At 41.8% G+C, this 72089-nt stretch overlaps 1 protein-coding gene across 1 annotated transcript; it reads right to left on the reverse strand.

Annotated features, from left to right (window-relative positions):
* Positions 1 to 22981: 22981 nt before the first annotated feature.
* Positions 22982 to 50855, reverse strand: LOC124789610. Its single transcript, XM_047257025.1, has 3 exons — positions 50449 to 50855; positions 47474 to 47728; positions 22982 to 23154 (listed from the first exon to the last, which is right to left on the reverse strand). Exons 1-3 carry the CDS (start codon positions 50794 to 50796, stop codon positions 23140 to 23142), a joined length of 618 nt encoding a protein of 205 aa, XP_047112981.1. The 5' UTR covers positions 50797 to 50855; the 3' UTR covers positions 22982 to 23139.
* Between the last annotated feature and the right edge of the window lie 21234 nt (positions 50856 to 72089).

Raw genomic sequence — 72089 nt, forward strand, 5'->3', positions numbered from 1 at the left:
ACATTTCGATTCGATTTTAAGTAACTGAGCAGTTAAACCTTCATGTATTTGTTCAAGCGTTTGTTCCATTGAACAACTTTTGAAGCTGTTGCTGTGTTTGTCTCTGACTTTGTTCCATCGTGTCTAACTTTTGCTGTGTTTGTCTCTGATTTTGTTCCATTGTGTCTAACTTTTGAAGATTTTGTTCCATTCGTTTCTGATTTTGTTCAAGCGTTGTGTCTAGCTTTTGTAGCCTTTGTCCCATTTGTTGCATTAACGGATTCCTGAGGCGAGCTGTTGCCGACCGATCTATCGATAATGCTTCCCTGTTCACTGATTTTTTCACTGTCTACACCATTACTTGCAGCCCGCTCCATTTCCCTATGCACAATTACCAAATTACTATGTTGAACATTAGTTAATTCATCACGCGGTGTCGCTAACAAACTGCTTTCGTCTTCACTGTCATTTCTCAGTTTACTTTGGAGCCTAGTATTACGTTTTTCACACGCCATTATTGTCACAATATTTCACACAATAACACAGAAAAGCACAATTTGAAGAGCAAAATAAGGAAACACATTAACATAGCACTGAAAATAATATCTAGTTAATTGCAAGCGCAGCTGCGAAACACTTGGTGCAAATCTACATGCATGCCACAAGTGTTTTACTGTACAACAATGAAAAACTACAACTACATAGAAGGTTCTCTCTACAATTACGCGCTAGCAGTGAACAATAGCTACACTAATTACACAAACTACAAGAAAAAATAGGAAGATTCCATTGAGGCATCCTCGGCTAAGGGTCGACATATGAAACGTCCCCTTGGAAAAATTATACATGACTGTGCTTAAACTGACACACAGTACTTTTAGCGCAACGCAATCTGACTTTCAATAATCCATATAAAAGAATGGCCCTGACTAACAATAATCTATACTTTTCATCAATCACTTACCTCATAAAAATCTTCGTTACTCGAACTACTGCAATACAGCGAGCGCCACTACTGCCAGCTAAATAAAAGATTCTAACTACTGAAGGCACTAACTACTGATAGGCATAGTTAGCAAATGAAAGATTTTGATAGAGAACAAACAATGTACTTCCCTTAATAGTGTTCAAAATACATAATATATATAGCAGTTCATGACATCCAGTCATACAAATTTACTGTCTCTGATGGACACACGTTCATATCATCCGCTCTCAAAACTCCGCCATTTCTCTCCCCACATCCACCACTGCTGGCGGCTCACCTCCAACTGCGGAACGCTACGCGCTGTTCACATCCAGCTGCCCAACACTAAATAGCAAACAACAACGCAAACCAGCCACAGACTGCACGCAGCACAGCCAGTGATGTTCATACAGTGCGCTACGTGGCGTTACCAATAAAAAAAACCTAAACAGCCTACTTACAAGGTTATGGAAGGAGCTACTGTTGCCATGGCTGAGAATGCTGGATGCAGTGTGCATTCTCAGAGCAGAGCAGTGTCACGACACCTAAACGTTCCACTGACCACCATTCGAAAATTGCTGAAAACAATTGTGAAATGGAATTTCTAGCGCGGCTTTAGGCTGTCGTGGATGCGAATGATTGTCACACTGAGCACATTGACCAACGTTTGCTCTAGCGCCCACGCCCTAGGTTGTTGGAAATTTGTGTGTGGGTGGGGGGGGGGGGGGGTTAGGTAAGACATAGAGGTATGGAGTACTTTTACTAGTTTGGAAGACAAATGCCAACTTGTAAATAATAAAAGCATTCCATTTGCAATCATGTTAAAAACTGGCGTAACACCGACTTTTAAAACATTTTCCTGAAAGAAAAGCACTTGATAACAGCATACTGTTTTCTTTACCATGCGCTACATTACGGGCGCCCATTAAACATGGTACACGGTTAAGAAACGTTCGCCTCTCAAGTGAAAACTTAAATGTGCTTCATTCAATGGTTTATGCATTATTTCTCTTCCTCATGTCAATACATACGTTGCCACAAAGTTTCATTGCCGTACAATTACTCGTTTTTCATGAGCTCCCTCTTAAGTAGTAAGAGATTAATAGTAACCACTATGTAGATTTAGATACAGTAATATCTACTCCAGTGTCTGATGATCTATATTGTTTTGAGTCCGTGGAGCCTGGGCGACATGTATCTGGAACAACATGCGCCACTGATTTTTGTGTCGTATGAAGTGTAGCTGCCGATAGTAATTTCAACGTAGACACTGCGAAATACGCACAGGAAGATATTGGCACGTTAGTTATGTTGTGAATATTGTGGATAGTGAAGAATTTATTTCCGTAGGACACATATTCATAGCTACATATAATGGCGCTGCCTCCTCAGAAGGGGAAAAACGCTCGTACACTATGGGATCAAAAGTATCCGGAGACCCCCAAAAACATAGGTTTTTCATATTAGGTGCATTGTGCTGCCACCTACTGCCAGGTACCCCATATCAGTGACCTCAGTAGTCACTGGACATCGTGAGGGAGCAGAACGGGGCGGTCCGCGGAACTTACGGCCTTCGAACACAGTCATGTGATTAGCTGTCACTTGCGTCATACGTCTGTACGCGAGATTTCCACACTCCTAAACATTCCTGAGTCCACTGTTTCGAATTTCGTAGTGAAACGGAAACGAGAAGGAACACGTACAGCATAAAAGCGTGCAGGCCGACCTCGTCTCTTGACTGACAGTCACCACCGACAGTTGAGGAGGGTCGTAATGTGTAATGGGCAGACATCTATTCAGACAATAACACTGGAATTCCAAACTGCATCAGGATCCACTACAAGTACTATGACTGTTAGGTGGGCGGTTAGAAAACTTGGATTTCATGGTCGAGCGGCTGCTCATAAGCCACACATCACGCCGGTAAATGCCAAACGATGCCTCGCTTGGAGTAATGAACGTAAACATTGGACGATTGAGCTGTGAAAAATTGTGTGGAGTGATGAATCAAGGTACACAACGTGGCGGTTCGACGGCGAGGTGTGGCTGTGGCGAATGCCCAGTGAACGTCATCTGCCACGTGTGTAGTGCCGACAGTAAAATGCGGAGGTGGTGGTGTTATGGTGTGCTCTTGTTTTTCACCGAGGGGCTTGCTACTCTTGTTGTTTTGCGCCGCAATATGACAGCAAAGGCCTACATTGATGTTTTAAGCGCCTTCTTGCTTTCCACTGTTGAAGAGCAATTCGGGGATGGCGACTGCATCTTCCAACACGATCGAGCACCTATTCATAATGCATGGCCTGTGGCGGAGTAGCTACACGACAATAACATCCGTGTAATGGATTGGGCTGCACAGAGTCCTGACCTGAATCCTATAAATAACTTAAGCGATGTTTTGGAATGTCGACTTCGTGCCAGGCCTCACCGACCGACATTGATACCTCTCCTCAGTGCAGCACTCCGTGGTGAATGGGCTGTCATTTTCCAAGAAACGTTCCATCACCTGTTTGAACGTATGCCTGCGAGTTGAAGCTGTCGTCAAGGCTAAGCGTGGGCCAACATCATATTGAATTCCAGCATTACCGATGGAGGGCGCCACGAACTTGTAAGTCATTTTCAGCCAGGTGCCCGGATACTCTTGATCACATAGTGTTTGTGTTAATGATCGGGTCAACAAGGTGTGCCTGAGAATCTGAAGGCTTAGAGAACTGGCGATACGTGATACGTTATAGACACTGAGGGTAAGAGAAAATCTGTGAAATTGTTCTCGGACAGTTCACAGACAAACTTGAGGAGAGATTGCTTCTACCGAAGGAGACCGCTGCAGATGTCACGTAGGAGCAAGCTTCTACGAACATTAAGGTAGGATCCTCTAAATTGTGTACAGCATCATGAAGATTTAATTGACACGATATAATAAAGTTAGTTTTGGCAAGAAATGTTTCAAGAGGAAATGGCATTGATAGAAGCAGTCAATAAGTAATTAGCGTTAAACTGGAGGGAACAAATCGGACTAACGACCATTGTACTGTTACGTTATAACAACGAATGTCGTTTTTATTTAGGTAAAGTATTAAGGAAGTGTTTCCTGAGGAACCGTGAGTGCAACTGTTGTTTGAAAGACAAAGCTCCGTACGATGTGTCACAACAGCGAGTGAAAAATGCATTGGGTAGACGAAAACAAATGCCGACCATAAGAGATCAATGGAGTAAGACCATTTACTGTTAAAAAAGACTTGCTAGTGATGATTTATTCAGAGGGAAAGATTTTGGCAGTATTATTTTTAGTTTGTTCTGTTTATTCTTGCGCAACACTTCATTGAAATACAGTTTAGTTGACTAAGAATTAGATACGAAGAAATGTTAAGAATGAGACGTAATTGAGAGGGATTGTTTATCGTTGAGAAACTACTGAGGAACTGATCGAAAAGAGAGAATTTGTCGATGCTATTGTTCTAGCTTGATATGATGGTTTAGTGAAATCATGTTACTGTGAAGTAGTGAAGGAAGTCCGGTGGTATAAACATAGTAAACATGAGTCTTCGGTTTCTCGAGGCGTACTTCATGTCGAAATAGTTCACGGTGAAATGCCGGATGTCGGTGTGCGACGGTCACAATACTTCGGCAGAATACCACGTGGCCATCATCAGGTGGGCTGACGAACTCACTGATCGGGAGCCGGCGCCGCGATTTTATACTCTTCCGCTCTTTCTCTGATTATCATCTCCATCGGGCGTCCTCGCCTAGCGTCCATAGCCGCACTGTTGCCGCCGACCCAGTGTTCTGGCCTATGTTCGAGTGCTGGTGCGCGCGCTGGCGGCACCTCTGCTGTTCCCCCGCCTTCCCCCGAAGTCAGCTCATTGTTTAGTACCTCAGTCCTCTGGTGTGGTTGTAGTCCATTCCATGCAATGTTTTACGACTGCCGATGCGTTAGGCTGCTGCAATCTTGTATGGCGTTGATGTTCCCGGCAACTGACAGTTCAAAAATGGCTCTTAGCACTATGGGACTTAACATCTGTGCTCATCAGTCCCCTAGAACTTAGAACTACTTAAACCTAACTAAGCTAAGGACGTATCACACATCCATGCCCGATGCAGGATTCGAACCTGCGACCGTAGCGGTCGCGCGGTTCCAGACTGTAGCGCCTAGAACCGTTCGGCCACACGGCCGGCTATCTCCGACAGTAAGCACCGTCTGACCTACACAAGTCTTACCGTATTTACAAGGTATCTCATAGACCCCGTATTTCAGGAGTCCAGAGTCATCTTTCATTCTAGAAAGTAGTGCCTGTGTTTCGGATGGTGGTCTAAATACCGTCCTCACTTCAGTTTCCGAAGCATTCGCACTACATTGCCGGATAGCAGGCCTCAACAAGGTGTGAGTGCAATAGACGCGTCCTCCTCCTGAGAATCCTCTTCTGGTTCCGTCGGTTGTACAGAGGGCGTAGGACAGAAGGATCTCTGAATTTTCCACTCCATTTAGTCATTCTTCCGTAAAACCTCCCTCAAATGTTGGATTTCTTCGTTGATGCTTTCATTGTCAGAGATAGTGCGAGCCGTATGTAACAGTGTTTTGAGCACGCCATTCCTCTGAGCCGTGTGGTGGCAGCTGTCAACATGTAAGTACAGGTCGGTGTGCGTCTTCTTCCGGTACACGCTGTGGCCCAAAGTGCAGTCTGCTTTTCTTCTAACCAGGCCATCCGAAAAGGGGAGCACTCCAACCACCTCGACTTCCATGATGAATTGGATGCTGTAGATTGTAAATGTGGAGTAAGACCTTATGGGATCAAACTGGTTAGGTCATCGGTCCCTAAGCTTACACACTACTTAATCTAACTTGAACTAACTTACGCTATGGATAACACACACATCCATGCCCGAGGGAGGAATCGAACCTCCGACGGGTGGAGCCGCGCGGACAGTGACAATACGCCTCAGACCACGCAACTACCCCGCGCGGCAATTGGATGTTCTTGTGTATGGAATTGAGATTCGTAAGGAAGTTTTTCGGCCTGTGTCTTCCATGTTTCCATATGACGAAAGTGTCATCTACATACGATAAGTAACAGATGGGTATTTAGGGCTTCCTCCTCGAAATATTCCACGTATATGTTGGTGACAACTGCTGAAAGCGGACTTCATAGCTACTCTTTCCGTCTGTTCGTAGTAGGAACTGTCGAAAAGAAAGTGTGTCGACGTAAAGACGTGCCTAAAGAGGTTGGTCGTCTCGGCGTCAAATTTCTGGCCATTAACCTCTAAGGATTCCTTGGCCGAGCGGTTCTAGGCGCTTCAGTCTGTAGCCGACCCACCGCTCCGGTCGCAGGTTCGAATACTGCCTCGGGCGTGGATGTGTGTGATGTCCATAGATTAGTTAGGTTCAATTAGTTCTAAGTTCTAGGCGACTGATGACCTCAAAAGCTAAGTCGCATAGTGCTCAGAACCATTTTTTTCTAAGGATTCTTTGTAAAGGCACTCTGGTAAAAAGAGGAACAACATTGAAACTTACAAGAATATTGGTACTGCATGGAACTTCATGGACTGGACTATAACCACACCAAGGTTCTGACATGTCCAAATTCTAGGGCAGTGTCACTAAGGAATATATTAAGATTAGAGTAAGGGAACTGCTGATAAATCGTGGCAGCGGTTGCGTACTTAGCAAGGCATGGGACCTCGCCATTAGAACGGTCAAGTAGAGGAATGAGATACCAGACAACGAACTGACTAAGGGGGCAGGCGGAGGAACAGCACTCGAACCCAGGACAGAACAATGGGTCGGCGGGGCGGTGCGGCTAGGGATGCAGGGCGCGGACGCCCGATAGTGCGGCTAATCAGAGGGAGAGGGGGCATCATTGAGTTCATCAGCGCACCTGATGATGGCAACGTCGTCGGTAGCCGAAATATTGTGCGCTTTGGGCACCGACATCCGATAGTTCACCTGTGAAATATTTCGACATAGGAAATAGTGATATTTATCTAACCTGATCTAAGTAGGATCATTAGGCCCTCCCTTACATTGAACCAGGGTTCCACACATACAGTGCATTATACACATCAAAGCTGCGTAGGAAATAACAATTTTCTTTTGCAAATAGTTTTAAAATGGTCTGAGTGTGACAATGAGAGTAAATAATACTGACTATGAAGTAATAAAGTTAATGATGGCAGTACTTGTACTACTGCAACTGCTGCCACTAAGGGTCATAACAGTAACAGTGATAATAGCGACAATAATAGTAATGATACAAATATGACCCGCCACGTTAGCCGAGAGCGCTAATGCGCTGCTTCGTGAACTCGGGCAGGCGCGACGGCCCCAGATCGAATCCGCCCGGCTGATTGACGACGACAGTCGGTATACCGGACAGCCTGGATGTGGTTTTTAGGCGGTTTTCCACATCCCCCTAGGTGAATACCGGGCTGGTCCCCATGTCCCGCGTTAAGTTACACGACTCGCAGACACCTGAACACTTTCGCATTATTCCATGGATTACACTAGTCGCAGACAGTTGGGGTACACTAATTCCGTCCCGGGGGGGGGGGGGGGGGGGGGGGTATGGGGTGGTGGCAGGAAGGACATCTGGCCATCTCTTAATCTAGCATTGCCAAATCCGATTAATCATGCCGTCCCTGCGTCCTTGCGGGAACAAAGCAGAAGCGAAAGAAAGAAAGATAGTGATAAATGTAAGAAGAATTTGTAGGTGTAAAAGAGACATTTCGTTACGTACCGAATTCTGGGGAAAGGATATTTATATACTGCATCAACTAAGAACACTGGGAAAAGAGGAACATCTGGTTGGGTAGAAGGACATAGGACGTTAACGAGTGGGTATAAGGACAATGGTAATCCTTATTCTTGCTTTAGTAGACATGACGTTAACCGACTTCTGAAGATGGGGGGTACTATGAAGTTCTCCAATATAATGCATGAGGTTATTCCAAAGTCAGGTTATGGGACATCGAGAAAGTGGCTGAACTTTGGAGTGGCACAGAAAGAATTTTGCTCTGTTAGAAACGATATTTCTGTCATGTCTTTCGAATAAGAGCGTTAAGGTTGAAGAAGGATATGAGGGACAGTGTTCGTAGATAAGACAATGGAGAAGACCGAGGGTGCAGAAATCTCTGCGCCTGTCTGCACGCAGCCAGGATAGCTTTGCTTATGATGACAAAATGTGATCAAAGATTAGAACTTCATTGGCATAACGAACACAGGCGCTTGGAGCTTACCTGCAAAAGGCCTTGCTGTGATCAGTAACTGGATAAATAAGTGTTTGTAAGTGTTTCATTTCCAGGTCAAGAGAGGCTAGCTCTTTATATTCCTTGTAGGACATGGGGAGATGCTGATGCCTTCTTGCACATTGCAGCGACGTGCTGAGTCCGATTTAGATTTTTCATCTATTATTACTCCTAGACTCTAGGTTAAATATACAGACAATGAACTTGTGGTTTAAACTAAACTAGCAAATACAAGTCTACATATGCTGTAAGTGATTTTGTAGAACTGCCATGAGCTGTTATCCGGTGAGCTGGATCTCTTGGAGGAGAAATACATGTTGCACCACAGTTAATTTAATTGGCTCAGCTGGGAAAAGTTGTGCCACCACTCACCACAAATGCAAGAGGCCTTGGAAGGAGGTCAATGACGGCTGCTCAGGGAAACTTAAATCAGTGACTATCTGTTGATACGGTAGGCACTGTCAGTGAATCATTGAAGTGGTTACGACATGCCACATACAAGCGGAGGGAGCGAAGGCATTATAGCACTAACGCAGTAGGAAGACCGAGACACTGCGGCGTGTGTGCTTCCGTCCTAGCTGTGGGTAAATGATGACTTATCTGACAGGAACCAATGCTTTAGCAACACAAGCCGGAGCCAAATTCATTTACATTCTAGCCATTTGTAGGCAGAGGTATTGCAGACTGCTAGCTCTGAGGTGGTGACCTACGACACTGCTATGAGTACACGATACACATACGTCAAGTTATCACCGCCAGAGTCTCCTGGTCCATGCTTTACCCTGCCATTTGCCACCGATTTAGGCTGCTTTTAGTCTACGTTTGGGGCTGCCACCCAATGCAGTTGTCAGCATGTAAGTGTGCAGGCTTTCGTGGCTGTTGTCACTGAAGTTAATATCTTCTGGGTTATTAGGCCGCGTCATGTTTCTTCTAAAATGATCGACGTTCTAGCAGCAGTGGACACCAGAAGATCCTAAGGAATATTCCAGCAGAGGGGTCGAAACGTCGATCATTTTAGAAGAAACATGACGCGCCCTAATAACCCAGAAGATTTTTACTTCAGTTGTCAGCATCTTTGCAGAATCACAGCTGCTATCACTCCAACTGACCATGCGACACGAAGCTGCTCGGTTGCCCAATAATGGGCGCACCTCTTCTCAGACCATCTACAGATTATGTCCTGCTAGCCTTGGCTCGTCTGATTATCGTCACGACTGTTGTATTTTGCTGAGCTATAAACGAATGTTTTACCAGTTATGCTTTCATGCCGATACGTTGGACATATACCAGATTTTCACACATCGCTCCACTGCTACACCTGAAAGGGTGAATCATTTGCATCAAGAACCCTGCTGACGCAGTTGCGCCACCAGCCATAGAGCCTTACCACCTTACCACCCTACTATCGTCATTCTTTCCACGCGACATTTAAAAGCATATACAGGGTGTTACAAAAAGGTACGGCCAAACTTTCAGGAAACATTCCTCACACACAAATAAAGAAAAGATGTTATGTGGACATGTGTCCGGAAACGCTTAGTTTCCATGTTAGAGCTCATTTTAGTTATGGATGAGGCTTCATTCCAACGTGATCAAATTGTAAATTTTCACAATCAACATGTGTGGGCTGACGAGAATCCGCACGCAATTGTGCAATCACATCGTCAACGCAGATTTTCTGTGATTTTCTGTTTGGGCAGGCATTGTTGGTGATGTCTTGATTGGGCCCCATGTTCTTCCACCTACGCTCAGTGGAGCACGTTATCATGATTTCATACGGGATACTCTACCTGTTCTGCTAGAACATGTGCCTTTACAAATACGACACAACATGTGGTTCATGGACGATGGAGCTCCTGCACATTTCAGTCGAAGTGTTTGTACGCTTCTCAACAACAGATTCGGTGACCGATGGATTGGTAGAGGCGTACCAGTTCCATGGCCTCCACGCTCTCCTGACCTCAACCCTCTTGACTTTCATTTATGGGGGCATTTGAAAGATCTTGTCTACGCAACCCCGGTACCAAATGTAGAGACTCTTCGTGCTCGTACTGTGGACGGCTGTGATACAATACTCCATTCTCCAGGGCTGAATCAGCGCATCAGGGATTCCATGCGACGGAGGGTGGATGCATGTATCGTCGCTAACGGAGGACATTTTGAACATTTCCTGTAAAAAAGTGTTTGACGTCACGCTGGTACGTTCTGTTGCTGTGTGTTTCCATTCCATGATTAATGTGATTTGAAGAGAAGTAATAAAATGTGCTCTAACATGGAATGTAAGCGATTCCGGACACATGTCCACATAACATATTTTCTTTCTTTGTGTGTGAGGAATGTTTCCTGAAAGTTTGGCCGTACCTTTTTGTAACACCCTGTATATAGTTCGAAAAAGGCATGACATATTGCTGTCTTATAATACTTATTTATTACAACCAGCTTCCATGATCGACCACTCTTATGGAAGTGTACAAACGACAAAACAGAAGAAAACATGAAACATCGAAACAGAATTCATGATCCAATGAGATTGCACAGTCAACTTAAAATACTTACCAGAAAGTTAAAATGGCTTTATCACATGTCATACAAGTCTTCATATACAAAGAATAACAGGACCATAGTCAAAATGTGTAAAATAGTGAACGTAGGTTAACATTATTTAAGTAACGCGACACGATCAAAGGCAATAAATACTCGTAGTCAAATACATACGTACAGTCTAAGAGATCGACAAGACAACAGCCCAAAGATCGCACAGACAAGAACAATACGTGTGCATAGCAACACAGAACAAGTCTACGCAATATTTTATCCTAAGTCAGTATGCAAGTACAACAGTGAAACGGTTATATTCAATGTAAGTAATTTTTTCATGACCAAAAAGTAAATACAAGTTGTACACATTCTTTACACATACTGCGGCGTTAAAGAAACTGGTATAGGCTTGAGTATTCAAAGTCAGAGATATGTAAACAGGCAGAATACATGGCTGCGGTCCGCAATGACCATATAAGACAAGTGTCTGGGACAGCTGTTAGATCGGTTACCCCTGCTACAATGGCAGGTCATCAAGATTTAAGTGAGTTTGAACGTGGTATTATAGTCGGCGCACGAGCGATGGGACACAGCACCTGTGAGGTAGCAGTGAAGTGGGGATTTTGCTTTGCGACAATTTCACGAGTGTACCGTGAACATGAGGAATCCCGTGAAACATCAAACATCCGACATCGCTGCGGCCGGAAAATGATCTTGCAAGAACAGGACCAACGACAACTGAAGAGAATCGTTCAACGTGAGAGAAGTGGAACCCTTCCGCAAATTGCTACAGATTTCATTGCAATTATCAGCGCGCGAACCATTCCAGGAAACGTCATCGACATGGGCTTTCGGAGCCGAAGGTCCACTGTATAACACGAAGCCTTACGTTCCGCCTGGTCCCGGCATCACCGATATTGGACTGTTGATGACTGGAAACATACTGCTTCGTCGAATGTGTCGTGTTTCAAACTGTTTCCAGCGGACGGATGTGTACGGATATGGAGACAACCTCATGAATCCATCAGCCGTGTATGTCAGTAGGGGACTGTTCAAGCTGGTGAAGGGTCTGTAATGGTGTGGGTCGTGTGCAGTTTGAGTGGTATGGGACGGCTGATACGTCTACATACAGCTCTGATAAGTGACACGTACGTAAGCATCCTGTCCGATCACCTGCAGTCACTTATATCCATTGTGCAGTCTGACGGACTTGAACAATTCCAGCAAGACAATGCGACACCCCACACGTCCAGAATTGCTACAGAGTGGCTCCAGAAACACTCTTCTGAGTTTAAACACCTCCGCTGGCCACCAGACTCTCCAGATATGAACATTATTGAGCATATCTGGGATGCCTTGCAACGGGCTGTTCAGAAGACATCTCCACCCTTTCGTACTGTTACTGAATTACGGACAGCCCTGCAGGATTCATGGTGTCAGTTCCTTCCAGCACTTCTTCAGACATCATTCGAGTCATGCCACGGCGTCTTGTGGTACTTCTGTGTGCTGGCGGGGCCCCTACACGATATTATACAGATGTACAAGTTTCTTTGACTCTTCAGTGTATGTATGCCATTCAAACAAAATACAAAAATGTGCACAAATCGAAAACCAGAATTACTAACATGAAATATTTCAAAACGTGGTGCCATCCAAACGCATCAGAAGTTCGTTACTCTACATTATCTTTGGTGTTGCGATTTATTTATTTCTGTTAGTATATTAAAGGAGCTACTCCTAACTGAACTACATCATTGGAGATAAAAATAATTTTGGAGGTAAATATACTATAAAAGCTCATAAATTTATGAGAGAAGCATGAACAAATTTGCGAAGTGTTTAAAAGCGCAGGAGTAATATGATATTGTTGTGTAATACACATGAAGTTCAGATTACACTGAAAACATCATTGCTATTATTAATAAAAAAACTATATTCAAAACAGGATACCATGTATTTGACAAAAACAGAAGTCATGTAACATCACGTTATGACAGTGTAAGACACAGAATCAAAGATTATATGTGCGATAATATCCACGTATAATGATAAAGCGAAAAGGCGAAAGATGACGAATGTAATATGTTTGTGTACCTCCACATAAGAAATGATCAGTCTGGTGTAATCTTGTATCCTTCTGTACAAATAGTTGAGCAGAGCCTCTGTAAGTACAATACGTGGAGTCCACATCAGCTGCATGTACCAACTTGGTACCTAGCCATACATTAAACTATACTCACATAAAAAATGTAGCTTACTGAAGTATGAATAACCACTAAGTGCAAGCATCTGTGTTATCGAAATATATTAACACAGATAAAAATATATTGTGCAAGGTTCTCATATAAATAAGGTATAGCCTAAGAAGGACTTCCAGAATTCAAGTGGACTGTAACTTATTCCATCATATCGTAACTGGCAAACATGAAAACAATATTTGTCCAGTATACAATAATGGTCAAGGATAATAAGAAGCCTAACAGACACAAAAGCACAGATGTTATATTCTTGTATATCTCCATATAAGATCTAGAATATTTTAAATTATTCCTATAGCTTTCAGCAGAAACGTGTGAATAAAGATAGCAATGAGTGCAATATGTAGGACTTCTCCATAATTGTACGTTCCAAACTGTTATGTTAAGACTACATGCATTCATACTCCTCAAAAACTGCCTTACTGAAGTAACAATAATTTGTAATTGCTTTAAGTCCCATAGTGCTCAGAGCCAATTTGTAAATGCCACAGGCTACAGGGTGAGTATGGAGAGGATGGGGTTGGTTATCAGATTGAATAATCTCACCAAAGTATCATAAAGGTTACAAATTACCACATGACAAATCTATATTATATATTTTGTCTCTAGGATACAACCTTACAGGCATTGCATGTACTTCTGAAATCATAAGTGACATTATTAGAATAAGATGGGGGCTCAGGCAGTAAGCTTACTACCTGAGCCCCCATCTTATTCTGTTACTCGCTCCTGTGAACGGGAACGCGTTATGCAGGTCTTGGTGTCACTCGCGTCCATCTAGAAAAGTTTTTACTGAGATGAACAAAAGCGATATATTCGACGATGCCCTTTGGCTACACTGACTAAAGAATTCTTCTAAGAAATACTAAATTAATATAACCTGAACATAGCTAAATAAGGCGAAACGCGTCGTTGTGAAATAAAAAAACTAAAATTGCAACCAAGACTGTTTTTAACCAATATCTTATAAGGATATTTGAGTGTGATTAGTAATATGTATGTCCTAGGAATAACACAGACTTCCTAGTTAGATTCTATCACAGTTATAGGGTATGTGCGAATGCAGTGAACAGACCTGGGAAGGCTGATATCACTGATTCGTTGAACACATACCGGGACAGGAATTCGTTGGACGTGGCGCATAGAGCAGTATGAGTGGTGAGGGCTGGAGAGTTGCTAATAGTATTAATTAACTGTAGAATACGATGTGTAATATAGTTAACAGTTAAGTTAATTTTAGGTAATTCTGAGTTTCTGATGTACAGAGATGAGTAGAATGAAATTAGTATATCATGGGATTGAAATAATTTGTGCGCATGTATTTTGGTTCCTTTCCTGTTCATGGGAATTGTTTCCTCCTTTCTGCAGCAATTAAGGATTGGAACGATTACAGTAGCATGATACGTTGTGTGTGCAGCAATTAAGCATTGGAACGATTACAGTAGCATGATACGTTCTGTGGTAAGCGGGTTCTTAGTTATGAAGACGGCAGCCTGGTGATGTTATGCATACACACAGAAATTGAGCCACTCTGTGAGAGGATGATATCTCAGAGATTACCTTTTTAGCAATGTTAAGCCTTTCACTAAATAACGTTGTTTGTCAGATTTATCTTGAAATTTTAAAGAGGACATCGGATTTGATGGTTTTTTTGTGGTAGATTCTTCCTCTTGTAATTACTTATCTGTTTAATCATTGTGTTGTATTGTGTATAACTTATTTTAGCGAAATTAACTAATTTAAAGGATAGTTTGTGCTATGGTATTTCTAGCCCAGGCTATCGTGTGGTGCATGTTTATTTGAGTAAGACGCTGTTTCCGATTTATATCGGTTAATTATTGGTCAAAGTTCGTTAGCGTTGAGTTCATTACCAATGTGGAAACGTGATGAGGGCAAGTGGAGGTTGTCGATGTGGGGACAGTGTTGTTGAATGTGTGGCGTTATGTGACGTCAGTCTTGCTGAAGCTTGGAGCCGACTACTTTCTGTTGAAAGGGCTACATTAGAACTGAGGTCAGTAGTATTTTGTCGCATTGTTGGGCTCGTTAGCGCGCAATCTGTCTAGTCCTCTCCTCCAGTAATTTGTGAATCAGAATTCTGTTGTTTCTGGACTTTCTTGAGTGAACGGTTGTGTAAGGAAATCGTTGTCGTTGATTACTGTTATGTGAAAGTGTCTATGAGTTGTTGTCCGTATCAGAGTACCACCAGGACTCAAGTGGTATCTATATGTCCACGCCAGTGCACGACAGGACCGTGAGTAGTGTATGTCTTTATTAGTTTGCGTCAGAGGATCACTGAGGCTCAACTATAAGTATACTGTCCGCATCAGAGGGCGTCGTGACTGAGAGGATCAGGAAGTTGGTAGTTTTACGAAGTTGGAAGTTAATTGAGTTGTTGCACAGGAATGCACAGGTGGGTGGTGGTGTACTTATTCACAGACAACCATCGCGCCCTGCCATGTTGTGAGAGGAGGCCCAGTCACCTCATACAGAAATATCAGTAGAGATGCTAGACGAAACTAGTCTAGAGAAAACACATGCAAAAGCATATATGAACTGTCGTAATTTGATGTAGTCTCCAACGTTCTTCTGTCTGTTCGTAATAGACTGTAATAATGCCACCACGTCGAGAAAGTAGTTGTTCACGGAGGGGATAGCCTGTGAAAAATGGTTATTGAAATAAAGTATACAAACTGCAGTGACCGTCGAACAACACTAAGGGATACCAACATAAGAGATTTTTTCAGGTAAGAACCAAGGCAGAGCACTAAACAGGTAACTCACACATAAGTGTGTGGCAAGCAAGAAATTATAGGGATTGATTCCAAGAGTTTGCAGATAATGTTATATTGCGATACACTGAGGTCACAAAAGTCAAGGTTACCTCCTAATATCATGCCAGACTTCCTTTTGCCTAGCGTAGTGCTAGATCTCCACGGGGCATGGACTCAAGTCGTTGGAAGTCCAGTGCACAAACACTTTGTGAACTTGTTGTTGGTGCAGGAGTTTTTGCACAAACTAACCTCTCGATTATGTACACTATGTGATCAAAAGCATTCAGACACCTGGCTGAAAATGAGTTACAAGTTCGTGGCGCCCTCCATCGGTAATGCTGGAATTCAGTATTGTGTTGGCCAACGCTTAGCCTTGATGACAGATTCCATCTCGCAGGCATACGTTCAGTCAGGTGCTGGAAGGTTTCTTGGGGAATGGCAGCCCATTCTTCACGGAGTGCTTCACTGAGATGCATCGATGTCGGTCGGTGAGGCCTGGCATGACGTCTGCGTTCCAAAACATCCCAAAGGTGTTACATACGATTCAGATGAGGACTCTGCCCAGGCCAGTCCATTACAGGGGTGATAATGTTGTGTAACCACTCCGCCAAAGGGCGTGCAGTATGAACAGGTGCTCGATCGTGTTGGAAGATGCAATTACCGTTCCCGAATTGCTCTTCAGTAGTGGGAAGCAAGAAGGTGCTTAATACATCAGAGACATCAGAGCTGGCCGGTGTGGCCGAGCGGTTCTAGGCGCTACAGTCGGGAACCGCGTGACCGTTACGATCGCAGGTTCGAATCCTGCCTCGGGCACGGATGTGTGTGATGTCCTTAGGTTAGTTAGGTTTAAGTAGTTCTAAGTTCTAGGGGACTGATGACCCCAGATATTAAGTCCCATAGTGCTCAGAGCCATTTGAACCATTTTGAAAACATCAGTGTTGGCATGTGCTGTCATAGTACCGCGCAAAATAATAAGGGGTGCAAGCCCCGACATGAGAAACACGACCACACCATGACACCACCGCCTCCGAATTTTACTGCTGCCACTACACACGCCATCTCCACACCCTGCCATCGGATCGCCACATTGTGTGCCGTGATTCATTACTCCACATAACGTTTTTTCCACATTTCAATCGACCAAAGTTTACGTTCCTTACACCAAGCGAGGCGTCATTTGGCCTTTACCGGCATGATACGTGGCTTATGAGCAGCCGCTCGACAGTGAAATACAAGTTTTCTCACTTCCGGCCGAACTGTCATAGTACAATGCAGTTTGGAATTCCTGTGTGGTGCTCTGGATAAATGTCTGCCTATAACACATTACGATCCTCTTCAACCGTCGGCGTTCTCTGTCAATCTACAGGCGAGGTCTGCCTGTACGCTTTTGTGCTGTACGTGTCCCTTCAGGTTACCATTTCACTATCGCCTCGGAAACAGTGGACCTAGGGGTGTTTATGAGTGTGGAAATCTCGCGTGTAGACGTATGACACAGTGACACCCAATCACCTGACCACATTCGAAGTCCGTGAGTTCCACGGTGCGTCCCATTCTACTCCCTTACGACGTGTAATGACTGCTGAGGGCGCTGATATGGAGTACATGGTAGTAGATAGCAGCACAATGCCCCTAATATGGAAAACGTATGTTTTTTGGGTGTCCGGATAGTTTTGATCATATATTGTACTATAAATATTCGATGGCGATCTGAGAGCGGAAATCATTCACTCGAACTATCTAGAATGTTCTTCAAACCAATCGCGAACAATTATGACATAGTGACATTCCGCATTAGCGACTTTAAAAATCCTATCGTTGTTTGGGAATATCAATATCGTCATATACACTCCTGGAAATGGAAAAAAGAACACATTGACACCGGTGTGTCAGACCCACCATACTCGCACCGGACACTGCGAGAGGGCTGTACAAGCAATGATCACACGCACGGCACAGCGGACACACCAGGAACCGCGGTGTTGGCCGTCGAATGGCGCTAGCTGCGCAGCATTTGTGCACCGCCGCCGTCAGTGTCAGCCAGTTTGCCGTGGCATACGGAGCTCCATCGCAGTCTTTAACACTGGTAGCATGCCGCGACAGCGTGGACGTGAACCGTATGTGCAGTTGATCGACTTTGAGCGAGGGTGTATAGTGGGCATGCGGGAGGCCGGGTGGACGTACCGCCGAATTGCTCAACACGTGGGGCGTGAGGTCTCCACAGTACATCGATGTTGTCGCCAGTGGTCGGCGGAAGGTGCACGTGCCCGTCGACCTGGGACCGGACCGCAGCGACGCACGGATGCACGCCAAGACCGTAGGATCCTACGCAGTGCCGTAGGGGACCGCACCGCCACTTCCCAGCAAATTAGGGACACTGTTGCTCCTGGGGTATCGGCGAGGACCATTCGCAACCGTCTCCATGAAGCTGGGCTACGGTCCCGCACACCGTTAGGCCGTCTTCCGCTCACGCCCCAACATCGTGCAGCCCGCCTCCAGTGGTGTCGCGACAGGCGTGAATGGAGGGACGAATGGAGACGTGTCGTCTTCAGCGATGAGAGTCGCTTCTGCCTTGGTGCCAATGATGGTCGTATGCGTGTTTGGCGCCGTGCAGGTGAGCGCCACAATCAGGACTGCATACGACCGAGGCACACAGTGCCAACACCCGGCATCATGGTGTGGGGAGCGATCTCCTACACTGGCCGTACACCACTGGTGATCGTCGAGGGGACACTGAATAGTGCACGGTACATCCAAACCGTCATCGAACCCATCGTTCTACCATTCCTAGACCGGCAAGGGAACTTGCTGTTCCAACAGGACAATGCACGTCCGCATGTATCCCGTGCCACCCAACGTGCTCTAGAAGGTGTAAGTCAGCTACCCTGGCCAGCAAGATCTCCGGATCTGTCCCCCATTGAGCATCTTTGGAACTGGATGAGGCGTCGTCTCACGCGGTCTGCACGTCCAGCACGAACGCTGGTCCAACTGAGGCGCCAGGTGGAAATGGCATGGCAAGCCGTTCCACATAACTACATCCAGCATCTCTACGATCGTCTCCATGGGAGAATAGCAGCCTGCATTGCTGCGAATGGTGGATATACACTGTACTAGTGCCGACATTGTGCATGCTCTGTTGCCTGTGTCTATGTGCCTGTGGTTCTGTCAGTGTGATCATGTGATGTATCTGACCCCAGGAATGTGTCAATAAAGTTTCCCCTTCCTGAGACAATGAATTCACGGTGTTCGTATTTCAATTTCCAGGAGTGTACTTTATCTATCCTTCATCTTCAGCTTGAGACGTCGGCATGTTTACGTGAACTATCATTGTCGGTGTTGGTTTGCTGTCGATTCTGCTAAGAATAACTATATCACTCAACTGTTTACTATAACACACTCCCTGCCTCACTTTCCTGTTCATAACGAAACTCACTTCCATTATACCGTTTTCTGCTGCTGTTGATATTATCCCATTGTGATCTGACCATAAATCCTTGTCTACTTTCCATTTCACTTCACTGTCCCGCACTATATCTAGATTGAACCGTTGCATTTTCCTTTTCAGATTTTCTAGCTTCCCTACCAAATTTAACCATCTGACATTCCACGCCCAGGCCCGTAGAACGTAATCCTTTCGTGAGTATTTTAACTTTTTCTCATGTTTATCTCGCCCTTGGCAGTCCCCTCCCGGAGTTCGGAATGGGGGACTATTCTGGAATCTTTTGCCAACGGAGACATCATCATCACATTTTTTCGATTACAGGCCACATGTCCTGCGGATACACGTTATGTGTCTTTAATGCCGTGGTTTCCATTGCCTTCTGCATCCTCATACCGTTGATCATTGCTGATTCTTTCGCCTTTAGGGGCGGTTTCCCACGCCAAGGGCAAGAGAATGAGCTGAACCTCTGTTCGTTCCTCCGTCCTCTTTGACAAGGCCGTCAGCAAAATGAGGTTGACTTCTTATGCTTGTCTTCGGCCGCCAATGCTGATTATTAACCTAAATTTAACCGATTGTGGGTTTCGAACCTGGGGCAAAGGACGTTTATGAGATCTAATCAGAGACGTTACCCCTAGACCAAGGGGAGAAATATTCTGGGCCAATAACCAAACTCTTACAGCAGCCTGGTTTATTTCACAATGTCCCCTACCAGTCACTGTAGGGAGAAAAAAAGCTGCACCAACCCATAACGCAGCAGTCTCCAAATGGAGGTCCTTTAATGAACTCTAACCCTGATGCCAATGCTCTCGCGCCACTGGAACAAGACAGAAGACATTATCATCAAAGAACAGACATTTGCGATCTAATTTTCCTCTGCTGCACAATGCTTAGTGAGTGCCACTTCTGGTGAGCAAATGCATGTGTCTTTCTTCAACAATACTGTTCCAGGTGCTCTCGCCTTAATTAAAACCCAAGATGACAGTGCTAGGATTTGTATTCTGTTTGTTCTCTTACGACAAGACATTAATAAGTTTTTAATAAAAAAGGAAAATGTGAAGTTCACGTTTTGCGTTTGAATTCATATTTGTAACTTTCATGATAATAGAGTGACTCATGTTTACTCGACTTTTTGTTGCTTCTACAGCGATGTTATGGTTCACATTGTGTTACTTATTCGCTTGGACACAGTTTAAAATATTTTCTATTTTATGTGAATGTAAATAAAGATTCTGCCGAGTCCGAGAAAGATACATATGCAAGATTTTCGTTATCTCATTGATAACTAGTGTTTTATTTTACACAGTTAACATGTGGTTTTCTATGTCATGTGTATTGTTTTAGAGAGTTTAGGATGTACATTCGAGGAACTCATTTGTGTAATTATTTACTATACTTCCTTACTTATTGTAGAAATTACCTTTTGATCCATTTTCATTTACTAAACGTTAGTTAACATCTTATTCATTCTAGTGTTTTAAAATTGAATAGGTATAATAGACACCCATGTAGTATGTACCACATTTCGGCAAGTATGTGTGAATATTAGAAAGTATGTTTAGTAGAAGCAATTCAATTCTTTCAAAGTAACTTATGAACGCGTTTATTGCTGTTCTGTTAATAAGTAATTTACTTGAATATGGTAACTGACACCCACCAGTAGAATGGAAGTGTGAATGTTGCTAGAACCAGACAGAGAACTAGACAATTCAGAATTTATAAAGTAAATATGTATGGATGTGTGTTTAATAACGCTGCTGTTGTGAAGTGTATCAAGTATGAGTGAATCAAGTCAAGTTTGTCAGTATTTTTAATACTCTAAAAACAATGAAACTGAGATTGACCAGTATTACATATCAAGAAATTTATGTCTCAAGTGTTGTGATTATGGTATGAGTGACTCTTTTAGGTATTGACAAGGTCACTTCCCATCTCCTTATCCTGATCATTTATTTCATTGAGGTTGAAAGCTGAAAGAAAAATTGATTTAGTGATGCAACAGTATGTCTTGTTTCATGTGGCTTCCCCTGTATAAATTATTATCGGAGCTCTGGAGGTAAAGAGGTGTGTCAGTATCATGTTTGTGTTGTTAAGCAGTTTTACTGAGAGAGATGAGTGAATTCGTCATCCATCTGCAGTTTCACTTCATCTCTTCCTGCTTATTTTTTTTGGATTCAGGTGCGTATAAAGCATATTTTCAGTAATGTGAACTGCGTGCTAGCTTCGTGTTGTGCGTGAGCTGTGGGAACGACTGGAAGAGAGAAGATGATTACAGTTTACCTGCTAGCTGTGCTGAAGGGGAGATTCCAATTGTCTTAGAGATTTGCTGGCCTGGACTGAACTACCGTGGCCATGCAGTGCATTAGCTGGTGCCGGGATAAGCCTGACAGTGGGAAAATAGGGAACAGAGCCTGTGGATATCAGGCTGTCTCAAGAAATAGAGTGTCAGAAAATGTTGGGGTTTTATGTGCCCTGTGAAATTTCTACGTTTACTTACACAGCATGTGTTCACATAAGCCCAGCAAGTTACAATAAATTTAACATCACGAAACCTAATGTAGTAATGAGATTATACAACATATAAATATTGACACAGTTTATTAGTACAACATTAGGATGGTACGACTGTGCTGGTAATTAGCGGTATAATGTTTTTAGAGGGTGCTATCTGGATGTAGAAAACACGAAAGCAGTTACTTCACTAAAAGAGAACATTCCTGGAGTGTTGGCTTAAAGTGTTTTCACAGAGATAGCATCTCTCTAATTAGCATGAGAAGCAGTCGGCATTTTGGGCTATACTTAGTTTTCTGTTTTGTGGGGGCTAGGACACACTGGTCTGGCAGCAAGTGAGGGAAAATTTCGATCGCCCATTTCTCCATGTGCCGTTTGAATATTCAGGCAATCTCTGTAAGTGGGAGACGTAGGTTTGCTATTAAATTTTCCACTGGGGAGAAGCTTTGGAGCCAGTCCTCCGATTGGTGGAGAAAACTGCATTAAATTATAACAACGAACTCTGGAGCATCACAAATCTCATGTTCAAGTAGGAAGGCACTCTTGGAGTGAGGCTGCAATAGGTCTTGGCTTTCATTACGCCCTTATTGCACTCACTCTGGACTTAAAAAAGTTTTTCTACTGATGGGATCCAGGGACAAAAGGAAGTTGGAGACGAGGGGCATATGGGCATAGCACAACATGTTTGGAGCTTAACGTACGTATTTAGAATTTATTTCCTATTTCTCGTGAGGTATTTTAAATTTAGAGGTAGTGAGACAGTAATCCTGATACTTGTGACCATCATGATATCATTTAAATAATTAATTTCCTTAAAATAATTGGCGTATTTGTTACATAACATTTTTAATAGGTATCTCGGATAATGTGAGCTGTCTAACAAGTCCAGGCGGCTCTGGAAATATTTCTTCATATTTGGTTCAGAACTCAATTGATGTCTTTCACAGCGATTTACCAAGCTATTAAATCCACCGTCATAGAATGTAAGTGGATCTTTAAATCCATCTAAATTACTCAGTGTCTGGAATAGATCCCACAAAAACTAGCATAGAAGAAATAAAACTCAAATCTATTATTACTATCCTCATAATATTTCAATGTTACTCTACCAAATCTCGTGGTTATCACTGTATGTGGTCTAATATCACTACACATTCAGTAATAACCATTGTGAATAATAAATTAAGTTTATATCATGTTGATATGGGTAAACAGGGACTTTCACTAATTCTAAATTTACTTATTCTTATTTCACCATCCCCGTTAATAAAACAAACAGAGAACATACTTAAAATATCATTTATTGTTTTGACAGCATAATATAAAAACCTTTATTTTATACTTTTTTTCTTTGTGTGCATATTGGTAAAGATGAGACAGTGTGTAGACATTGTACCATGATGGACCTCATCAGGTGTGGAACAGATTGTCATCAACTCTTCTTCATGATCTTGTACCCTATGAAAGGTAAAACCATAAATTAATTCATCTTGAGACATTGTGTAGTAACTAGTATAATTCCACTACTATGAACAATACTAAACACATATTAATGAAGTTGTGAAACTTTTCCGGTTCTCTCCAAAAGTGTAACAACATATATTTCACTACCAGCTAATTGGTTACTTTAAAGCGTATTTTGCGCACCATCAAAAATCGTAAATATATCATCTATAATAATGATGTGCAAATAAAAAATACACATTAATCAATGTTCACGCTCCCACAAATGACAAAAATAATGCTAAAAATAGGGAAGAAACAGATGAATTCCGGGAAAACCTTAAGGATCATATATCAGAAATCCCAGAAAACAATGCAAAAATACTTCTAGGAGATTTTAACACTCAGATTGGAAAGGAAAAGAAATTCTGCGATATTGTCGGCAACTTTCCAACACACAAACGAACCAACAAAAATGGAGAAAGGTTAATTATGCTCTGTAAGCAGTTTAAACTCAAGCTAATGTCAACACGTTTTAAACATCTTCCCAGAAAACAAAAAACCTGGGTATCTCCGATAAAGAGTATCGGAGAATTTCAAATAGATCACGTTGCCATCTCCTCCAAATGTGAAAAAGAAATATTGAACTCACGTGTCCGAGAATCTCTAAACCTCGATTCCGATCACTATCTCACGAAAACAAAAACTAAATTGATCCCACAAAACAAACAGAAAAGCAGAAATGGTGAATATAAAAACAGAAATAAAATAAATTTTGATCTTACAACCCTGAGAAATTACAACCTTAAGTCCAACTCTAACCTCAAGGATTTTCAGAAAAAACTAAAGACATTCTCCCCTTCACAAAACCTCCAAGAATTCCAGAACAACTTGATTGAGGCAACAGAAACAACCTTTCCAAAAAAGAGCAAACCGAGACACCCGTGGTGGGACAGCAACTGTAATGAAGTTCTGCATGAAAGACTTAAAGCCTGGAAAAAGTGGAACTCACATAAAACTGAAAACAACTTTGATGAATTTAAGCAAGCCAGAAAGAATGCCTCGAAAACTATTCGCAACACCAAGAGACAGTATGAAAAACAACAACTGGACTCAATCGAAGAGAATTTCAAGAACTGCAACACGGCAGCTTGGTGCAAAACATTCAACCAGAAACTCCGAGGATACCAGTCCCCTTGTCTAAACCTGATAAGAAATAATAAGACTATCGCCACCAACAATACTGAAAACTGTGAAATCCTGGCTGAATATTTTGAGACACTCCTAAACTGCCAAACACCCATCCAGACTCTCAGTTTTACGCAACCAGAAACATTACCAACACATTCAACACCTCCGACACGAGAGGAAATCACAAACATAATCAAAAATCTCAAAAACAGGAAAGCATGTGGAGAAGACACAATTACAGCAGAAATGCTCAAGCTTCGGGGAGAACCATCAGTAGAAGCACTACACAAAGAACTTGAACAAGCATGGGAAACCAAGAAAATCCCAAGTCACTGGAAAACTGCCCTAATTCACCCTTTGTTTAAAAAAGGTGACAAAAGGGATGTTAACAACTACCGTGGAATATCGCTTCTCCCAGTCCCATACAAATTTCTATCAAAAGCCCTGCTCAATCGTGTATCACCAATTATAGAGGAAAAACTTGGAGAATATCAAGCTGGCTTCAGACCAGGAAGATCCTGCGCCGAACAAATTTTTAACTTCAAAACAACAATGAACTATTTATCTACAAGGAGCAAGAAATATTTCATAACATTCATTGATTTCAAAAAAGCTTATGACTCAATCGATAGAGACACACTCATCAAAACACTTCGAGAATATGAAATAGTTGAAACAACAATCGCCATAATCAAAGAAACATTAACAAATACAACATCAAAAGTAAAATTCCAAGGAGAAATTTCACGGCATTTCGAGGTCAAAACCGGCGTCAGACAAAGAGGTGCGCTGTCCCCGGTACTCTTCAACTGTGTTCTGGATGAAGTCATAACAGAATGGAGAAAACTCACGCAAAAACATGGAGTTGAGAAAGTCCAAATTGGAGGGAAGTGCTACAAAGCCATTGAAACCAACTGTTTTGCCTTCGCTGACGATCTCGCCTGTTTAGCTTACACACAAAAAGACACAATAAAACAAATAGAATTACTTAAAGAAACTGCTGAAAAAGTAGGCTTGCAAATTTCATTTGAAAAGACAGAAATCATTACAAATATCAAAAATCCACCAAAGAAAATAACTACGAAATACGGGAAAATACAGGTATCTAAACATTTTAAATATCTTGGTGAACTAATTCAGCCTGTGGCAAAAGGTCATCCAGCCTGCAGGGCTAGAATACAAAAACTAGAGACAGCAACTCACTACTGCAGACAAATGTACTCAAAAAAATGTATATCCAAAAACATTAAACTCAGACACTACCAGACTGTCATTAGACCCCAGATACTATATGCATCAGAAACACTGGCCAATTTTACATACACAGAACAGATAGAAAATCTTGCAAGAAGAATTGTGAGGACAATTCTTGGACACAGGAAAATAACAGATGACCAAGGCAAGTCTGTATACAGACTAAAAAGCAACAAAGAAGTGTATACGAAGTGCAGCAAAATTACAGACGAAATTAGAAAAAGAAGATGCTCCTTTTTGCTCACATCATGAGGATGAACCCAAATAGGCTTACAAAACAAATATTTTCGTACATCGCAAATCTAAAAAATAAAAATTTATGGTTTATCAACACAGAAAGAGATCTAAAAGAAATGGACATAGATCAGGAAACAATATTTAACAGAAACCTTTTTGGAAAAAAACTGAATTCATTCATGGGTTTCGGTGTGAAAATTAAGAAGACTTGTGGAACTAAATGGTCTGAAGAGAGAAAAGCCGCCTTCAGCGCAAGAATGAAAGAAGTGTGGACTGAGAAAAAGAAGACTTCCCAGAAGCGCAAGAAATAACTGTTTTCACGGTCTTTAAAGGCCAAATTTGTATAATAATAATAATAATAATAGTAATGAAAGTAACAGGCATAAAAATAAAACAAGTTCCATGAAGCTAAGCGCTGTCTTGACAACAGTACATGAATTTTTTATGCTTTTTAGATTTCAGAAAGTACTGCAGCACTACTCACTTTGATTTACAACTTGTTAAGTTTAACAGCATATTTCTTTCTTTGAGTGAAGCGTAATGATTTCGCAGATATGTGATGTGCCGCCATCAGTGTGTGATGTATGTTAGTTATAAGGACCCAATAGAGGAAGGTAGTATCAAGCGCCATCCTCCAGCCCAGTATAAAGTCCAGCGCCAAAAACTCATCAAAAATAAAACGTTTTATTTTCCACTCCATCATACTGGTTATTCTTATAAATATTTTCTAGTAGTAGAAATCTTGCTTTGGAACAACGTTCGGTCTGATATAATGGGACAAACTCCAATATTTAATTTTAAAACACCCAATCATCTATTTACTATTACATCAATAATGTTTTTCCTTCAATTTGATCACAGGTTTTATCTTATTTCAATTTACTGTCCCAATTTTTCAGCGGACATCTCCCAAATAATAATTCTCAAAGCTGAAGCATTTTATTTATGCCTGTCTCTCTCTTGGACTTCAATAACTGAGTAGACTTCATACACATTATCACTATTGTTACATTTATGGTGTGATACTGTCATTGTTTTATTTGCGATTATGGTAAGTTTGTTCTGTGAAATCCTAGTTTGAAGTAAAGGTGGATCTGCATGTTCTGCACTAATTTCATCAAGTGAAATAAAACTAAATGTCATTACTCTGTGCATTTCTCTTACACTGTATGGTGGTGTAGGGTGTCCCCACTACCACACTACGCACCATCTGCTTTACCCACTCTGACACTCATCTTGTACAACATCCATGATCCCCTAGTCAACTTGACAAAGTGATCATGGTCTTGGGCAGTGTGCTGCGAGAAATGTTATGTATGGAGCAATACATAATTGTGACATATTATCAACGCCAACTGGGCTATGTGCATCTAGTACCTACAGAAGAACCAACTGACACATGGAAAAAAATAGGAAAAAGAGACTTAAATGATAAATTGCAGCTTTATGTTTGTAAACAGTTATACAAAACTACATGTATCATAGCAAGATATTAATAAATGAATTATTTTATTTTATTTAGAGACCACTGATTATGCTTGATGTGAACAGGAAAATATTTGGTTAACAACAAACTACACGCCCTTTGCAATATAAAGGTAACATTTTTTGTTATCTACATGATAAACATAATAAAAGAGTGCCATAGTACACAGATATAACAGTGGACATAAGGAAAGTTTTGCTATTAATTTTATTAATTACGAGTTAATTTTATCTCGGAAGACGAATCTCACTAATGACTGTTCACATGATACAAAATGGTTCACTAAAAGTACAAAAATTGCAACCGAACAAACCAGAACTATTTAGCTGCTAAGATTAATCAAACAATAGCTTTAAAATACCTGAACAACAAATAATAAAAGTATACTAATAATAAATATGCAGTGTAGGATTAAATGACAGTCGAAAGATAATTAAGAATGAAACAATAAGTAGACAAGTCAAAATGTTACAAGATGTAAAAGATTAGAAAAGATGGGAACTGATAATATAAATGAATGACTTGAAGGCAACAAAAATACAGGGTGAGTCAGCACTCTCTGATGGCTTCTGAATTTATAGTTCACAATGACATTTTATTTCAAAAGGTATACAAAGAATAACAGTCTCATCTTGTATGTTAATTTTGACAGTAACTGACAGCCACTGTGGCCGAGCGGTTCTAGGCGCTTCAGTCTGCAACTGCGCTGTTTCTGCCTTGGGCATGGATGTGTGTGATGTCCTCAGGTTAGGTTGAAATATTTCTAAGTCTAGGGGACTGATGACCTCTGATGTTAAATCCCATAGTGCTTAGAGTCACTTTTTTGCAGTAACTGATTAGTTCTGAAAGATAATGCCCTTTAAGTATAAGCCCTCTTTTTCGGGACACTCACAGACCCTCTGCGAGAAGTTTGTCACCACTCTCTCTAACATGTTATGCGGTGCAGCATGAATCTCTCGCTCAGTGTTATCCCTTAACTGAAGGACAATAAGTGACGTGCTGATGTTTATTTTTGTTGTTGAGGAAGCCTCACAAGAAAAAGCCACAAGGAGTAAGGTCTGATGCCAGGGCTGCGAGTCAACAACTCCCCTGTTAGTTATCACTTTTCCCAGAAACAATTTCCTTTCTTCAAATACACAAAAATTGGAAATACGAACTTTCGCATCGTCTTACTGAAACCAAACATTTCCACGATATCTGCCAAGGCGACGACGTTCTGTGACGAGAAATTCACGCAACATAATCAAACAAAGCTCCGAGTTCACAGTTACATCTCTCCCATTTCCTTGGAAGAAATAAGGCTCTATGACACCAAATTTACCTAACCCAGCCCACACTGCAACCCTGTCAAAATGTAATGGCCACTGGCGTAGTTGCTGAGTGTTGCTTGGAGACTAACAACGACAGTTCTGTTTATTAACACTGCCGTTTAGGTAAATATGAGCCTTGTCTGTCATTAAAATCTCAATTCCAGACTGTTTCGTCAGCATCTCTTTCCTTGTTTCAGCAAAGCGTCTCTTTCTCACAAAATCTTGAGGCTTCAGCTCCTGAACAATAGCAGTTTTGTAGTGACGAAAGTTTAGATGGTGTAAAATGCGTCGAGCTGATGAAGTTGATAACCGAAGAAACTGTGTGTGTCGGCTTACAGATAATTTGGGACTCTTTTGGATTGCAGGACACACAGCTTCCATGTTTTCAGGTGAAATGGAGGTCTTTGCACAAAAATGGTTCAAATGGCTCTGAGCACTATGGGACTTTACATCTATGGTCATCAGTCCCTTAGAACTTAGAACTACTTAAACCTAACTAACCTAAGGACATCACACAACACCCAGTCATTACGAGGCAGAGAAAATCCCTGACCCCTGCGCGGGAAGCGAGAACACTACCGCACGACCACGAGCGTCTTTGCACAACCTCTGTTTTATCTTCAATGTAGAACCAGTCTCATTAGTTCTTAACCGATATCAGAATGGTATTGTGGATTGGAATTGCACCATTAACTGGAAAGCTGAATTGGAGATGGAACCTCCTATGCGTGGTGGTCACATTTCTTTACATGCTTAAAGAACGTATCTACGACGAATGCGCTATGTTTCGCTGTGTTGCACAGCCCACCTGTCCATTGTTAATAAATTGTTGCTCCAGGGGAAAACAATGAGCCAAAGCCCAGCCCTCCTCTATGCTGACTCACCTGATACTAGTGTAGCCGAAAAGTCAAATAACGCTGACTCACCCTGTATAAAGGTAGGGATAAAAGAAGAGATTAGAACATGATTATTTCACTAACTAACTACGAGAAATATTCTTGCAATCGTCATGGAGAGTGGTATATTTTGTTCTACTGACAACCTTGGTCTCAGTAGAACAGCTGGTGAATAAGCCATCCATCTGTAGTCGACAGTGTGTACATATGAGATTCAATAATCTGACCTTTTGCTGGTCTTGATTTTTTAGACCGTCTGTTTCAGATTATTTGCCACTCGGGCAAAGTAAAGTTTTCGGGGTAAACCAATAGTCTAAGATTGTTGTTCAGTTACTGAAAATTTGAAGGTATCACCATTCACTTTTAGGTTTATTAGGAAGTATCCTATTAACTACCTTAGTCAATGTCTATTGAGAAGTATCCTATGAATTGCCTTAGCCAATCGAAGATGTGGGATATTTCTAAGAAGCAAGATCAAGCATTTCATTTTCTACCAGTATCATGTTAGCCATTACGAATGTATCCATGAACCTTCTGATTCTCCTGTTTCATGATTTTAAATTATCCTTTCGTATACCATTCTGTGGAAAAATTTCGGTCAGAGATTGTTATAAGTGAAATATGTAAGTCAAAAGCATTTGTGAATATTGGATTAATTCGAAAACACTCTAAATATAATTGTTCAGAGAGTTGTTGATACCAGCTGTTCTACCTCAGTCTAGTTATTTCCTAATTATAAGTTAAAGAAATAGTACTGATAATAGTAACCGTGTATGTATAGGTAGAAGTCTCTTATACTGATGCATTACATATGACATAATTTTCGAAATCTAGCAACAACACAAGTGCGGTTGCTAAGGAAGTAACGTTTGACAATAACTCGAGACCTTTGTTCCTGACCAAGCACATTTACAATGTGGACAAGTTTCTAAGTATAAATGAATGCTTGATATATTATTAATACTATTTCATGTTAGTAAGAATTAATCATAATGTCTCATCTGCATAATAAAGCAGTACGTTAAGTTGGCTGGTTGATTGGTTGAAGAAAGGGGACCAGACATAGAGTTCATCAGTCACATCGGATTAAGGAAGGACGGAGAAAGAAGTCGATCGTGCCCTTGCAAAGAAACCATCCCAACATTTGCCTGAAGTGATTTAGAGAAATAATGGAAAACCTAAATCAGGGTGGTCAGACTCGGGTTTTAACCGTTGCCCTCTCGAATCCGAGTCCATTGTGCCAATCACTGCACCACATCGCTCGGTGTACAATGAGTACGCAAAAGGGAATACAGACGTATAAAAAATAAAACTGACGTAAAATCAGTATTGTTAAACCGGATGACAAGTGGAAGACTGTAGAAACATACATGCCTGGGGATGAAGAAAAATATAACCCATAGGAAAAGAGAAGAAGACGTATGATCATCAAAAAATCGGAAAGCACGTCAGTACACACCAAAGAAGGAATATCTGAAAGGTGTAAGAAATTTAACATTAATACAGAAAGAGAAGAGGAAGTAAGTGAAGCTGTGATGGGAGATACGACATAGTAAGAAGAATTTGACAGATCCTTGAAAGAGGTTCGGGGAAACAAACTTCATGGGACAGACAACATTCCGTTAGATTACTGACATATTTCCGAGAATCAGCGATGACAAAACATTTGCGAGATGTATGAAACAGGGAGAATACTCTCAGATGCTAGGAAGAATGTAATAATACCATTCGTAATGAAGGCAGGTGTTGAGAGGTGTGAATACTAGCGAACACCACTTTAATAGTTCACTGTTGCAAAATACTGACACGAATCATGTGTAGAACCGGAAAAACTGGTTGAAGCCGATCGTTTTGGGTGTCACAGAAATTCAGGAACACTTGAGGTAATACTGACCTCATATCTCATCCCAGAAGACAGGGTGTAGAAAGGTAAACCAAAATTTACAGTATTTGTAAATTTTGAGATTAGTTTTCACAGTTTTGACAGAACGATGCTATTTGAAATGTTGAAGATAACAGGGATGAAATTCCGGAAGCGAAAGGACATTTACCAATTTACAGAAACTAGACTGCAGTTGTAGTGCTTGATAGACACGAAAGAGAAGCAGTAGTAGAGAAGGGGACGAAACAGGGCTGCACCTTTCCCCAATATTACTCAGTCTGTACATTCAGTAAGCAGTAAAGGAACGCAAGGAGAAAATTCGTGAGGGAACTGAAGTTCGGGGGCAAGACAAAAGAAAATGAGTTTTGGTGATGACTTTGTTAGTCTGTCGGATGTGGTTAAGAAGTTGGAACACATGCTGAACGGAATGGATGGTGTCTAGAATAGATTGTAATATGAACATCCTTAATAGTAAGATAACGTTAATGTAATGTTATAGAATTAAAGCAGGCAATGCTGAGGGGATTAGATTAGGAAATAATATACTATTACAAGTAGCTGAGTTTGCCACTTGTGCAATAAAGTAGCTCAGGATGGCCGTAGTAGAGAGGATGTAAAATTCTGACTGGCAAGAGGTAGAAAAGAATTTCTGAAAAAAAAGGAATTGTGATAGCAGGTCTTTTCTGAAGCTATTTGTCTGGAGTGTACCTTGTACAGAAGTGAGACATGTACGATAAACAGCCAGACAAGAAGAGAACAGAAGCTATTGAAGTGTGATGCAGTAGAAGAATGCTGAAGATTAGATGGACAGATCGATTAAGTAATAGGCAGCTTCTCATTCGAAATGGGGATCCGAAAGTAGTGTAACTACTGGCAGGGTCTCCCATGTCGGGCAGGCCTCTTGCCGAGGAGTCATACAAAGGGTGTCTCACAATTTCCCATCTTTCCCTTTAACTATTCCTGAGTTTTCCTTACTTCAGATGACAACAAAATCCTGGGGGCTTCCATCTTGGGAGTATATGGGTGATAATAACAATGGCCCTTAACTAAGTCTGTCATTAGTTCCACTTACATGCGTCTGGGTTCTGCAGTATGCTTTCCTAAGAACCTGTCTTGACTTTTTCAATCCAGACTGTATCGGGTGTCGTGACCCTATGGTGTTTTTTGCCGCCGCGCGGGATTAGCCGAGCGGTATCGGGCGCTGCAGTCATGGACTGTGCGGCTGGTCCCGTTGGAGGTTAGAGTCCTCCGTCGAGCATGGTGTGTGTGTTTGTCTTTAGGATAATTTAGGTTAAGTAGTGTGTAAGCTCAGGGACTGATGACCTTAGCAGTCAAGTCCCATAAGATTTCACACACATTTGAACATTTTTCCGTCTTTTGCTTTCTTCTTTTCCTACTCCAAACGAAAAGATAAGTTCGATAGCTGAGTGAAAGCAACTGCTCGGGCGGAAGAAACTTCAATTAAAAGTCTTACAAGAGTGGAGGCAGTAAGGTGACAGTCTCACCATTAGACTGTCATTGATGGGGCCTGTAACTCTATGAAGCAGAATTTTCTTACGAAAAAGCGTTACAAAATTGAAGCCAGATCGACAAAAAGCAGGACGGTTAGGCAAAATAAAAGATTAAGACTTTGGAATATGGGAAAAACTACTCGTGGGACCAAGTAATGTTAGTGGTCTAGTTAATAACGAAATAGAACGTAATAAAGAATTAGAGGAAAGAAAATCTAATACATTGGTTCGAACCGAAGACAAAAAGAAACTCAAAGGAATTCAGTGTATAGGAGACTGCATGTAGATTTCTAGTGGATTTAGTAAACAACAAAGAGCAGTTAGTACAGCTGTAGTAAGTATTGATAATAAGTAGGAAAATAAGATCTTGCAAATGAGAAGATGCTTTTAGATTTATATTGTTTAGAGGGCACTTGGCCGTAATAGGAGTATGAACCCCTGGAGAAGGCTGAAAGGAAGGTAGGGGGAAGATCTATGAATAACTAAATAGAGAAATAAATAAACGTTAACAGAGATTGCCCTAGATTAACAGGAGATTTGGAAGCCAGAGTGGGTACATACTGATTAAAGATGTTGTAGATAAATTTGCTTACGATATTTTGGACGACAATGGAGAGAAGCTGCGACAGTTTGCAGTATTTAAGATTCTAAGAATTAGAAATACATTTTCGGAAAAAAATCGCATCACCAAGAATGGGGTGTGCGACATAAACGAAAGTTATAGGCGTGTTAATATATCTGAAAGATATATAATTCGCGGCAGCTGCGTAAGCGTGGCGCTAGTAGTGCACTATGAGGATGGTTTTAATACACGCTGTAGCAGTTGTGAAAGTTAGTTGTCTTTGAGATTGGACGCGGTGAGTTGATGTTGGTCAAGAATGCCTTTTAGGCAACAAAGACACCATTATCACCACCTCACTGAATTCTAACGAGGTAATGTATTAAGGCTACGAGAGGCTGGACGTTCCTTCTGCGACACTGCAGATAGACTTGGCAGGAGTGTAGCAACTGTACGTGATTGCTGGCAGTGGTGGTCATGGGAATGTACGGTCGCAAGAAGATTAGGCACAGGGAGGCACGTGGCACGACCGAGACTGAAGACCATTGTGTTCGGGATATGTCTCTGGCCCATACCACTGCTTCTGCAGCAGCAATTTCAGCAGCAGTTGGCACCGCATTGACACAACAACTATTAAATACAGTTACTTCAAGGTCAGCTCCGAGCCACACGCCTTGTAGCGTGCATTCCACTGACATCAAACCACCGCCATTTGCGACCCCAGTGGTGTCAACCGAGTGCTCATTGGAGGGCAGGATTGACGTCTGTTGTATTTTCTGACGAAAGCTGGTTCTGCTTCGGTGCCAGTGACGGTCGTGTTTTGGTTAGAAGGAGGCCAGTTGAAGGTCTGCAAACAACAAGTCTCCTTGGAAGATGCGCTCTACCTACTCTTGGGGATATGGTCTGTGCGTGATTTCGTACTACAGCAGGAACATTATGGTGATTATCCTTCGCACAGTGACTGCAAATTTATACGCCAATCCAGTTATTGGATCTGCTGTGTTGACATTCATGAACAGCATTTCAGAGGGTGTTTACCAACAGGATGATGCTCGCTATATATCGCTGTTGTAACCCGATATGTTCTACAGAGTTTCGACATATTGCCTTGGCCTGCTTGCTCGATCATCAGATCTGTCTCCAATCGAGCACATACAGGGCACCATCGAACGACAACTCCAGCCATATCCAAAACACCAATAATCATTTCTGTACTAGCACGCCCAGTGGCATGGGAATGGAACTCCATACCACAAACTGACAACCGGCACCTGTACAATGCAGTGAATGCACGTCTGCATGCCTGTGTTCACCATTCTGGCTGTTACACCGGTTCTTAATATACCGGCATTTCACATTTTCAACTTCTTATCTAGCGGTTCCATTAACCTGTGATCTTGCAATGTTAATCACTTAAATGTGTTACCTAGAGAAATCTACTCCCGAAATATCATAACTCTATTTAATTATTTTTTGCTGTTGCGATTTTTTCTGATAACGTACTTTTTGTGGAAAAAAAGACATCCATAAATTTACTTGGTATGGAAGGCGAAATAAATCCCTAATGACTATGCCCTTACAAATAAAAAAGGTCATCACAGGTATAGGATGTGAGACTCTATCGGGGAAGTGATATATCAACACAGCACTATTTGCTGACATCAGAACTACCTCTTCTATCAAGTTGGAAGGGAATCATATGGCATGAAAGAGCGAATGAAGAAGTATTTAATATATACCTATTACAAAATGAGAGTATACAAACTTCATATCAGTGAAGGTTGTCTGCTTACCTACAAAAACAATAAAGTAGCCAAAATATTAATGAGGAATTGAATCACATAATACAAGCTGTGACAACATTACTTAAGAAATGGTAGGTAAACAAAGAAAGTACCATAAAAAAGTGATTAACGATATGGCATGAAGAAATTGTAAACACAGTAGGAGAAAAGAAAGGAGCTCAGCAACAAGCGTTACGACAGGAAACGAATGAAACAAGAGAGATATATAAGAAAAATCGAAATGAATTGAAAAATACTGTGAGGTAAGATCACAGTCTTGGGACAATTTTCTAAGCAACTATGAAACTGTTATGATGCCCTATGAAGAGCTTAAGTACTTAGACAGTGACGAAAGAGATACAGCAAATATAAAAGTAACTGAATAGCTGATGTAAAGTTATAGAAATTCGTGGTACACTAGCTCCCTGAAAAAAAAAAAAAAACGAAAATGATGAACCTACTAATGGAAATGTAACTCTCATTATCTTAAAAAGTTAGAAACAGCACTAAAAATGAAGAACTGGAACACTACATGGGAAGATGGGATACATGCAGAGTTATGGAGCAATGGGAGCCCAATACTAAATCAGATATTTCTGAATTTAATTAATAGATATTACAATGAAATTTCAAGATCCAGGGCACATGGCCAAGTTACGTATGTATATAAAAATGGGATAGAAACGGGTATGAAGATTGTGGGACACTAAGGGCTTTGAGTACAGGATAAGAAATATATGCAAGAATGTTATGTAAAAGAGTATGAGCTGTTACAGCCGTTTCATTTCTAGGAGAACAAAATGGATTAGAAAGAGACGATTTTGTACGAAAGCTACTTTCACAGTTAAACAGATAACAGAAAAAAGAAGGGTATATAACCGTGCAGATCATATAGCTTTCATTGATCATGCAAACACACTCGACCGAGCAAGTGGGAAAATTTTTTTTGGGAAACCATGACTCAAAAAGAATATCTGAATCATCAAATTAAAGCACTAATATATATGTATACATACGGCAATCAACGTACGTATCGGAAACGAAATATACAGTAAAAAGGATACATATGAACCAAGGTACAAGGAAGAGTTCTGTCTCCATTTTTCTTTATACTTTATATAGACGATCTGATTAGAGGGTGAATGTATAAAATTAGCGACGTCATTTGCATCGCACCAAATTTTACTCTTAATAATACGATTATATTTGCTGATGATCACATTTTTATGAGTAACACTGAAAAAGAGCCGCAAAGAGCAGTGTATATGTTACAAAAGCTGAGTGAGAATTATAATTTTAAAATTTACCTGAATAAGACAGGAACAATGGACTTCAAAACTGAATATACCGTTGGAACCAAACTTGTAATCTGTCATATTATATTAGAACAAGTAACGTGTTTTAATTACTACGGAAGGTAAGTAAATTACAAATATGAAATAGATTTTTACTACAAATTACCCATGGTCCAGCAAATATGCGCTACAATAAATAGAAGGCCGGAAAATAAATCTAGCAAAGGAAAGCAAATGAAATTCTACAAAGTAATGTTTGTGCCTGCTTTTTCTCTATGGATTTCAAACATGAACGTTGACAAAAGCTATTGAAAACAAAATACAGGTTGCCGAAATGAGATTCATGAGAGATGTATAAGAGTGTTATCCTTCCATACAGAACTGCTACTGGTAAACAAAATAAGAACTAAGAACAAATTCTTTTGGCAGGAAAAAATTATACACTATAGAAATGATCGGGGAAAGCGTGTTGACAGAATACCAAAGGAGAGGATCCGAGGAAAGGTGTTGTACTATTGGCATGAGGTAAGAAGATATACGGGAAGACTAATGAAAGGATGGGCAGAAATGTTTTGCAACTGGAACACGCAACATTGTCAATTCGAAGGAGGTAGCTTAGTGTATTTCTGTTGACTATAGCAGTAGTGAGTAGCTGGTGGAGGCTTTTGGTAGTAGATGTATGTACCGTTGTGATATCATCCGTTTATTATGCTCTCCAAAACAGTATGTCCTCTGTCTTAGTGGCATATGGCAATGGATTTCCTTCTATCGTCACTACAGTACTTACCTGCTTGTCTCTGCTCCACTTACGTATGTACTTCCGTTGCCGCATCACATGCCCGCAATGCGGCCAGGGGGAACTGATTTCGCGATGGGATGACATAATATTTTGGCCGATCAGTTTACACTGAGGTGACAAAGTCATGGGATAGCGGTACGCACATGTACAGATAACATAACCAAGGCACAAAAGGGCAGTGCATTGACGGAGCTGTCGTTTGTACTCTCGTGATTCGTGTCTAAGGATTACCGACCTGATTGTGGCCCCACGATTGGAATTAACAAGACTCTGAACGCGAAGTGGTAGTTGGATCTAGACGCATAGGACATTCTATTTCGGAAATCATTAAGGAATTAAACATTCCGAGATACCAAGTGTCAAGAGTGTGCCGATAATACCAAATTTCAGGCATTACCTCTATCCACAGACAATGCCGTAGTCAATGACCTTTGCTTAACACCTGAGAGTAGCCGGCGTTTGTGTATAGTTGTCGGTGCTAACAGATAAACAGCATCTACATCTACATCTACATCTACATTTATACTCCGCAAGCCACCCAACGGTGTGTAGCGGAGGGCACTTTACATGCCACTGTCATTACCTCCCTTTCCTGTTCCAGTCGCGTATCGTTCGCGGGAAGAACGACTGTCTGAAAGCCTCCGTGCGCGCTCGAATCTCTGTAATTTTACATTCGTGATATCCTCGGGAGGTATAAGTAGGGGGAAGCAATATATTCGATACATCATCCAGTAACGCACCCTCTCGAAACCTGGCGAGCAAGCTACACCGCGATGCCGAGCGCCTCTCTTGCAGAGTCTGCCACTTGAGTTTGTTAAACATCTCCGTAACGCTATCACGCTTACCAAATAACCCTGTGACGAAACGCGCCGCTCTACTGTGGATCTTCTCTATCTCCTCCGTCAACCCGATCTGGTACGGATCCCACACTGATGAGCAATACTCAAGTATAGGTCGAACGAGTGTTTTGTAAGCCACCTCGTTTGTTGATGGACTACATTTTCTAAGGACTCTCCCAATGAATCTCAACCTGGTACCCGCCTTACCAACAATTAATTTTATATGATCATTCCACTTCAAATCGTTCCGCACGCATACTCAAAGATATTTTACAGAAGTAACTGCTACCAGTGTTTGTTCTGCTATCATATAATCATACAATAAAGGATCCTTTTTTCTATGTATTCGCAATACATTACATTTGTCTATGTTAAGGGTCAGTTGCCACTCCCTGCACCAAGTGCCTATCCGCTGCAGATCTTCCTGCATTTCGCTAAAATTTTCTAATGCTGCAACTTCTCTGTATACTACAGCATCATCCGCGAAAAGCCGCATGGGACTTCCGACACTATCTACTAGGTCATTTATATATATTGTGAAAGCAATGGTCCCATAACACTCCCCTGTGGCACGCCAGAGGTTACGTTAACGTCTGTAGACGTCTCTCCATTGATAACAACATGCTGTGTCCTGTTTGCTAAAAACTCTTCAATCCAGCCACACAGCTGGTCTGATATTCCGTAGGCTCTTACTTTGTTTATCAGGCGACAGTGCGAAACTGTACCGAACGCCTTCCGGAAGTCAAGAAAAATAGCATCTACCTGGGAGCCTGTATCTAATATTTTCTGGGTCTCATGAACAAATAAAGCGAGTTGGGTCTCACACGATCGCTGTTTCCGGAATCCATGTTGATTCCTACATAGTAGATTCTGGGTTTCCAAAAACGACATGATACTAGAGCAAAAAACATGTTCTAAAATTCTACAACAGATCGACGTCAGAGATATAGGTCTATAGTTTTGCGAATCTGCTCGACGACCCTTCTTGAAGACTGGGACTACCTGTGCTCTTTTCCAGTCATTTGGAACCGTCCGTTCCTCTAGAGACTTGCGGTACACGGCTGTTAGAAGGACAGTGCGGCGGAATTTGGCGTTAATGGGCTGTGGCAGCAGACTACGGGCGCGAGTGCTATTGGTAACAAACAACACCACGTCACCTGCAGCGCCTCTCTTGGGCGTGTGACCGTAATGGTTGGACCCTGGATGAATGGAAATCCGTGGAATGGTTAGACCACTACCGATTTCATTTGGTAAGAGCTGACCGTAGAGCTCGAGAATGGGGCAGACCCCACGAATTTATAAATCCAATTTGTGAACATGGTACTGAGCAATATGGTGGTGGCTCCATAAAATGATGTTGGCTGTGTTTGCATGGGATGAACTGGGTCCTCTGGTCCAGCTGAACTGACTACTAACTGGAAATCGTTATTTTCGGCTACTTGGAGCCTTTCATGGACTTCCTGTTCCCAAACTGAGTTGGAATTTTTATGGATGACAGTGCCACTCATATCGCCCGACATGAATAACAGCGAACAGTTATGGGACATAATCGTGAGGTTAGTTCGTGGTGAAAATGCTGCACCAGCAACGCTTTCATAACTACAGACGGCTGTAGAGGCAGCGTGGCTCAATGTTTCTGCAGGTTTCTTTCAACGACTTACTGATTCCATGGTACGTCGAGTTGCTGTCCTAAATAGATTTCGAAGTGAAAATTTTCCAGGAACTTCTATATGTGCTTCCTAAAAACTAGACAATCACAGTGTTTGTTTTGTGAACGGCTTCTTTCTGTGGCGACAGACGGTGCACCGTAGTTAGCTGCGACTCAGCAGGTTGTTGTGTCTCATGTGGGCACAAACTCAAGATTAAATTTGGGAACGACGTGCCAGGTTGTAGCCAGAAGGAAGCCCTTTGTGTAAAATATTTGGCGTCTGGAATTCCGTGAAGGTCATGTGGCCTGTTATGAATTTTGTCTTAAAGGCTGTCGGTTAACAGAACCAGTATTCAGTGACATACCTCACCATCGCGCGTCACAACGAGTGGCTCTGCGTATTCTTTGTCATTCGAAGGAAATCGCCATGTTCATGAGTATAACAGCACATATTTCTAGGTAACGATGTAACGACTGTGGACATCGTTCAACTTCATCAGAGTTTCGTGGCAAGATTTCAAATGGTTCAAATGGCTCTGAGGTCATCAGTCCCCTAGAACTTAGAACTACTTAAACCTAACTAACCTAAGGACATCACATGCACCCATGCCCGAGGCAGGATTCGAACCTGCGACCGTAGCGGTCGCGCGGTTCCACACTGCAGCGCCTAGAACCGCTCGGCCACCCCGGCCGGCGCAAAATTTCACGACTTCAATAGAATAGATAAGGAACTGAAATTATTTAGCACATGGTTTCAGTTGCACTTCATGCTGTATTTTTGGAAATGTAATAAGAAGTTAATAATATACAAATACGTGATCTGTGATAAGGCACAGGTTTACAGCAGCATGCTTGTTCGATAGTTATGTAATGTACACATATAAAAAACTCCCAAGCTCCCCATACATGCGGTCGACATCATTTATGTTCGGGTCAACTTCTTGCTGTGAACAACTTTTTTCTGTCAGTAAAAGAATAAAAACTGCAGGAAGATAGCAGCTTCACAATTAAGCACATAAGAGCGTTCTGCTTCTCGTGACAGTTCGGAACCTGATGGCAAATACACAAGAAAGTTTCGCGTCACCCCGGGTCCCGGAACTACTGAAGATAGACGATGACTGTGGGTATTTTATCACAGACACAGTACCTTTGACTGTTTACAGATGTCACTAAACCCGCCCAAGGATGTAAACAAGCATGCATGAGCAGCGCCTATTAGACTAAGGGGGTCCGACAGCCGATCAGTTCCAGTCACTCCACCAGGAAGGAGGTACAGACTCGTGTTGTCTGTAGTTCAACCATGCCTAGACGGTCAATTCCGCGATTCGATCGCCTCCGCGTTGTTACTTTGTGCCAGGAAGGGCTCTCAACAAGGGAAGTATTCAATCGTCTCGGAGTGAAACAAAGCGATGTAGTTCGGACATGGAGGACATAACTGAGAGACAGGAACTGTCGATGAGATGACTCGCTCAGACCGCTACTGCAGTGAATGACCGTTACCTACGGGTTCATGGCTCGGAGGAACCCTGACAGCAACGCCACCATGTTGAACAATGCTTTTCGGTAGCCATAGGACGTCGTGTTACGACTTAATCTGTGCGCAATAGGCTGCATGATGCGCAACTTCACTCCCGACGTCCATGGCGAGGTCAATCTTTGCAACCACGAACCGTGCAGCGCGATAGAGATAGGGCCAACAACATGCAGAATGGACCGCTCAGGATTGGCGTCAATTTCTCGTCACCGATGAGTGTCGCATATGCCTTCAACCAGACAATCGTCGGAGACGTGTTTGGAGGCATCCCGGTCAGTCTGAACGCCTTAGACCCACTGTTCAGCAAGTGCAGCAAGGTGGAGGCTCCCTGCTGTTTTAAGGGGGCATTATGTGGCAGACGTACGCCGCTGGTGGTCATAGGAGGCACCGTAGGAGTGGGACAATCTAGACCAACAGTGCCCTGATGAACTGGTTGATAGTATGCCACGACGAATACAGGCATGCATCGATGCAAGAGGACGTGCTACTGGGTATTATAGGCACCGGTGTGTACAGCAATCTGGACAACCACCTCTGAAATTCTCGCTGTATGGTAGTAAAACATGCAATATGTGGTTTTCATGAGCAGTAAAAAGGGCAGAAATTATGTTTATGTTGATCTCTTTTCCAATTTTCTGTACAGGTTCCGGAACTCTCGTTACCGAGGTGATGCAGAACCTTTCCTGATGTGTGTATTTCGTTTCTATTAAGTAAAAAAGTCATATTACACAAACATATTTTTGTAGTTACTATGACTGTTGTGTTAATAACGCCCTGTTACAACCACATTATCTTGGCTAATCCACCTAACTTTCCGCTTGCGTCTTGGAAGGAATTTTCATTACGACGAAACCATGGACGTAGACTAATGAAAACCGCTAGCAATAAGGACTGTAGCAAAGTAATAAGTAATGTTCGGCCTTAGCTACATCGCTTTACTGTAATCATTGTTAAGGGACGCGGGCCGGAAAAAATAAAGAGACCACAGTTTCAAGTTTTCCTTCATTGTAATTGCCCTTTTCCTACGCAATGGTGGATTAGGTCTCTGTAACCCAAAACTGCAACGTAATTCCATTTTACTGCTCCACTGTGCCACGCGTACCTACTCAGAATGGGCACTGCAACAACCATGCCTGGATAATTATTCAGGATGTTAGAGCTTAAAGCCACGCTTTGACTTGTCGTTATAAATAGAAGGCTCCCAGCATTCGTGGGTGCATAATTTCGAAAGAAGACGTTTACAGGGTTGTATTTCTTATCATTTTTACAGTACTGAAAATCAACTTTGATAGGTGAATGGAGCGACTACACAGACTGTTTGTTTCAACTTGACACAACTAAATATATCGAAGACGGCGTCTCGTACGAAAAATTTATTCTAGTTTAATAAGTTAATAGTAATGAAGTGGACGTCTGACTGTGCTACTACTGGCCACCCCCCAACCACCGCTCCTGAGTGGGCGGGGTCAACTTTGTATTTTCAGCTGGGAACTCCTCCCTCCTGTTATTGCCTGTTTCGATTCTAAGCCTAAAAATATGCACGGGTTGCCAAACCATTTTTTCCCTTTGGTGGAAGATACAATAGAAATCGATAGACATCGAGTATGCCTGTTTTCCCAATTCGGAACCTACACAATTGATTCAACGTATCATTTACAATGTAAATGTAAAACTTTGAGTTTTAGCAGTTGATACTGATAACCAAACGTTACTTGCGCGCCGTAAAGCTGGTGATGCAGTATAAATAATGTGGTCAGCCATTGAAATTTCTGGCAAATAAACTACAGTATGGTAACGTAGTTTCCTGCCCTAGGGGATTGACTGTGGAGAGTTCCCAAACCATCGCGTGCCTCATTTCAATGACAGCCCTCTAACCCCGTCACCAGGGTGCATCAGTTCGGTGAGTGATTCCATCCAGCCGCCCTAACTTGTGCTATCCGCTACGCAACAACCGGCGGAATACGAACCAGGACCGTTGTAATAAGGTGAAATGCCGATGACGTGATAGTGACAGGAGCACCTGCCGAGCATATTCACCGGAAACAGTCATTCCAACGGTGAGAGGCAAGGGGACTTACTGAACCCTTGTACCCCAACAGCGATAGGCAAGAGGACTAACCGAAGTCAAGAGTCCAGATGGAAACAGTAAATTATTAAGTTCACGTCGTCGTTCCCGGATCATGCTAAATGTAGTTTCTAACCAGACACTGAAACAGGTGACCATATTGTACGGTACAATCAAATTTTCAACATTAAAGTAAATTTCGAACATAAAGATCAACTGTTAGAACACGAAGGTTTACGTTTAACTGAAAATGAAATGCAAGGTCCAATGCGTCCGTTATTAACTTAAAAAATAGGAGCATGGGATATTTGCCGATTGCAGCACCATCTACACGAATAGGAAATAAGGGCTTGGTAAACCGTGCATATGTGTTTACGTAGTATCAGAATATGCAATAAAATAAAGGGAGGGCGGGGGGGATTCCCATTCGAAAATACAAAGTTGATCCCACCCACGCAGGAATGGTGGTTAGGAGGTAGCGAGTTGTAGCACAGACAGATGCCCCCTTTACTAATATTCACATTTTGACGTAGAAAATTTTTTTCTCGTACGATGCGTCGGTTCTGTTGTCTCAGGATAAAGCAAACGCTCTTTATACGTCAAAAACACTAGATCATACATGATAAACCCTGCAGTAAGTACCACTCAGATTTTCAGAACCTTCTCCGTATAGTTCCAGCAGACTTTCAATCATGCAAGTGCTTCATTATATCCAAATTTAGCTTTTTTGTTTCTTAATGTTAGATTGTTGTCCAAGAAGAATTTTAGTGTCTTCATAGTGGAAATTTATTCGTCCTTCAAGAAGTACTTGTCCATGTACAGTCGTTATTGTAGTCTCAGAATAGGTTCATTGTATTTCAAGAAGTTTCATTGCTATGTTGGCCTTAAGGAAATGTCTTTTCCCAGAAGAATTTCATTGCTTGTCGAAGGAGCAGGTTAATATTTCCCCAAGATGTTTTTATTTCTTGTTGAGGAAGTTATTCATCATCAGCATCACTTACTTTTTCTCTCAGGAAAAGGTTTTCTTTTCAAAATATGTAGCTTAGGTAGTGTGGACGATGCTTTTGGACAGATTTCCCGAAATAAAATTTACCTCAAACAACAAGCTTGAGCCAACGAGTGCGTATTTATGACGAGGTTTACCAAATTATGGAAAGAGATAAAACAAGGAACCGAAAAAACGAAGAAAGGATAACTGACCTGTCTGTGGATCTAACTGCCATGGAGGACACTTGTTACGTTCCTGGTTTATTTCCTTGTTAGGAGTATTCAGCCTCATGAACATAACTGCGGAGCTGCTGGAACGACGAGCAGTGACCGGAAGGTGTGGAAAGCTGGCAACGACTCAGAACGCCGCGTGCTGACCCCATGCCCATCCATACCTCAGTGGATGGTACAGTGGTCACTCAGCATCTGATAGTTCACCGGGGGTGATACAGGAACTGCTTTTTGTAACCCTTCAGAAGTCGGTATTGTTGTAGGCTCGGTGTTGATGGCTTGCGCACTATTCGCCTCCCCCGCATAGGCACGGCCGTATCGCCACAGTTGTTGCTGTACACGCGCATGCATTCACGTTACCAAAGTACGTTTCCTTTTACGTTTTTTCCACATACTTCATTATATGCCGCTAACCAGAAATCTTGGATCTGTTGCTTCCTGGCTTGGAACACAGCGAAATACCACCAAAATTTCACAAATGATAATCGGATTTCGCAATGTTCTGTTTTCGTGCCGTTTAAACCCATTCTCCGTCTCTTCCTATCTTAAGGAAGCGCGTCGGCTTTTATAAACTTAGTGGGCAGACACTTACTACTGTCGCCCGTTCCCCAGCGTCGTATCAACTGTTCCTGTACTCCGAAACAGGCGTCAAAATCCTTCATAACTGACGAGCACTTTCCAAAATCCTTTATCACTGCCTTTCTAATAGCGATACGACACCCTTTCCGGCGTCGTTCCACTTCGTGGAGAAGAAACCGGACACTGCCCACCAACCTAAAACACGAGTTGCAACATAATCGCAGCAAATATCCACAGTGACGCGGAACTGGATTTTATGTTCATCCAACTTGCGAGAAACAATATTTTACACCAGTTTACTAAGTTCGGTCTATGAAGACGATCTTGCAACGTCCAATATGGCTTCCCGATCACCGATGAACAGCATAATATTTCTGAACCTGTTTTCATTTCCTTTTCTTTTTTTTTCAAAAAAGAAAAAAGTGCATCCACGTTCTCGGAAATGTTCTCTCTTACATCGGTGTTAATGTGTCGACCAGTCTGCGTTTCTCATCTTTTAAAATGGCGACTCTGAAATGGTTGGAAAATACCCATTGAATTGTATTACCTCTTACATGGAAGAAAAATCGTTTCAGTCACAAACTTCTTGAAACGTGATAATAATAGACTCAAGCATCAAGCGACTGTTGAGGACGGGGGGGGGGGGGGGGGGGGGGGGCAATGCGTCTTGAACGAATGCGCTCTGTGAGACAGCCCTCACCAGGTCTACGTCGTACGCGTAAACGACCATCACCTGCATGAAGGCAGAATCTGCTTTCATTGCTGAAGACCACGGCGCGCCATTCCGTGGATGCTCTGACAGCCCCAATCGAGCCGTACTCATCGATTCTATGGCATGAGAGGAAGGCGGGCGAGAGGTGTACGAGCCCAGAGTCCCCCTGCTAATAACCGGTTCGCAAAACTTCGTGTTGACCCGTCTGAGCTCACAGCCCCCATTATCTATGCTATAATAGCCGTACGATCTGCCACTGATGCCCTTACAATATGAAGATTCTGGCGGGCATCTGTGCTGCGTGGACTTTAAGAACCTCGACTACGGTTGTGAGACTGTTCACAAGATCACTGATACGAGCGTCGTTGCACAGCTGACGCAGCAGGTCCAATGTGTGTGGAATTTCTCCGAAATGACCACTCCGCCACTCGGAGGGCCACAATTTGACCCCTCTCAAACTTGCTCAGTTGGCGGTGGGAGTATGTGGGCATCTCCGTGGCATGGTTGGCCGCTTGCTTCACATGTCAGCACGATACTGAAACTTGATGGGGTAATGTACTGTGATGCTGAAAGGACAGTTCACTTATGCGGAGCTGCATATGATCGCAAAAAAGGTTTCTGTCTCCATTGACGAACTTCTCAAGGGTGCCATTTCACCCCATGTAAATATGCTCCATACGGGAAATTTGAACCACTTGCCTGAATGATGCCCTGCTAGCTGTCGAATGGTATCACTGGATTCACGATACTGCCTATGCCAAAATGAAGAGGGATGTTTCCTGGTAACCGTGGTCCTCATGCTACGCTCTTGACCCAGTAGTATATGAAAAAGACAGCGCTTCCAAAAGCACTTAGATGGGGAATTCTATGTTCGAGCGCTTTCGATTCGGCCTCCAAAAAACGAGCTTATATTGACCGTCTGGCCATACTCCCCCTATTGAGTTGCACCAATGACTATTACAAATTCTGATGTCATCTCAGTCACATGACACTCCGATCCACTCCATTCGCTTTGTTGACATAATCTCTCCTTTAGCTGTCTCTTCTGCAGCTGCTCAAGGGGGTATTTTTACAATCCTTCTGAAACACACTGGGGACACAGAAATGGTTCAAATGTCTCTGAGCACTATGGGACTTAACTTCAGAGGTCATCAGTCCCCTATAACTTAGAACTCTCAAACCTAACTAACCTAAGGACATCACACACAACCATGCCCGAGGCAGGATTCGAACCTGCGACCGTAGCGGTCGCGCAGTTCCAGACTGTAGCGCCTAGAACCGCTCGGCCAACCCCGCCGGCGACACAGAAATAATCTTAGTATTGTTAACTGCCACTTTACGGTATTACAACTGAACAGTCAACCTACAGCACGTACTTTGTCAGTGGATAGTTACCAAGTTTAATTCATGGAGTGATCTTAGAATAATGCTTTGGTAAGAAAGTGTGCAGTGACAAGAACAGGTGTCGCGACACGGAATGTACGAGCATTTAAGTAATTTGCAAAATGGTACTTAAAAATATTACATCATCGTACCTTGATGTTCCTACAGGAGTCTTCGATTAGCACGTATCCAGCTGGACAATGTTTTGGCAGTGTTACTAGCCTCACAAAAAGAGGGGTCAGACACATTCCAAATTTAAACCTAGAACCTTCTGGGCACATTGTACGCTCCGCTGACTTCCCTATAGGCTGAGTGGTCTGGCTGCCATTAGTAGCGTTGACTGCCTCTTCGAGCAGCTTCTCAGACATGGGTGCGGGTTGTGAATCAGCTGATCCAGGGCGTGTTCCCTATAGTTTCAAAAACATGTTTACAATCTTGAGAAAGCTATGGCAATGCACTGAAATACGTAAATTTACATGAAATAAGTAAGTATATGTAAGTACACATGAAACGGTAAATGAAGCGTGATTCGAAATACTTACACGTACATGGTTATAGGAGTCAATTTAGATTCTCACCATTACCTGACATGAATCAAAATAGAACGAGAAACAGAACTGAACAGCGATGCAACAAGAGCACTCAAATACAGAGTAAAAGACTTATTGCTCAGTAGGTATGACAGAAGAAATATCACTCTCAATATGAGAAACGAGTAAATTATCCTGCTGACCGGAAAGAAAAAATATTGTCTTTGGTATAATGAAATCGGTGACAAGCTATTAATCAAAAAAGCTAAAGATTGGGAGAAATTGAACAGTACTGAAGTTCCAACATATTGGTAACACATTAAATACCAAATTGTTACAGAAAATACTCAAAACTTGGGAGAAATTAAACGTTACCGAAATGTCAAATGTTAGTACGAGCTCTAATAGCAAAGCAGAAAAATACCAAAAGTAATTAATTATGAATGTAACAAATACAACACATATCAACTGTATGGAACAAAATGTAAATGAGCGTTTGGCGTGATTGGGCGGGAGGCCTCTTGCGTGGCAGGTCCGGCCGCCTTGGTGCGGGTCTTATTACATTCTACGCCACATTGGGCGACCTCCGTGCCGGATGAAGACAGCACAACACCCAGTCCCTGAGCGGAGAAAATCCCCGAGCCAGCCGGGAATCGATCCCGTGCCCGTAGGACAGCAATCCGTCACGCTGACCACTCAGCTATCGAGGCGGACATTGTAAAGAATACAAAAGGAACTGTAGTTATAAGAGCGAAGGACATGAAAAACATGCAGTTGTTGAGAAAGGTTTGAGACAAGTTTATAGCATACATTCTATATTATTCAATCTGTACGCTGGGCAAACAATTAGTGAAACCAAGGAGAAATTTGGAAATGGAATTAAAGTTCAGATAGAAAAAGAAAAATTATAATTTGAATATCAGCAACAGTAATACAAGCGTAATGGAGTGTAATGAAAGTAAATCTGATGATACTGTAGGAGAATTTTAGGAAGTGAGACACTAAAAGTAGTAGATGTTCCTTTCTGGGCAGAAAAAATCGGAGGATGGTAAAAGAAGGGAAAACAGAAAATGCTGAGTGCATAAGAAAAGTGAAATTTGTTAACATCGAATATAAATTAAAGTTTTAGGAAGGTAATTCTCAGGATATTTGGATTGCAGCCTTGTATGGTAATGGAATGAGGACTGTCAGCAGCGCATACGGAAAGAGAGTAGTTACTTTTGATATGTGATGCTGTAGAACAATGCTGCTGATTTAACTGGTAAGTCATATAAATTATAATAGAAGAAACAAATGTATGCCACTGTTTGAGTGAAAGAAGGGATCAGTTGCTAGCACACATGCTGTACCATCAAGATAAATCGAAATGCATTATTAAAGAAAGTGGTCCCCACACAACCTGTGACCTCCAAGTATTTTTATAGCGTCCATTATAACTCTCACACAACCTTCCAATTACATAAAAATGGGAGTAAACCTCATATGTTACTTCATGTCCCATGCTCGACTCACTGATGTTTAGAGCTTGTAAAGCTGCTATATGCGGATATGCTGATTTCTAATCGATTAACATCGGGTGGTTTAGCGGTGATTCGAAGTGCTGTAGGAACGTAATCGAACAGCCTTGCGAATACTGCTGTTTTCATTTTGGAAAACGGGGGTTTCCGCAGAATATTCGTCATGAGACGTAAAAGAAAAGGCAACACTTGGTCAGGATGGTTCATGTTCAGGGCGCCCTAAACGAATGAGCAAAAGTCATAGAACGAAAAACACTGCCAAAATATCATAGAACCGCCTCCGTACTGAAGGGACCTTCTATAAACTGCAAGTTAAATGCCTCAATGGGGCGCGATATCTGAAAAGAGGATGTATGGCAATTCTTTGGGCCACAATGCACGTCTTCCGGTCGGCTACTGTCTTTGTTATTTGACCCGTGGAAGACGCAAATCTTTATGTGATGCTGCTAGAAACGGCTGTCCGAGAGGTACCCGAATCTTGATATCTATTTCATCCTTCGCAGTGTTCCCTTGGAAACTGGTTTAAATAGACCAAATTCACTGTCGGAGTGAAACCGACTGTTCTTCAGAAGTCGTCATCCTCGTCTCCAGTCCCTGTAGATGAGGATCTTTGTGCGACCACTGTTCTTACGCAGTATTACATGGGTGCGAGTGGCATACCCGTGACACAAAATTCTTTATTGACATGTTGCACAGCCCGCGGTTATACACGAACAAATAAGAAAACTACATTCATGGCGTAACCATGGGCACGTCCAAACACAGTAGCTGATTTCTGTCATGCTGTCAAGTATTTACATCGAGCGATCTTACTGCTCTGGACATGATTTACATCAGTCGTGTTTACATGACAGTCTGGTACCAGTTATATACCCCACTCCCCCCTACAGCGCCTGCGTGTCCTTCTATAGGGAATGACTAATATTTTGTCTAAGGGTTTTATTTAAATTTAATATCGCGAGGACACTCAAGCTAGTTTCATCCAAGTGAAAGGAAATTAATGGTAACAGTGTTACGATTATCACACCAATGTTTGTAACAGTCAGCTAGTCTCTAGGTGGTTATTTCTCGACAACTGACCTTTAGCAGCTTCCTGCAGCGCCCTCTGACACGCACGAAGCCATCACGGCATCTCTCGCGTGAATAAAATATTGTAGGCTCCGGGTTAGGTGTTGTTGTCGGTGCGAAAGTCGGGGTAGGTTCTGCTGTAGTTGTCAAAAAGCTACGTTGCTGGCCATGCGTCCACATTCTCCGGCACTGTCCTGCTACCATAACGTACCCATCTCGACATCTTGTGGGGATGAATACGAAGGTAGCGGTTGGCTCTGGTGTGGTAGCGGCTGAGGTAGAGATTGTCTCTTCCCGAGTCTGTGCCACTGCTGCTGTCACAGACAACAGGAGGAACAGGTGGCAAGCCTGCAGTGACATGGCTCTCGTCAACTGTGCGAGGATGTGTGTTGGAACTGGGCATCGGCCTAAGAGCTCGCCTCGTGTATCCAAGAACCGGAAAATGAGATTTCTCCACCGACCTAACATCTCGAAACAAGGAAAGCCACATCCTCTTGTGTAGGAACACTTCCAGGAAATATTGCGATCATCCAGATATAGCCTCGGACTGTCAGCCGATTTCGTAGTCTTCGACGGGACACAATCATCTGCAGCACTGAAACGTGAAAATATCTTAGTGAAATCTCTAACAGGTTTCGGCATCAGTGTGCTGCATTCACACCTACTCTGTTCGATTCTTGGTGGACGCCGGACTCTTGTGATAACAGAACAATCCATGAAATTTCCATTCAGTGTCCAGAGACTTATAGATAGAGAGATCAGCCCCTGATTAGATGGAAATGTTACGCTTGGTGGCCATTTCAGAGATGGAAGCTATTACGTGTCACCTAGTCTCACCTACATCTTGCATCATCGATTAGACAATTGTAAACAGTGCTCTGTTACACAGTTAACAAAGTAATATAATCTGAGAAGTTACATATTAAGCGTAAAACATCGTGGAAGTGGTGGTGGTATAGTGATGATGATGATGATGGAGAAAGTTTTTCGCACCCCCTGAATATTTGTACCCGAACTAGAGCATTGGAATACAATTTAGTTTCTTACCTTGCTGTGCTACGATCATAGTAAATAATTTTCGCTCTATAAGCAGTTTTCAAGTGCTGACTCACGCGATTTGCATTGTCCGTTACGATGTCCTCGTATTTTACAAAATTACCCTGTGTGGGTGGGTGCAATGCATGTCCCTCGTGTTCATACGTGGTGTGGTAACCTCGGACGATGTCTTAACCACATGAACAACACTACAACCTACCCTAATCGCATATGTAAGTAGCTTCGTGGTTGTGGTATGCGATAATAAAACAGTAAAGCGTTTATCCGATTGTAGTGGTAGTGACCCGTGATCTAAGGGTAGTGTCTTCGGTCCCGTGCTCGAATCCCCCCACTGCTTAAATTTTGATTAATAATCAGCATTAGTGGCCGAAGGCATCCCATATGAGAAGTCACCCCTCATTGTTTCAACGGCCTTGTCAAAGAGGGCAGCAGAGCGGACAGAGGTTCAGGGCACTCTCTTGTCCTATGGGTGGGAAACTGCCCTAAAGGCTGAAGAATCAGCAATGATCAACGGCATGACGATGCAGAAGGCAATGTAAACCACTGCATTAAAGACACGTAACATGCATCCACAGGACATGTGGTTGAAATTGAAGAAGTATCATGACGATCTCTTCATTCGCAAAAAAAATCCGGAATAGTCCCCCATTCGGATCTCCGGGAGGGGACTGCCAAGGGGGAGGTTACCATGAGAAAAAGATTCAATAATCAAAGAAAGGATAACGTTCTCCGAGTCGGGTCGTGGAAAGTCAGAAGCTTGAACGTGGTAGGGAAATTAGAAAATCGGAAAAGGGAAATGGGAAGGCTCCATCTACTCAGTGAAGAAAAGACAGGGATCTCTAGTCAGATTAGTACAGGGTAATATCAACATCCGGACCGAAACTCGAACTCGGGAACTTTGCCTTTCGCGGGCAAATGCTCAACCACCTGAGCTACCCAAGCACAACTCACGCCCCGTCCTCACAGCTTCACTTCTACCAGAACCTCTTCTACTACCTTCCAGACTTTACAGAAGCTCTCCTGCGAACCTTGCAGAACTAGCACTCCTGAAAAAAAGGATATTGCGGAGACATGGCTTAGCCACAGCCTGGGGGATGTTTCCAGAATAGGATTTTCACTCTGCAGCGGAGTGCGCAGTGATATGAAACTTTCTGGCAGAGTGAAAATCTCATTCTGGAAACATTCCCCAGGCTGTAGCCAAGCCATGTCTCCGCAATATCCTTCCTTCCAAGAGTGCTAGTTCTGCAAGGTTCGCAGGAGAGCTTCTGTAAAGTTTGGAAGGTAGGAGACGAGGTACTGGCAGAAGTGAAGCTGTGAGGACGGGGCGCGAGTCGTGTTTGGGTAGCTCAGTTGTTAGAGCATTTGCCCGCGAAAGGCAAAGGTCCCGAGTTCGAGTCTCGGTCAGGCATACAGTTTTAATCTGCCAGAAAGTTCCAGTTCAGTGATAGATTTATCCTTATTATAATCGACAGCAAACCTACACCGACAACGATAGTTCCGGTAAATATGCCGACGTCGCAAGCTGAAGATGAAGAGACAGTGTATGAGGAATCTGAAAGGGCACTACTACAGTATGTAAAGGGATATGAAAATCTAATGGTCATGGGAGACTGAAATGCGGCTGTAGGGGAAGGAGTAGAAGAAAATGTTACAATAGAAAATGAGTTTGGGACAAGGAATGCGAGGGGAGAAAGACTAATTGAGTTCTGTAACAAGTTCCAGCTAGTAATAGCGAACAACCTCTTCAAGAATGAGGTATACTTGGAAAAGGTTCGGTGATACGTGAAGATTTCAGTTAGATTACATCATGGTCAGTCAGAGATTCCGAAATCAGATACTGGACTGTAAGGTGTACCCATGGGCATACATAGACTCAGATCACAATATAGTAGTGACGAAGATTAGGCTGAAGTTTAAGACATTAGTCAGGAAGAATCAATACGTAAGGAAGTGGGATACGGAAGTACTAAGGATTGACGAGATACGCTTGAAGTTCTGTAGGTCTGTAGATACAGCAATAAGGAATAGCTCAGTAGGCAATGTGGTTGAAGAGGAATGGGCGTCTCTAAAAAGAGCCATAACAGAAGTTGGGAAGGGAAACATAGGTACAAAGAAGGTAACTGCGAATAAACCACTTTAACTGGTCGATGAAAGGAGAAAGTACAAAAATGTTCCGGGAAGATCAGGAATGCAGAAGTACAAGTGACTGAGGAATGAAATAAATAGGAAGCGCAGAGAACCTAAGAAGAAATGGCTGTAGGAAATATTTTACGACATCGAAAAGGAAATGATTGTCGGGAGGACAGACTCAGCATAAAGGGAAAGTCAAAACAACCTTCGGTGACATTAAAAGCAAGGGTGATAACATTAAGAGTGCAACGGGAACTCTACTGTTAAATGCAAAGGAGAGAGTGGATTGGTGGAAAGAATACATTGAAAGCCTCTGTCAGGGCAAAATTTGTCTGATGTGATAGAAGAAGAAACAGGAGTCGCTTTATGAGAGATAGGGTATCCAGTATTAGAATCTGGAGGACTTAAGATCAAATAAGGCAGAACGGATAGATAATATTCATCATAATTTCTAAAACCATTGGGGGAAGTGGCAATAAAACGACTATTCACGTTGGTGTATATAATGTAAGAGTCAGGCGACACACCATCTGACTTTCGGAAAAGCATCATCCATACAATTCCGAAGACGGCAAGAGCTGACAAGTGCGAGAATTACCTCACAATCAGCTTAACAGCTCATGCATCCAAGTTGCTTACAAGAATAATATACAGAAGAATGGAAAAGAAAATTGAGGATGCGCTAGATGACGATCAGTTCGACTTTAGGAAACATAAAGGCTCGTGAGAGGCAATTCTGACGTAGCGGTTAATAATGGAAGCAAGACTAATGAAAAATCAAGACACGTTCACAGGATTTGTCGACCTGGAAAAAACGTTAGACAATGTAAAATAGTGCAATATTTTCGAAGTTCTGAGGAAAGTAGGCGTAAGCTATAGAGAGAGACGGGTCATACGATATGTACGACAGCCAAGAGGGAATAACAAGAGTGGACGATCAAGAACAAAGTGTTCGTATTTAAAAGGGAATAAGAAATATACGTAGCGTTTCGCCCCTACTGATCAATCTGTACATCGAGGAAAGAATGATGCAAATAAAGGAAAGATTCAGGAATGAAATTAAAATTCAAGGTGAAAGGATATCATTGATAGGATTCGCTGATGACATTGCTATCCTGAGTGAAAGTGGAGAAGAATTAGATGATCTGCTGAACGAAATGAACAGTCTAGTGAGTACAGAGTATGGATTGAGAATAAATCGGAGAAAGACGAAGGTAATGAGAAGTATTAGAAATGAGAACTGCGAGAAACTTAACATCAGGACTGATGGTCACGAAGTAGATGAAGTTAAGGAATTCTGCTGCCTAGGCAGTAAAATAACCAATGACGGACTGAGCAAGGAGGATATCAAAAGCAGACTAGCAATGGCAAAAAGGGCATTCCTGGCCAAGAGAAGTCTCCTAGTACCAAACATAGTCCTTAATTTAAGGAAGATATTCCGGAGAATATACGTTTGGGGCCAAGCATTGTATGGTAGTGAAAGATGGACTGTGGGAAAAACGGAACAGAAGAGAATCAAAGCATCTGAGATGTGATGCTACAGACGAATGTTGAAAATTACGTGGGCTGATAAGGAGATTCTGCGTTGAATCGGAGAGGATAGGATATGTGGAAAACACTGATAAGAAGAAGAGTCAGGACGATAGGACATCTGTTAAGACATGAGGTAATGATTTCCACGGTACTAGAGGGAACTGTACTAGACAAAAACTGTAGAGGAAGAGAGAGACTGGAATACATCCAGCAAATGATTGAGGACGTAGGTTGCAAGTGCTACTCTGAGATGAACAGGTTAGCACAAGAGAGGAATTCGTGGCGGGCCACATGAAACCAGTCAGATTACCAGAAAAGAAAGTGACAAAACCATGCGTTGCTGTTAAAATAATTACAATACCTTTCCTAAATTTTTCACACGCGCAGATATACACACACACACACACACACACACACATACACACACACACACACACACACACACACACACACAACACATACGTAAGCATGCAAACGCCCACAGGAGCGAGGAAAGAAATATCTTTAAATAAGAATTATTACAGATGTTGAAAGAGTGACGCCTTTTTCTTTTTTTGTCTCTTTAGACGAGAGGCTTCATGTAGCAGAAATCTCTATGAAATATACATCCACACCTACATTACGATGTGCAACACAGAGTACTTCCGGTACTGTTATATTTCGCCTGTCTTATTCATAAAATGTGAGAGGCTATGACGACTGTCCATAAACTAGCGTATTAGCTTTCAGGCCTCTAACTCTCGTCCCAATCATGAGTCGGATCTGGAAAGGGCCAACATGTTAAATCACTTTTCATTGGACGTATGATGTCGGAATTTAAACAGCAAACCTTTGTATGATGCACAACGCCCCTCTTGTATCCTCTGCCATTCTAATTTGTTGACCATCTCCGTAAATCTTTTGTATGTCCATCCCTTTAGCAGGTGGTCTCTGGGACGACGGCCGTTACTATCGTTACAAAAAATAAAATCCCTTACAGCCGTCCTCATGATTATATTTTATTTTGTGGCTTCATGGCGTCATCTTCAGGCTGTTTTGATGCGATACAAGTTGATATGATCCCCATGATCACCTGCCACCATTACTGGATACACAGATAATGTGTCAGCACTCCAACCATCAACCATCAACTCAGTCCCATGCCAGGGCTGAGCGTCCAGCATTACAGGCGGTATTGCTTCGTTGAGAGAGCTATTGTTGTGGAAATTATTTGACGTTATTGATCTTTGTCTTTATCCTAAGTACACTGCACCACGGAAATGCAGTTCCGAAAGGTAAGTGAAAATCCGTTTCGCAGTTGCCGCAGACTTCTTCATTAGCCTGAAAAAAATTTCAGTCACTAATTGCTTTTGACAGAGGAAATTGTGAAAGTAATAGGATTCGTGAACTTCCGAATAAGATATATCTTCCGACACATCGTATGGCATGTCCCATAACTTGGCCACTGCCTAGGAGGCTTTTATTGACCATGAAAATTAATTTTCCTTCTTTTATTCCAGGCGTGCTGACTCATATTTATTAACCTTTTTGAGCTTGCAGACATGCGTAGCGTAATCTGTTACCGTTTTACCCTTTACCAAGCAGTCAACAAGAATAAAAATTTTAAGGTCGCTGAGAACAGTAGTGTAACCTTTCCGACAAATGAATTTGAAGATTTCAGAACTTGGCTGCGCTTCAGCAACTATGCATGCAAGGGCTCCAATGCACTGGAAAAACAGCCAAGCATTTCGAAAATATACGTTTCTTAAACCTTGCCCATGGTTTCGTTGGTTTTAAAACCATCTTCTTCACAAGATGTAGGACGTAAAATCACATTATCTGTAGTCAAAGTGGGAGTCGTTGACTCTGTGTAGTACACATCATGCACTTAATCACCATGTAAATACATAATGAGTAGTAGCCGCCTGCTGTAGGGCTCTGTGTTACAACTTTTAAAAATTTTAACTTCGTCGTCCCCTCTCCGCCTTTCACTTCCTGCCTGCCCGCATCTCGTGGTCGTGCGGTAGCGTTCTCGCTTCCCACGCCCGGGTTCCCGGGTTCGATTCCCGGCGGGGTCAGGGATTTTCTCTGCCTTGTGATGGCTGGGTGTTGTGTGCTGTCCTTAGGTTAGTTAGGTTTAAGTAGTTCTAAGTTCTAGGGGACTGATGACCATAGATGTTAAGTCCCATAGTGCTCAGAGCCATTTGAACTTTCTGCCTCTTACTCAGTTTTTCTTTCTTTTCTGTTCTTTATTATTCGATACCACTGACTTCCACCATCTGTTTCGATCGCTATAACGATTTTAGCCTGAAGTGATGGACCACAGTAACTAATTCACCAGTGAAACCCACGGGATGAGCTGCTGGAGTATATCAATTACCAGTCCAGTGAGCATAGGTGGGCATACACTGTTAACCGCAATGGAAAGATAAGTATATAGGTGTTAAAGGTGCACAGGCCTTACAATAAATAAAAGTTTTACAATAAGACTTACAATATTAAGTCTTCCAATAAATAAAATCAGCAGCCAGGCGTCTCAATAATTCCATTCTGTTCTACTCTAAATAGCGACATTACCTGTTTTACGCCCACAAGCTCATCAGACGGCTGTTCATGCTTAAAATTACATAAAGCTTATGCTGTGCGAACACATGTGATACGGCTGATTTTCGTTGTGGCGAAAACTCCTTAGGTAGTCGAGTGGTATAATTGGATCTAAGTATATATCCGAAAACGTAAACAACTTTCTAAGATGTGCACGCCTTTTCTCCGCGTAAGTAAGATAAAATTGGTACATTTCGTATCTTATAGTGTTTCCTACGCAGTTGTAATTTGTTGTTAGGTACAGTTACCGTGAAGTACGTCTACTTCCGGCATCTTTTGTAGTAGGACAGCACTTTCACAAAGAACACCAGTCACAAGAACCATCTGCCAATATAACACGCATAACACATGCTATATGTACAGTCGTGCTCAAAAGTATCCGAACGACCTGAATTGCATTTCGCCTGCTTCGCATGCAACCCACATTACGCAGCTGTCTAGCAGGTCCTCTAATCGCTCCTTGGTACAGTCGTTTGACTATTGAAAATGGTTCCAACAAGTCACCGCTAGAAAACTCTGCTCTGTATCGCAATAACTCAAGATGTAAAGTAATACCACGACACTACAAATATCAGGGAACACCTTATCACAGATAAGACTATCCTTAAGGCTTGTAAGCTCACATTTATTGCAGTAAATGACATACCTGAAATGTTACCATTCTCATTAAGTTCGTCGTATTCACGATTTCCTCTTCAAAGTAACATACCGTACTTGTTATTTAACACAAAATGACATTAAAAATTTAAGTTATTCACGAGCAGCTAGTTGAGAAGATGTATGAACTTCAAATGTCACGATGAACCGTCTCGTTCTGCGTATGGATTCAAACCCAGGTCATGCAGACTAAGATTTCGTGACTGACGGAAACTAACAGTCATTCCTGACTAGACATACAAAGAGTGATATACCTCGATTTTAGACAGTATCAGCGAATATCAACTTTAAATTACATAACGTAAACATTTTTTACGAACGCGAATTCCTACCCAGCAACTATTGTCTCTGTTAACGAACTACGAGAGATGTTAAATATTGCTTCTTCACAAGCAACTTACTTGAAATACCGTGAGGTAAAGCTTTGTGTTCGACAGGGATTCGAACCCAGAACCTAATCGGATTGTTATCGAAGCATAATCAACTGTGACATATCGGATCTTCTCGGCAGTAGCTAGATGTTTTAACTGAAATGACGAGACGAAACATTAATTTTTTCCTTCCCACGACTCCAACCCGGCACCTATCGCTGTTATATTCTAGAGAAAACGAACGTTAAATATGGGTTTGCTACACCAGCAGCGACATGTGAGCATGTTTAAACTATAAATAATATGACGAAGAGTTCAGTGCTGACTGGGAATCGAACCCCACAAATATCGTTCTTGACTACACACAAAGAGACGTCAGCTATCGAATTTTTCTCCACCAGGAGCTCGGAATAACATCCTTGAACTTACGGTGATCTCTCAAATAGTTCTGTGTCTCACTGGGAGTCAAAAACGTCAGATATCGTTAGTGTTGACAACGAATGAAAATGCATTAAAGATCAAAATTGTTATCCAGCAGCAGATAGGTGCTCTCATGCTAGAGCCTGATGATACATAATGAAAACTTCAGTGCCAGGCCAGGATTCGAACTCATTCAAGCGCATTATGTGGACACGTTGAGGATTCTGCAGTTTTGAACAAACAACAAATTGTAGTCGAGCTCTATTGTCGCGAAGGGATCAAATTCCGCGGTAAAGGCGGTCTGAGTTGCATTCCGAGCTCAGAACCAATTTTATCGACATACAGAAGCTCAAATAAAAGATGGAATAAGTGTCCTGTGACCCTACATAGCGTTTGTTTCGTCACTAGAAATAAATAACTAGTATAAGAAAGGATACTGGTGATAGAGTTCCCACATTTCGCCACTCCTGACTGTATTGTGGTTCAGCGTAACGTCTTCTTGGTAGAGAAGGAATATCATGTTTAATGTGAGTTTCATACCACAATGCCATTATACTTCCTTCACTTGGCGTAGCCAGGAGAGAACATAATCTGTCTCTCCCTATTAAAAATCATCGGCAGAAGCTGGAATCGAGCCCAGACCACCATCATTTTTTTTTCTTTTTTTTTTTTTCTACTGTCGGCGAGGAACGAAAACGTCTGTGAATGAGTTTCTTAGTTTTGAGTACACTTACGGGACAAATATAAAAACAACTATGACAGTTACTGATTTATGATACTTAGTTTACAGTCAGTCCGAGTATTATTAGTAACTACGCTCCAGTCCCTAAACCTAGTTACAGAAATGCGAATCACACGCATTACGTATTCCAGGCCGTGGCAGCCGCGACTTTTTTCTTTTTTTGATCTCCTGCTTACATGGCAGACGCTCTATCCATCTTTTTTTTATGTATTTGAACTCGCGACATGTTTTTTTTAATTTTTTGATTATTTTTTTTGTAGGTTTTTAACTTTTTTATATATATATATTTTCCTGGACCTCTTTCACTTCAGGCGTTGGCCCCTATCATCCATATCACCCCCAAAATCCTATCTAACCTAAAAAATTAAAAAAAAAAGAAAATAATGATTTTAAAAAATCTGTTGCTCCGCCACTTTCACCCTAACTTAACCTACTTTTTTTATTGATTTTTTTTCATTATATTTTTTTAAATAATATATAAAGGAACTCAATAAATCTTCTTGCCGTGACAATCTGTCCAATACCCGTGAAACAGAAGAACATGAAATCAATCAAGCACTTCTGATATGTTTTATGTTACGGCTTCTGGCAAAATTAGTTTTCCTGAGGCACTTTCAGCTGTTGTACCATAAAAATAAATAAATAAATAAATGCCAACTTAATTATAATGAAGCACAATTAGTATCGACTCGCTGTAGTGTTGTGTACCGACCAAAAAAAAATTACCGCTTCATTATGGCAAAGTGTGAAGTAAGAAATTTTGAAACAAAGCTTTGTATTTCCGACTCGTTTTAAGGTTGTGGTGCTCTTCCATTATATACTGTATGTACACGTCTATACTCGCATGTGTATTCGTAACTGCAAAATATGCAAACTGGCCGATAATCCAAGCATAGCTATTGTGCTTTGTTGCAGGAAAGAAATGCCAGTCTGGTTGAAGTACATCTTTAAGTGTTATAGCAGAGTCTGTGGTTCTAGTAATTATTGCGAGTTTTTTTCTAGTCCAGTTCCATATGTGGTATTGGTCTCGACAGATGAGAATGTGTGTCAAGGTATCTACAGTATGGCAATGATCGCAGTACGGACTCTGCTTCATTCTGATATTGTGCAACTTTTCACCTGTGGGGACCTTCTCGTTCACAATGTCATACCACGTGGACACTACTTTGGAGTGGAGGATGGGATTGTTAATGTTTTTCCAGACGTTACTCCAGTTGACCGCTGGATATTTCGCTTCAATTGGTTTTGTCTATGGTGTCTCGTGAGGTGGTAATAGGTCCTTCTGGTGTTAAGCAGCTGTGAAATATCTTGAATATAGCTCATTTCCAGGTAATAAGTCCGGACGTCATCGAGATGAGCGCTGATGCGAGCAACATCGACTGGGGCCTTTTTGCTTTGGGGCTAACCTGTTGAATAACGTTTTCGTAATTGTCGGATGGGGTGACTGCAGTATTTTGCGGATTCGGTCCATATATACGGCAGTGCATTGGTTCCTGATGTCGTTGACGCCCAAACGACCAGCAGCGCGGGTTAACACTATGGTTGGCATGGCGACTTTAAAGATCTTTCCGCTACATATGAACCAATACGCTGCAGCTAAAAGCTTTTGCGCTGTATCCTTGGGTACTGGTAACACAGCTGCGATGTGATATATTTTGCTTAGCGCATAGCTGTTAATCTATAGAGCTCTCTGTATCCGATTGAGCGTTCTAGTTTTGTGTTCACGGAGAGTAGCCCTGAATATATGTAGTTTACGGTCCCAGTTGGCTACTGTCATCTCTCTTGGGTTGGGCATTAGAATCATACCTAAGTGGTTCGTCTTCTCTGTTCTTTGTAGCCATGTTCTTTGAATGGTCTCCATATGGGGTCCGACAGGTAAAATTTTCGATTATTGTTCATTGAGTTTGGCTCCGGAAGAAGTGGCGTAAGCGTGGATTCTCATAGGAGCCTATCATCAATCCAACAGACCACCAAATGTTGTTCTCTCGGACTCATTTTTCTATCATAACACCGTTGTGGCACACTCGATGAGATTTCTGACACACAGGCTCCCCGTGGTGGTTTGCAGCATGTTCAGTACATTCATTTACTTGGTTGACCGAAGTGCCATCAACTAGCTCCCCTGGTGACCCAGTGCACACATCCGACTCTATTTCGTAATCACCGAAATAAAATCACGTAACTGCCACCTACACAGAACTGCCAAGAGTGTAGACTGCAGAAATTTATGTAGGAAGAGTTACTTTCCATTTGTTGAAAACGTCGTGCAGTGCAAAAGAAAAGCTGTAACTAACTGTCTTTCAGAAGTCTAGATCTGGCCATATGCATTATCTCACAGCACTGTGGAATGCAGAAGTTCTGGAGGAACTGTTCTTGACTTCTGGAGACGCTGTAGCTACATGACAGGTACTAACGTAACGGTAAGAGTCGCGCACTGTAGATAAGACGGCGCGAGTTTTGTTACATTCGCTGCTACTTTTTAAACCGCAATTCTGCTGTCTTCTGCAGTTATCAATTTAATGGAACTTTGAACATAATTCCCTTCACTTATCAACCCAAAATAGCCGCATGAGGAAAAAGGGCTAACTTCTGCAACATTTTGTTCTTTTCAGATTTAATAGACGGCCAGGCAGCAGATGCATCTCGAAGATTTTGTATTATGTATGGGGCGAGCGCATAGTGCCAAAATAGTCAGAAAAGTATTTTCGAAATTATCTGTCGTCTGGTAGTGGCATTTTACTCTTCTTCAAACCTTGTTTGACTGCTTTAACTCAGAACAAATTTTCTACATGCATGTAATCAATAACCTGCATGTGCATTGTCACACTGTTATAGATAACATCAGAGAATTCGCATATATCGTTGATAATTAATTTCCCTCTCATGTTTAGTATTGTTTTAACAACACTAAAAGAAGCCTTACGAAAATTGTGCACTTTATTATAATAAATGAAATAAAACTACCCACGATAACCATACGACCAAAGTCTTTTTTAATAAAACTGAGTATCTGTACACAAGCGTGCTTCTAGCGGCACGGATTTGTAAAATACTGCTCACTTAGATTTCGATTGGGTCTGTGTTTAATTGGTATGCTGCGTCATACTCAACAGGTATGCAAATGTGGCATTTCATAAATAAAGTTATGTATTCCTAGAAATCCAAAATTTGCTTGTCAGCAGCGGAAAGAAGCGTTACCTGTTGTGCAGCACTGTAAGTTTTGCACCATTGCACTGTGAGCTGAAAGTATTTTCTTGCGATTTCCTTATCGATGTTTGATCTGACTTCATATAGCTCTTTCACAGAAGGGATAAAAAAAGTCATAGTCAGCGAGACTGGAACCGCGAACCATAACAGATGCTATTTTACAGGTCAGCACGTCCCCAGAGACCTAGCGAAGAGGTATGTATTCCGCCTTCCTCTTACAAGGCCAATAGTGACTAGAACTCGTAAACCGCTGTTTAAAGGATGATATTCGTTGCCATTTCCACGTGCAACGGCTTTCCTGGGCTGAAAACCGTAAATTTACAATCTTTTGTTACTCCTCAAGCGATAATAACTCAGATTATTCAATGGATATGACAGGAAAAATCAAGTGAACTTTGAGGCTTAATTCCGTGCACACCAGGAAGTAACCTGTCGATCACAGGGTTGCCAAACATACCTTGCCTTGTTGCCAAATCTCAGTTACAGTACCAGCAGGAAGAAGACTAACTGATGTGATCCTACAGCGGGCCGGGAAGTGACCATAACTGGCGTCTCAAAGACGCGGCTGCTACGGCCTGGAATACGTAATGCGTCTGATTCGCATTTCTGTAACTAGGCTTATCGACTGGAGCGTAGTTACTAATAATACTCAGAACTGACTGCAAACTAAGCATCATAAATCAGTAGCTCTCGTAGTTGTTTTTATATTTCTTTCGTAGCTGTGTTCAAAACTAAGAAACTCATTCACGGACGTTTTTGTGCCTCACTGATATTCGAACACACCAAACAAATAAAAATAAAAAAAGAAAGTGTGTGAGTTTGTGTGTGAGAGAGAGAGAGAGAGAGAGAGAGAGAGAGAGAGAGAGAGAGAATATATATATATATATATATATATATATATATATATATATATATAAATAAAAAAGAGTGAGAGAGAGAGAGAGTAAAAATTGTAAAGAAATTGAATACCGGTATGTAAGCTAATCTTTCATTAAACAGACACATTCCACATCATTACGAAATGTCGTGTTCACGATCTATGTAACAAGTATTAATCTAATCTAATCTAATCATATTGCTGACTAGCTGTGAAGAGTCATGAATTACCGAAATTTTCGCCAATGTCAGTAACCAAATCTAAACTTGAAACTAAAAGACGAAAGTTTTTGTAATAAACCGGAACTCCTATCAAGACCCTTTCATCACTGTTAACTAACCACGAAAGATGTCTGATATACCTCCATTCAGCAGTAACAAAGTGTGTATGCATTTAAAGATGAAGTGCATGATGTGAAGTATTGTGACGGAAACACGAACCCAACACGTAATCGGATTGTTAACTAAGTAAAATCAAATGTTACGTATCGGTTTTTCTTACCTGCTGCTAGGTGTTTGAATCTAAAATAAGGATACAAATTTTTGTGCCTGAGCGACAGTCCTACCGCACTCCTATCGTTTTTCTTTATCGTCCACGAATATAGCTTAAGTATTAGTTGTTTACCCACCAACAGTAAGAAGTATGCGTGCTTGACAAGAAATTGTTTCAACACATGAACAGAAATTGGAAATGCACGTTAATTTTCACTAGCAGGCCGGTGTGCACGTGATAGGACTTGAAATGAAATTATGAATTTTTTTTTTACTGGAACAGGACTCGGACCCACATACTTACCTTTGGAGGAGACCTAGAGAATATTGCAGTCTTGGAAAAAGGAACGAAATGATCGAACTATACTGTTCCGAGAGATTCAGATCCTCGAAAGAGGAGATTCGAATTCGAATCACATTCCAGCACCAAATTTTTCAACGTCTCTAGTTCAGTCAAGTACAAGTAAAATAAGGGCCCTGCTCCTTTAAATGGCTGTCGGTTCATCAATTGAAATAAAAAAATGGTTCAAATGGCTCTGAGCACTATGCGACTTAACTTCTGAGGTCATCAGTCGCCTAGAACTTAGAACTAATTAAACGTAACTAACCTAAGGACATGACACACATCCATACCCGAGGTAGGATTCGAACCTGCGACCGTAGCGGTCACTCGGTTCCAGACTGTAGCGCCTAGAACCGCACGGCCACACAGGCCGGCAAATAAAATAAAATTTTCTAATGTAAGTAAGTTTACTGGCGACAGTATTTCTGTTTACCATGACCTCCACCTGTGTCATTTCGCAATGTAAACCGGCTCTGCCCTGTTGGGAATGAAGGAACGTGATGTTTAATGCGGATTCTGGATTATAACATCTTTCTCTTGAGGTTACGAGAGGTAAAGTAAATCTGTTTCTGCCTCTGAAAAGTAAATGTCTGAATCCACGCATTGCACTTGTGATAGTTCGTTCCACCAGACCATTGTGGCCACATTTCCCAGTCCCAGTAGTGTGCTGTAACAGATGATGTGCGTAGCTTACAAAATTAGTCACGGTGGAAAAAATGCGAGTCTATTAAATGGTAAAGAAGAAGCAAGCTTCTGAAGCGGAGATTATGCTATTCTCATGTCAGCAGGATGTAAAGACGATTCTAGGCAACGTAGCTTCGATGTGAAGCCATTTTGAAATTTTCACTAATTCAGGAAATTTCTTAGTTCGAGAAAATCCACTGTGAAGTGTGAAGTTACCGGATAATTCGATTATTACTATCATTTCCTTCATACCGCTGCTGCAACACATGTGCTTGAAGATTAGTTTTCCTATTGGTCATTATAGAAGTAGCTGCCCACGAAGAGGTTCTTTCCCTGTCTACGGAATCCTTTTCATGCTAATATCAAACATCAGCAATTACTCGTAGATTACATTAAAACTAAAGTAATTGATGAAGACGTTACCTGATAACAAAAACGCGCTGCCTTTCTTCATTTACTTGCGCCTAGAAATGGCTGTCGAATATTGCCAAACCAAAAGCCATGAGATCCTACTGCCTTCTGATATCAGTTCTTCCATATGATTTGGTCCACGTGACCTGTTACAAGTTGAGTATGACAGAGAATGTTTTAGAAAATCAAATGTTTTCCTTTGCAATGGACAGAAAGATTTTCATTCTAAGCTACCCAAGTTCAAAATTTTCGGAATATTAGTTCAAATTTAATATTCGCTTATGTTGTTGTTTTTGTTGTGGTCTGCAATCCTGAGACTGGTTTGATGCAGCTCTCCATGTTACTCTATCCTGTGCAAGCTTCTTCATCTCCCAGTATCTACTGCAACTTACATCCTTTTGAATCTGCTTAGTGTATTCATCTCTTGGTCTACCTCTACAATTTTTACCCTCCACGCTGCCCTCCAATACTAAACTGGTGATGACTCAGAACATGTCCTACCAACCGATCTCTTCTTCTAGTCAAGTTGTGCCACAAACTTCTCTTCTCCCAAATCCTATTCAATACGTCCTCATTAGTTATGTGATCTAGACATCTAATCTTCAGCATTCTTCTGTAGCACCACATTTCAAAAGCTTCTATTCTCTTCTTGTCCAAACTATTTATCGTCCATGTTTCACTTCCATACTTGGCTACACTCCACACAAATACTTTCAGAAATGACTTCCTGACACTTAAATCTATACCTGATGTTAACAAATTTCTCTTCTTCAGAAACGCTTGCCTTGCCAATGCTAGTCTACATTTTATATCCTCTCTACTTCGACCATCATCAGTTATTTTGCTCCCCAAATAGCAAAATTCCTTTACAACTTTAAGTGTCTTATTTCCTAATATAATTCCCTCAGCATCACCCGACTTATTTCGACTACATTCCATTATCCTCGTTTTGCTTTTTTTGATGTTCGTCTTATACCCTCCTTTCAAGACACTAACCATTCCATTCAACTGCTCTTCCAAGTCCTTTGCTGTCTCTGACAGAATTACAATGTCATCGGTGGGCCTCAAAGTTTTTATTTCTTCTCCATTGATTTTAATACCTACTCCGAATTTTTCTTTTGTTTCCTTCACTGCTTGCTCAATATACAGATTGAATAACATCGTGGAGAGGCTACAACCCTGTCTCACTCCCTTCCCAACCACTGCTTCCCTTTCATGCCTCTCCACTCTTATAACTGCCATCTGGTTTCTGTACAAATTGTAGATAGCCTTTCGCTCGCTGCATTTTACCCCTGCCACCTTCAGAATTTGAAAGAGCGTATTCCAGTCAACATTGTCAAAAGCTTTCTCTAAGTCTACAAATGCTAGAAACGTTGGTTTGCCTTTCCTTAATCTAGCTTCTAAGATAAGTCGTAGGGTCAGTATTGCCTCACGTGTCTCAACATTTCTACGGAATCCAAACTGATCTTCCCCGAGGTGGCTTCTACTAGTTTTTCCATTCGTCTGTAAAGAATCCGCGTTAGTGTTTTGCAGCCGTGACTTATTACACTGATAGTTCGGTAATTTTCACATTTTTCAACACCTGTTTTCTTTGGGATTGGAATTATTATATTCTTCTTGAAGTCTGAGGGTATTTCGCCTGTTTCATACATCTTGCTCGCCAGATGGTAGAGTTTCGTCAGGACTGGCTCTCCCAAGGCTGTCAGTAGTTCTAATGGAATGTTGTCTACTCCCGGGGCCTTGTTTCGACTCAGGTCTTTCAGTGCTCTGTCAAACTCTTCAAGCAGTATTATATCTCCCATTTTATTTTCATCTACATCCTCTTCCATTTCCATAATATTGTCCTCAAGTACATCGCCCTTGTATAGACCCTCTATATACTCCTTCCACCTTTCTGCTTTCCCTTTTTTGCTTAGAGCTGGGTTTCCATCTGAGCTTTTGATATTCGTACAAGTGGTTCTCTTTTCTCTGAAGGTCTCTTTAATTTTCCTGTAGGCTGTATCTATCTTACCCCTAGTGAGATAAGCCTCTACATCCTTACATTTGTCCTCTAGCCATCCCTGCTTAGCCATTTTGCACTTCCTGTCGATCTCATTTCTGAGACGTTTGTATTCCTTTTTGCCTGCTTCATTTACTGCATTTTTATATTTTCTCCTTTCATCAATTAAATTCAGTATTTCTTCTGTCACCCAAGGATTCCTGCTAGCAGTTGTCTTTTTACCTTAATACTCTGCTGCCTTCACTACTTCATCCCTCAAAGCTACCCATTCTTCCCCTACTGTATTTCTTCCCCCCATTCCTGTCAATTGTTCCCTTGTGCTCTCCCTGAAACTCTGTACAACCTCTGGTTTAGTCAGTTTATCCAGGTCCCATCTCCTTAAATTCCCACCTTTTTGCAGTTTCTTCAGTTTAATCTACAGGTCATAACCAATAGATTGAGGTCAGAATCCACATCCACCCCTGGAAATGTCTTACAATTTAAAACCTGGTTCCCAAGTCTCTGTCTTACCATTATATAATCTATCTGAAACCTGTCAGTATCTCCAGGCATTTTAAAACTTAGTTCCTAAGTCTCTGTCTTACCATTATATAATCTATCTGAAACCTGTCAGTATCTCCAGGCTTCTTCCATGTATAAAACCTTCTTTCATGATTCTTGAACCAAGTGTTAGCTATGATTAAGTTGTGCTCTGTGCAAAATTCTACCAGGCGGCTTCCTCTTTCATTTCTTACCCCCAATCCATATTCATCTACTATGTTTCCTTCTCTCCCTTTTCCTACTGCCGAATTACAGTCACCCATGACTATTAAATTTTCTTCTCCCTTCACTGTCTGAATAATTTCTTTTATTTCATGATACATTTCTTCAATTTCTTCGTCATCTGCAGAGCTAGTTGGCATATAAACTTGTACTACTGTGGTAAGTGTCGGCTTCGTATCTATCTTGGCCACAATAATGCGTTCACTATGCTGTTTGTAGTAGCTTACCCGCATTCCTATTTTCCTATTCATTATTAAACCTACTCCTCCATTACCCCTATTTGATTTTGTGTTTATGATCCTGTTGTCACCTGACCAGAAGTCTTGTTCCTCCTTCCACTTAACTTCACTAATGCCCACTATATCTAACTTTAACCTATCCATTTCCCTTTTTAAATTCTCTAACCTACCTGCCCGATTAAGGGATTTGATATTCCATGCTCCGATCCGTAGAACGCCAGTTTTCTTTCTCCGGATAACGACATCCTCTTGAGTAGTCCCCACCCGGAGATCCGAATTGAGGACTATTTTACCTCCAGAATATTTTACCCAAGAGGACGCCATTATCATTTAACCATACAGTAAAGCTGCATGCCCTCGGGAAAAAATTACGGCCGTAGTTTCCCCTTGCTTTCAGCCGTTCGCAGTACCAGCACAGCAAGGCCGTTTTGGTCAGTGTTACAAGGCCAGATCAGTCAATCACCCAGACTGTTGCCCCTGCAACTACTGAAAAGGCTGCTGCCCCTCCTCAGGAACCACATGTTTGTCTGGTCTCTCAACAGATACCCCTACGTTGTGGTTGCACCTATGGTACGGCTATCTGAATCGCTGTGGCACGCAAGCCTGTCCACCAACGGCAAGGTCCATGGTTCATGAGGGGGAGGTATTTCGCTTATATAATGTAGGAAAGTATTTAACAGTTGAAAAATCTGCATCCGACTCATTGTCCTTACACATAGTCGCTGACCATAAATTCTAGCTCAGAGTGACACCAGTTTAAGTAACCTAATGTAGCGCAGACTGTTTGCCAGTGATTCAAACACCTAGCAGCTGGTAAGAAAAATCGATACGTAACATTTGATTTTACTTAGTTAACAATCCGATTACGTGTTAGGTTCGTATCTCTGTCACAGAACTTCACATCATTCACTTCATCGTTAAAAGCATACACACTTTGTTACTGCTGAATGGAGGTATATCAGACATCTTTCGTGGTTAGTTGACAGTGATGAAAGGGTCTTGATAGGAGTCCCGGTTTATTACAAAAACTTTCGTCTTTTATTTTCAAGTTTAGATTTGGTTACTGACATTGGCGAAAATTTCGGTAATTCATAACGCTTCACAGCTAGTCAGCAATATGATTAGATTAGATTAGATTAATACTTGTTACATAGATCGTGAACACGACATTTCGTAATGATGTGGAATGTGTCTTTTTAATGAAAGATTAGCTTACATACCGGTATTCAATTTCTTTACAATTTTTTCTCTCTCTCTCTCTCACTCGTTTTTATATATATATATATATATATATATATATATATATATTTCTCTCTCTCTCTCTCTCTCTCCCTCTCTCACACACAAACTCACACACTTTCTTTTTTTATTTTTATTTGTTTGGTGTGCTCGAATATCAGCGAGGCACAAAAACGTCCGTGAATGAGTTTCTTAGTTTTGAGTACAGCTACGAAAGAAATATAAAAACAACTACGAGAGCTACTGATTTATGATGCTTAGTTTGCAGTCAGTTCTGAGTATTATTAGTAACTATGCTCCAGTCGCTAAGCCTAGTTACAGAAATGCGAGTCAGACGCATTACGTATTCCAGGCCGTAGCAGCCGCGTCTTTGAGACGCCAGTTATGGTCACTTCCCGGCCCGCTGTAGGATCACATCAGTTAGTCTTCTTCCTGCTGGTACTGTAACTGAGATTTGGCAACAAGGCAAGGTATGTTTGGCAACCCTGTGATCGACAGGCTACCTCCTGGTGTGCACGGAATTAAGCCTCAAAGTTCACTTGATTTTTCCTGTCATATCCATTGAATAATCTGAGTTATTATCGCTTGAGGTGTAACAAAAGATTGTAAATTTACGGTTTTCAGCCCAGGAAAGCCGTTGCACGTGGAAATGGCAACTAATATCGTCCTTTAAACAGCGGTTTACGAGTTCTAGTCACTATTGGCCTTGTAAGAGGAAGGCGGAATACATACCTCTTCGCTAGGTCTCTGGGGACGTGCTGACCTGTAAAATAGCATCTGTTATGGTTCGCGGTTCCACTCTCGCTGACTATGACTTTTTTTATCCCTTCTGTGAAAGAGCTATATGAAGTCAGATCAAACATCGATAAGGAAATCGCAAGAAAATACTTTCAGCTCACAGTGCAATGGTGCAAAACTTACAGTGCTGCACAACAGGTAACGCTTCTTTCCGCTGGTGACAAGCAAATTTTGGACTTCTAAGAATACATAACTTTATTTATGAAATGCCACATTTGCATACCTGTTGAGTATGACGCAGCATACCAATTAAACACAGACCCAATCGAAATCTAAGTGAGCAGTATTTTACAAATCCGTGCCGCTAGAAGCACGCTTGTGTACAGATACTCAGTTTTATTAAAAAAGACTTTGGTCGTATGGTTATCGTGGGTAGTTTTATTTCATTTCTTATAATAAAGTGCACAATTTTCGTAAGGCTTCTTTTAGTGTTGTTAAAACAATACTAAAAATGAGAGGGAAATTAATTATCAACGATATATGCGAATTCTCTGATGTTATCTATAACAGTGTGACAATGCACATGCAGGTTATTGATTACATGCATGTAGAAAACTTGTTCTGAGTTAAAGCAGTCAAACAAGGTTTGAAGAAGAGTAAAATGCCACTACCAGACGACAGATAATTTCGAAAATACTTTTCTGACTATTTTGGCACTATGCGCTCGCCCCATACATAATACAAAATCTTCGAGATGCATCTGCTGCCTGGCCGTCTATTAAATCTGAAAAGATCAAAATATTGCAGAAGTTAGCCCTTATTCCTCATGCGGCTATTTTGGGTTGAGAAGTGAAGGGAATTATGTTCAAAGTTCCATTAAATTGATAACTGCAGAAGACAGCAGAATTGCGGTTTAAAAAGTAGCAGCGAATGTAACAAAACTCGCGCCGTCTTATCTACAGTGCGCGACTCTTACCGTTACGTTAGTACCTGTCATGTAGCTACAGCGTCTCCAGAAGTCAAGAACAGTTCCTCCAGAACTTCTGCATTCCACAGTGCTGTCATATAATGCATATGGCCAGATCTAGACTTCTGAAAGACAGTTAGTTACAGCTTTTCTTTTGCACTGCACGACGTTTTCAACAAATGGAAAGGTACTCTTCCTACATAA

This window comes from Schistocerca piceifrons, chromosome 3, assembly GCF_021461385.2.
Source record: "Schistocerca piceifrons isolate TAMUIC-IGC-003096 chromosome 3, iqSchPice1.1, whole genome shotgun sequence".
NCBI classification, from domain to species: domain Eukaryota; kingdom Metazoa; phylum Arthropoda; class Insecta; order Orthoptera; family Acrididae; genus Schistocerca; species Schistocerca piceifrons.

What these genes read in the sequence shown, in the direction of transcription:
- LOC124789610 (XM_047257025.1), bottom strand. Translation starts at nt 50,796, where the DNA reads ATGTCACTGCAGGCTTGCCACCTGTTCCTCCTGTTGTCTGTGACAGCA. An exon ending in GCTGCAGGAAGCTGCTAAAG is followed by an intron (nt 47,729 to 50,448) that starts GTCAGTTGTCGA and finishes TTGAAACTATAG; the next exon opens with GGAACACGCCCTGGATCAGC.